Source organism: Lathyrus oleraceus, chromosome 3 (genome assembly GCF_024323335.1).
Source record: "Lathyrus oleraceus cultivar Zhongwan6 chromosome 3, CAAS_Psat_ZW6_1.0, whole genome shotgun sequence".
Classification (NCBI taxonomy): domain Eukaryota; kingdom Viridiplantae; phylum Streptophyta; class Magnoliopsida; order Fabales; family Fabaceae; genus Lathyrus; species Lathyrus oleraceus.
In genome coordinates, this window is record NC_066581.1 from 512,677,000 (window position 1) to 512,749,088 (window position 72,089).

The 72,089-nt window shown below is 36.2% G+C and overlaps 1 protein-coding gene and 2 long non-coding RNA genes across 4 annotated transcripts; all 3 read left to right on the top strand.

Moving 5' to 3' along the window:
* The first annotated feature begins 2,755 nt into the window (after positions 1 to 2,755).
* LOC127128523 (uncharacterized) lies at positions 2,756 to 9,091 on the top strand. 2 transcript variants are annotated; one of them, XR_007805944.1, is made up of 4 exons: positions 2,756 to 2,830; positions 3,652 to 3,735; positions 6,831 to 7,025; positions 8,851 to 9,091. It is a non-coding gene; the product is annotated as an uncharacterized LOC127128523 (long non-coding RNA). The 2 variants fall into 2 exon arrangements; XR_007805945.1 differs by having other exon boundaries at positions 6,831 to 6,972.
* A 1,069-nt stretch (positions 9,092 to 10,160) lies between these two features.
* Positions 10,161 to 33,351, top strand: LOC127128525 (uncharacterized). Its single transcript, XR_007805947.1, has 3 exons — positions 10,161 to 10,280; positions 29,880 to 29,972; positions 33,252 to 33,351. It is a non-coding gene; the product is annotated as an uncharacterized LOC127128525 (long non-coding RNA).
* A 12,634-nt stretch (positions 33,352 to 45,985) lies between these two features.
* On the top strand, positions 45,986 to 47,974 carry LOC127128526 (pectate lyase). The gene is made up of 3 exons (XM_051057868.1): positions 45,986 to 46,375; positions 46,649 to 47,336; positions 47,410 to 47,974. The coding sequence occupies exons 1-3, from the start codon at positions 46,191 to 46,193 to the stop codon at positions 47,875 to 47,877; spliced, it is 1,341 nt and encodes a 446-aa protein (XP_050913825.1). The 5' UTR covers positions 45,986 to 46,190; the 3' UTR covers positions 47,878 to 47,974.
* Positions 47,975 to 72,089: the final 24,115 nt, after the last annotated feature.

Below are 72,089 nucleotides of genomic sequence, written 5' to 3' on the forward strand. Positions count from 1 at the left end.
TGTTTCTTTTGGTCATATTTGATAGGGAGAGCCAACCGTTGAGGTTACAAATGAAGGTGTTGATGCTGCAGGGCATACAATTGGTACACCTTTGGAGGTCGTGTTCAAACTTAGGAAGGTTCTCAACCCCAAGAGTGTGATCAAACCAACATCACTAGCTAAAGATTATTTTGAGAATAACATCTATCGAATAAATTTCAGACGAAACACCTTGTTAAACTCCTATATTTTTTGGGTATTGAGGTAGTCCAATTTAAAGATGATATGGTAATTTCTCCGGGGAAATATGCTATGGATACTTTTGAAGAAACAAGTTTGTAGATAATGCATTCATAGAAAGTAAGTCACTTTAACTTGTTGGTATCATCCAAAGGTAACTAGAAATACTATGTTTGGTTTGGTAGGACTTTCTAACTGTATGTTGTTCTTTTTCATTTTTCAAAGAATTCACAGAAAGATCAATGTCACTCTTCTATGCTTATAACATCATGTGTTGCTATAATTTCGTCTTTTTGTTTACGCTAAAATGTTACTCTTTTTATGACCCAAGATTATTTTGAAGTGATAACTAACTTGTTCGTCTGAGTGTTTGTAGGAAGGTATGTACGCTCTTGTCATGAATAGATCAAAATGAGTCTTGAGGTCATTACAGGTAATGTTCTTCTATTGCTTCTTTTCATTTGGTTTTTACAATAAATGCAAAGTGATTGTTTTGTTACAAGTAGTAAACACTGCACAAATCCATAACAAATATTGAGCAGTTTCTCGCATTTTCTCTTTTATATTATACTGGATAGGGTTGTATTGTGTTTTGATTTCACTGTTTCTTTTGGTCATATTTGATAGGGAGAGGCAACCGTTGTGGTTACAAATGAAGGTGTTGATGCTGCAGGGCATACAATATGTACACCTTTGGAGGTCGTGTTCAAACTTAGGAAGGTTCTCAACCCCAAGAGTGTGATCAAACCAACATCACTAGCAAAAGATTATTTTGAGAATAACATCTATCGAATAAATTTCGGACGAAAGACCTTGTTAAACTCCTATAATTTTTGGGTATTGAGGTAGTCCAATCTAAAGATGATACGGGAATTTCTCCGGGAAAATATGCTATGGATACTTTTGAAGAAACAAGTTTGTAGATAATGCATTCATAGAAAGTAAGTCACTTTAACTTGTTGGTATCATCCAAATGTAACTAGAAATACTATGTTTGGTTTGGTAGGACTTTCTAATTGTATGTTGTTCTTTTTCCTTTTTCAAAGACTTCCATAAAGGTCAATGTCACTCTTTTATGCTTATAACATCATGTGTTGTTATAATTTCGTCTTTTTGTTTACTCTAAAATGTTACTCTTTTTATTTCCCAAGATTATTTTGAAGTGATAACTAACTTGTTCGTCGGAGTGTTTGTAGGAAGGTATGTACGCTCTTGTCATGAATAGATCAAAATGAGTCTTGAGGTCATTACAGGTAATGTTCTTCTATTGCTTCTTTTCATTTGGTTTTTACAATAAATGCAAAGTGATTGTTTTGTTACAAGTAGTAAACACTGCACAAATCCATAACAAATATTGAGCAGTTTCTCGCATTTTCTCTTTTATATTATACTGGTAAGGGTTGTATTGTGTTTTGATTTCACTGTTTCTTTTGGTCATATTTGATAGGGAGAGCCAGCCGTTGAGGTTACAAATGAAGGTGTTGATGCTGCAGGGCATACAATTGGTACATCTTTGGAGGTCGTGTTCAAACTTAGGAAGGTTCTCAACCCCAAGAGTGTGATCAAACCAACATCACTAGCTAAAGATTATTTTGAGAATAACATCTATCGAATAAATTTCAGACGAAAGACCTTGGTAAACTCCTATATTTTTGGGTATTGAGGTAGTCCAATCTAAAGATGATATGGTAATTTCTCCGGGAAAATATGCTATGGATACTTTTGAAGAAACAAGTTTAGATAATGCATTCATAGAAAGTAAGTCACTTTAACTTGTTGGTATCATCCAAAGGTAACTAGAAATACTATGTTTGGTTTGGTAGGACTTTCTAACTGTATGTTGTTCTTTTTCCTTTTTCAAAGACTTCCCATAAAGGTCAATGTCACTCTTTTATGCTTATAACATCATGTGTTGTTATAATTTCGTCTTTTTGTTTACTCTAAAATGTTACTCTTTTTATTTCCCAAGATTATTTTGAAGTGATAACTAACTTGTTCGTCGGAGTGTTTGTAGGAAGGTATGTACGCTCTTGTCATGAATAGATCAAAATGAGTCTTGAGGTCATTACAGGTAATGTTCTTCTATTGCTTCTTTTCATTTGGTTTTTACAATAAATGCAAAGTGATTGTTTTGTTACAAGTAGTAAACACTGCACAAATCCATAACAAATATTGAGCAGTTTCTCGCATTTTCTTTTTTATATTATACTGGTAAGGGTTGTATTGTGTTTTGATTTCACTGTTTTTTTGGTCATATTTGATAGGGAGAGCCAGCCGTTGAGGTTACAAATGAAGGTGTTGATGCTGCAGGGCATACAATTGGTACATCTTTGGAGGTCGTGTTCAAACTTAGGAAGGTTCTCAACCCCAAGAGTGTGATCAAACCAACATCACTAGCTAAAGATTATTTTGAGAATAACATCTATCGAATAAATTTCAGACGAAAGACCTTGGTAAACTCCTATATTTTTTGGGTATTGAGGTAGTCCAATCTAAAGATGATATGGTAATTTCTCCGGGAAATATGCTATGGATACTTTTGAAGAAACAAGTTTGTAGATAATGCATTCATAGAAAGTAAGTCACTTTAACTTGTTGGTATCATCCAGAGGTAACTAGAAATACTGTGTTTTGTTTGATAGGACTTTCTAACTGTATGTTGTTCTTTTTCCTTTTTCAAAGACTTCCCATAAAGGTCAATGTCACTCTTTTATGGTTATAAAATCATGTGTTGTTATAATTTCGTCTTTTTGTTTACTCTAAAATGTTACTCTTTTTATTTCCCAGGATTATTTTGAAGTGATAACTAAGTTGTTCGTCGGAGTGTTTATAGGAAGGTATGTATGCTCTTTTCATGAATAGATCAAAATAAGTCTTGAGGTCATTACATGTAATGTTCTTCTAATGCTTCTTTTCATTTGGTTTTTACAATAAATGCAAAGTGATTGTTTTGTTACAAGTAGTAAATACTGCACAAATCCATAACAAACATTGAGCAAGTTTTCGCATTTTCTCTTTTATATTATATTGGTAAGGGTTGTATTGTGTTTTGATTTCACTGTTTCTTTTGGTCATATTTGATAGGGAGAGCCAGCCGTTGAGGTTACAAATGAAGGTGTTGATGCTGCAGGGCATACAATTGGTACATCTTTGGAGGTCATGTTCAAACTTAGGAAGGTTCTCAAACCCAAGAGTGTGATCAAACCAACATCACTAGCTAAAGATTATTTTGAGAATAACATCTATCGAATAAATTTCAGACAAAAGACCTTGGTAAACTCCTATATTTTTGGGTATTAAGGAAGTCCAATCTAAAGATTATATGGGAATTTCTCCGGGAAAATATGACTATGGATACTTTTGAAGAAACAAGTTTAAGGATAATGCACTCATAGAAAGTAAGTCACTTTAACTTGTTGGTATCATCCAAAGGTAACTAGAAATAGTATGTTTGGTTTGGTAGGACTTTCTAACTGTATGTTGTTCTTTTTCCTTTTTCAAATACTTCCATTAAAGGTCAATGTCACTCTTTTATGCTTATAACATCATGTGTTGTTATAATTTTGTATTTTTGTTCACTCTAAAATATTTCTCTTTTTATTTCCCAGGATTATTTTGAAGTGATAACTAACTTGTTCGTCGGAGTGTTTGTAGGAAGGTATGTACGCTTTTGTCATGAATAGATCAAAATGAGTCTTGAGGTCATTACAGGTAATGTTCTTCTATTGCTTCTTTTCATTTCGTTTTTACAATAAATGCAAAGTTATTGTTTTGTTACAAGTAGTAAATACTGCACAAATCCATAACAAATATTGAGCATTTTCTCGCATTTTCTCTTTTATATTATATTGGTAAGGGTTGTATTGTGTTTTGATTTCACTGTTTCTTTTAGTCATATTTGATACGGAGAGCCAGCCGTTTAGGTTACAAATGAAGTGTTGATGTTGCAGGGCATACAATTGGTACATCTTTGGAGGTTGTGTTCAAACTTAGGAAGGTTCTCAACCCCAAGAGTGTGATCAAACCAACAACACTAGCTAAAGATTATTTTGAGAATAACATATATCGAATAAATTTCAGACGAAAGACCTTGGTAAACTCCTATATTTTTTGGGTATTAAGGTAGTTCAATCTAAAGATTATATGAGAGTTTCTCCAGGGAAATATGCTATGGATACTTTTGAAGAAACAAGTTTAAGGATAATGCACTCATAGAAAGTAAGTCACTTTAACTTGTTGGTATCATCCAAAGATAACTAGAAATAGTATGTTTGGTTTGGTAGGACTTTCTAACTGTATGTTGTTCTTTTTCCTTTTTCAAATACTTTCCATAAAGGTCAATGTCACTCTTTTATGCTTATAACATCATGTGTTGTTATAATTTTGTATTTTTGTTTACTCAAAAATGTTACTCTTTTTATTTTTCAGGATTATTTTGAAGTGATAACTAACTTGTTCGTCGGAGTGTTTGTAGGAAAGTATGTACGCTCTTGTCTTGAATAGATCAAAATGAGTCTTGAGGTCATTAGAGGTAATGTTCTTCTATTGCTTCTTTTCATTTGGTTTTTACAATAAATGCAAAGTGATTGTTTTGTTACAAGTAGTAAATACTGCACAAATCCATAACAAATATTCTCAACCCCAAGAGTGTGATCAAACCAACATCACTAGCTAAAGATTATTTTGAGAATAACATCTATCGAATAAATTTCAGACGAAAGACCTTGGTAAACTCCTATATTTTTTAGGTATTGAGGTAGTCCAATCTAAAGATTATATGGTTATTTCTCCGGGGAAATATGCTATGGATACTTTTGATGAAACAAGTTTAGGGATAATGCACTCATAGAAAGTAAGTCACTTTAACTTGTTGGTATCATCCAAAGATAACTAGAAATACCATGTTAGGTTTGGTAGGACTTTCTAGCTGTATGTTGTTCTTTTTCCTTTTTCAAATACTTTCCATAAAGGTCAATGTCACTCTTTTATGCTTATAACATCATGTGTTGTTATAATTTTGTATTTTTGTTTACTCAAAAATGTTACTCGTTTTATTTTTCAGGATTATTTTGAAGTGATAACTAACTTGTTCGTCGGAGTGTTTGTAGGAAAGTATGTACGCTCTTGTCATGAATAGATCAAAATGAGTCTTGAGGTCATTACAGGTAATGTTCTTCTATTGCTTCTTTTCATTTGGTTTTTACAATAAATGCAAAGTGATTGTTTTGTTACAAGTAGTAAATATTACACAAATACATAACAAATATTGAGCAGTTTCTCGCATTTTCTCTTTTATATTATATTGGTAAGGGTTGTATTGTATTTTGATTTCACTGTTTCTTTTAGTCATATTTGATACGGAGAGCAAGCCGTTTAGGTTACAAATGAAGATGTTGATGCTGCAGGGCATACAATTGGTACATCTTTGGAGGTTATGTTCAAACTTAGGAAGGTTCTCAACCCCAAGAGTGTGATCAAACCAACATCACTAGCTACAGATTATTTTGAGAATAACATCTATCGAATAAATTTCATACAAAAGACCTTGGTAAACTCCTATATTTTTTGTGTATTAAGGTAGTCCAATCTAAAGATTATATGCGAATTTCTCCGGGGAAATATGCTATGGATACTTTTGAAGAAACAAGTTTGAGGATAATGCACTCATAGAAAGTAAGTCACTTTAACTTGTTGGTATCATCCAAAGGTAACTACAAATACTATGTTTGGTTTGGTAGGACTTTCTAACTGTATGTTGTTCTTTTTCCTTTTTCAAATACTTCCATTAAAGGTCAATGTCACTCTTTTATGCTTATAACATCATGTGTTGTTATAATTTTGTATTTTTGTTCACTCTAAAATCTTACTATTTTTATTTCCCAGGATAATATTGAAGTGATAACTAACTTGTTCGTCGGAGTGTTTGTAGGAAGGTATGTAGGCTCTTGTCATGAATAGATCAAGACGAGTCTTGCGCTCATTACAGGTAATGTTTTTCTATTGCTTCCTTTCATTTTGTTTTTACAATAAATGCAAAGTTCTTGTTTTGTTACAAGTAGTAAATATTGCACAAATCCATAACAAACATTGAGCAGTTTTTCGCATTTTCTCTTTTATATTATATTGGTAAGGGTTGTATTGTGTTTTGATTTCACTGTTTCTTTTGGTCATATTTGATACGGAGAGCCAGCCGTTGAGGTTACAAATGAAGATGTTGATGCTGCAGGGCATACAATTGGTACATCTTTGGAGGTTATGTTCAAACTTAGGAAGGTTCTCAACCCCAAGAGTGTGATCAAACCAACATCACTAGCTACAGATTATTTTGAGAATAACATCTATCGAATAAATTTCATACAAAAGACCTTGGTAAACTCCTATATTTTTTGTGTATTAAGGTAGTCCAATCTAAAGATTATATGGGAATTTCTCCGGGGAAATATGCTATGGATACTTTTGAAGAAACAAGTTTGAGGATAATGCACTCATAGAAAGTAAGTCACTTTAACTTGTTGGTATCATCCAAAGGTAACTAGAAATAGTATGTTTGGTTTGGTAGGACTTTCTAACTGTATGTTGTTCTTTTTCTTTTTCAAATACTTCCCATAAAGGTCAATGTCACTCTTTTATGCTTATAACATCATGTGTTGTTATAATTTTGTATTTTTGTTTACTCTAAAATATTTCTCTTTTTATTTCCCAGGATTATTTTGAAGTGATAACTAACTTGTTCGTCGGAGTGTTTGTAGGAAGGTATGTACGCTCTTGTCATGAATAGATCAAAATGAGTCTTGAGGTCATTACAGGTAATGTTCTTCTATTGCTTCTTTTCATTTGGTTTTTACAATAAATGCAAAGTGATTGTTTTGTTACAAGTAGTAAATATTACACAAATCATAACAAATATTGAGCAGTTTCTCGCATTTTCTCTTTATATTATATTGGTAAGGGTTGTATTGTGTTTTGATTTCACTGTTTCTTTTAGTCATATTTGATACGGAGAGCCAGCCGTTTAGGTTACAAATGAAGATGTTGATGCTGCAGGGCATACAATTGGTACATCTTTGGAGGTTATGTTCAAACTTAGGAAGGTTCTCAACCCCAAGAATGTGATCAAACCAACAACACTAGCTAAAGATTATTTAGAGAATAATATATCGAATAAATTTCAGACGAAAGACCTTGGTAAACTCCTATATTTTTGGGTATTGAGGTAGTTCAATCTAAAGATTATTGGAATTTTTCCGGGGAAATATGCTATGGATACTTTTGAAGAAACAAGTTTAAGGATAATGCACTCATAGAAAGTAAGTCACTTTAACTTGTTGGTATCATCCAAAGATAACTAGAAATAGTATGTTTGGTTTGGTAGGACTTTCTAACTGTATGTTGTTCTTTTTCCTTTTTTAAATACTTTCCATAAAGGTCAATGTTACTCTTTTATGCTGATAATATCATGTGTTGTTATAATTTCGTATTTTTGTTTACTCTAAAATATTTCTCTTTTTATTTCCCAGGATTATTTTGAAGTGATAACTAACTTGTTCGTTGGAGTGTTTGTAGGAAGGTATGTACGCTTTTGTCATGAATAGATCAAAATGAGTCTTGAGGTCATTACAGGTATTGTTCTTCTATTGCTTCTTTTCATTTCGTTTTTACAATAAATGCAAAGTTATTGTTTTGTTACAAGTAGTAAATACTGCACAAATCCATAACAAATATTGAGCATTTTCTCGCATTTTCTCTTTTATATTATGCTGGTAAGGGTTGTATTTTGTTTTGATTTCACTGTTTTTTTGGGTCATATTTGATACGGAGAGCCAGCCGTTTAGGTTACAAATGAAGATGTTGATGCTGTAGGACATACAATTGGTACATCTTTGGAGGTTATGTTCAAACTTAGGAAGGTTCTCAACCCCAAGAATGTGATCAAACCAACAACACTAGCTAAAGATTATTTAGAGAATAATATATATCGAATAAATTTCAGACGAAAGACCTTGGTAAACTCCTATATTTTTTGGGTATTGAGGTAGTTCAATCTAAAGATTATTTGAGAATTTTTCCGGGGAAATATGCTATGGATACTTTTGAAGAAACAAGTTTAAGGATAATGCACTCATAGAAAGTAAGTCGCTTTAACTTGTTGGTATCATCCAAAGATAACTAGAAATATTATGTTTGGTTTGGTAGGACTTTCTAACTGTATGTTGTTCTTTTTCCTTTTTTAAATACTTTCCATAAAGGTCAATGTCACTCTTTTATGCTTATAACATCATGTGTTGTTATAATTTCGTTTTTTTGTTTACTCTAAAATTTCTCTTTTATTTCCCAAGATTATTTTGAAGTGATAACTAACTTGTTCGTCGGAGTGTTTGTAGGAAGGTATGTACGCTCTTGTCATGAATAGATCAAAATGAGTCTTGAGGTCATTACAGGTAATGTTCTTCTATTGCTTCTTTTCATTTGGTTTTTACAATAAATGCAAAGTGATTGTTTTGTTACAAGTAGTAAATACTGCACAAATCCATAACAAATATTGAGCAGTTTCTCGCATTTTCTCTTTTATATTATACTGGTAAGGGTTGTATTGTGTTTTGATTTCACTGTTTCTTTGGTCATATTTGATAGGGAGAGCCAACCGTTGAGGTTACAAATGAAGGTGTTGATGCTGCAGGGCATACAATTGGTACATCTTTGGAGGTCGTGTTCAAACTTAGGAAGGTTCTCAACCCCAAGAGTGTGATCAAACCAACATCACTAGCTAAAGATTATTTTGAGAATAACATCTATCGAATAAATTTCAGACGAAAGACCTTGGTAAACTCCTATATTTTTGGGTATTGAGGTAGTCCAATCTAAAGATTATATGGTAATTTCCGGGGAATATGCTATGGATACTTTTGAAGAAACAAGTTTGTAGATAATGCACTCATAGAAAGTAAGTCACTTTAACTTGTTGGTATCATCCAAAGGTAACTAGAAATACTATTTTGGTTTGGTAGGACTTTCTAACTGTGTGTTCTTTTTCCTTTTTCAAATACTTTCCATAAAGGTCAATGTCACTCTTTTATGCTTATAACATCATGTGTTTGTTATAATTTGTCTTTTTGTTACTCTAAAATGTTACTCTTTTTATTTTCCAGGATTATTTTGAAGTGATAACTAACTTGTTCGTCGGAGTGTTTGTAGGAAGGTATGTACGCTCTTGTCATGAATAGATCAAAATGAGTCTTGAGGTCATTACAGGTAATGTTCTTCTATTGCTTCTTTTCATTTGGTTTTTACAATAAATGCAAAGTGATTGTTTTGTTACAAGTAGTAAATACTGCACAAATCCATAACAAATATTGAGCAGTTTCTCGCATTTCTTTTTTATATTATACTGGTAAGGGTTGTATTGTGTTTTGATTTCAGTTTCTTTTGGTCATATTTGATAGGAGAGCCAGCCGTTGAGGTTACAAATGAAGGTGTTGATGCTGCAGGGCATACAATTGGTACATCTTTGGAGGTCGTGTTCAAACTTAGGAAGGTTCTCAACCCCAAGAGTGTGATCAAACCAACATCACTAGCTAAAGATTATTTTGAGAATAACATCTATCGAATCAATTTCAGACGAAAGACCTTGGTAAACTCCTATATTTTTTGGGTATTGAGGTATTCAATCTAAAGATGATATGGTAATTTCTCCGGAAAATATGCTATGGATACTTTTGAAGAAACAAGTTTGTAGATAATGCACTCATAGAAAGTAAGTCACTTTAACTTGTTGGTATCATCCAAAGGTAACTAGAAATACTATGTTTGGTTGGTAGGACTTTCTAACTGTATGTTGTTCTTTTTCCTTTTTCAAAACTTTCCATAAAGGTCAATGTCACTCTTTTATGCTTATAACATCATGTGTTGTTATAATTTCGTATTTTGTTTACTCTAAAATGTTACTCTTTTTATTTCCCAGGATTATTTTGAAGTGATAACTAACTTGTTCGTCGGAGTGTTTGTAGGAAGGTATATACGCTCTTGTCATGAATAGATCAAAATGAGTCTTGAGGTCATTACAGGTAATGTTCTTCTATTGCTTCTTTTCATTTGGTTTTTACAATAAATGCAAAGTGATGTTTTGTTACAAGTAGTAAATACTGCACAAATCCATAACACAATATTGAGCAGTTTCTCGCATTTTCTTTTTTATATTATACTGGAAGGGTTGTATTGTGTTTTGATTTCACTGTTTTTTTGGGTCATATTTGATAGGGAAAGCCAGCCGTTGAGGTTACAAATGAAGGTGGTGATGATGATGGGCATAAAATTGGTACATCTTTGGAGGTCGTGTTCAAACTTAGGAAGGTTCTCAACCCTAAGAGTGTGATCAAACCAACATCACTAGCTAAAGATTATTTTGAGAATAACATCTATCGAATAATTTCAGACGAAAGACCTTGGTAAATCCTATATTTTTTGGGTATTGAGGTAATTCAATCTAAAGATGATATGGTAATTTCTCCGGGAAATATGCTATGGATACTTTTGAAGAAACAAGTTTGTAGATAATGCACTCATAGAAAGTAAGTCACTTTAACTTGTTGGTATCATCCAAAGGTAACTAGAAATACTATGTTGGTTTGGTAGGACTTTCTAACTGTATGTTGTTCTTTTTCCTTTTCAAAGACTTCCCATAAAGGTCAATGTCACTCTTTTATGCTTATAACATCATGTGTTGTTATAATTTTGTATTTTTGTACTCTAAAATGTTACTCTTTTTATTTCCCAGGATTATTTTGAAGTGATAACTAACTTGTTCGTCGGAGTGTTTGTAGGAAGGTATGTACGCTCTTGTCATGAATAGATCAAAATGAGTCTTGAGGTCATTACAGGTAATGTTCTTCTATTGCTTCTTTTCATTTGGTTTTTACAATAAATGCAAAGTGATTGTTTTGTTACAAGTAGTAAATACTGCACAAATCCATAACAATATTGAGCAGTTCTCGCATTTTTCTTTTATATTATACTGGTAAGGGTTGTATTGTGTTTTGATTTCACTGTTTCTTTTGTCATATTTTAGGGAGAGCCCACCGTTGAGGTTACAAATGAAGGTGTTGATGCTGCAGGGCATACAATTGGTACATCTTTGGAGGTCGTGTTCAAACTTAGGAAGGTTCTCAACCCCAAGAGTGTGATCAAACCAACATCACTAGCTAAAGATTATTTTGAGAATAACATCTATCGAATAAATTTCAGACGAAAGACCTTGGTAAACTCCTATATTTTTTGGGTATTGAGGTAGTTCAATCTAAAGATGATATGGTAATTTCTCCGGGAAATATGCTATGGATACTTTTGAAGAAACAAGTTTGTAGATAATGCACTCATAGAAAGTAAGTCACTTTAACTTGTTGGTATCATCCAAAGGTAACTAGAAAACTATGTTTGGTTTGGTAGGACTTTCTAACTGTATGTTGTTCTTTTTCCTTTTTCAAAGACTTCCCATAAAGGTCAATGTCACTCTTTTATGCTTATAACATCATGTGTTGTTATAATTTTGTATTTTTGTTTACTCTAAAATGTTACTCTTTTTATTCCCAGGATTATTTTGAAGTGATAACTAACTTGTTCGTCGGAGTGTTTGTAGGAAGGTATGTACGCTCTGTCATGAATAGATCAAAATGAGTCTTGAGGTCATTACAGGTAATGTTCTTCTATTGCTTCTTTTCATTTGTTTTTACAATAAATGCAAAGTGATTGTTTTGTTACAAGTAGTAAACTGCACAAATCCATAACAAATATTGAGCAGTTTCTCGCATTTTCTCTTTTAATTATACTGGTAAGGGTTGTATTTGTTTTGATTTCACTGTTTCTTTTGGTCATATTTGATAGGGAGAGCCAGCCGTTGAGGTTACAAATGAAGGTGTTGATGCTGCAGGGCATACAATTGGTACATCTTTGGAGGTCGTGTTCAAACTTAGGAAGGTTCTCAACCCAAGAGTGTGATCAAACCAACATCACTAGCTAAAGATTATTTTGAGAATAACATCTATCGAAAATTTCAGACGAAAGACTTGGTAAACTCCTATATTTTTTGGGTATTGAGGTAGTCCAATCTAAAGATGATATGGTAATTCTCCGGGGAAATATGCTATGGATACTTTGAAGAAACAAGTTTGAGGATAATGCACTCATAGAAAGTAAGTCACTTTAACTTGTTGGTATCATCAAAGGTAACTAGAAATACTATGTTTGGTTTGGTAAGGACTTTCTAACTGTATGTTGTTTTTTTCCTTTTTCAAATACTTCCCATAAAGGTCAATGTCACTCTTTATGCTTATAACATCATGTGTTGTTATAATTTGTATTTTTGTTTACTCTAAAATGTTACTCTTTTTATTTTCCAGGATTATTTTGAAGTGATAACTAACTTGTTCGTCGGAGTGTTTGTAGGAAGGTATGTACGCTCTTGTCATGAATAGATCAAAATGAGTCTTGAGGTCATTACAGGTAATGTTCTTCTATTGCTTCTTTTCATTTGGTTTTTACAATAAATGCAAAGTGATTGTTTTGTTACAAGTAGTAAATACTGCACAAATCCATAACAAATATTGAGCAGTTTCTCGCATTTTCTTTTTATATTATACTGGTAAGGGTTGTATTGTGTTTTGATTTCACTGTTTCTTTTGGTCATATTTGATAGGGAGAGCCACCGTTGAGGTACAAATGAGGTGTTGATGTGCAGGGCATACAATTGGTACATCTTTGGAGGTCGTGTTCAAACTTAGGAAGGTCTCAACCCCAAGAGTGTGATCAAACCCATCACTAGCTAAAGATTATTTTGAGAATAACATCTATCGAATAAATTTCAGACGAAAGACCTTGGTAAACCTATATTTTTTGGGTATTGAGGTAGTCCAATCTAAAGATGATATGGTAATTTCTCCGGGGAAATTGATAAGTACTTCCCCAACACCGTTTCCGTTCACATTCACAGCCCCATCAAACATCAATGTCCACTTGTCATCAGGATCCGGTCCTTCCTCGACAAGAGGCTCTTCACAATCTTTCATCTTTAGATACATGATGTCTTCATCGGGGAATTCAAACATCATCGGCTGATAATCATCAACCGGTTGCTCGGCAAGGTAATCAGACAGAACACTACCTTTGATGGCCTTCTGCGACGTGTACTGGATATCATACTCATTTAAAATCATCTGCCAACGAGCCACCCGTCCAGTAAGAGCCGGCTTCTTAAAGATGTACTTCACTGGATCCATCTTAGAAATCAACAAGGTAGTATGGTTCAACATATACTGTCTCAGTCGGTGAGCAGCCCATGCCAAAGCACAACACGTTTTCTCGAGCAATGAATATCTTGTTTCACAGTCGGTAAACTTTTTGCTAAGGTAGTATATTGCATGCTCTTTTCGACCAGACTCGTCATGCTGTCCCAATACACACCCCATTGAATTCTCAGTCACTGATAGGTACATTATCAGAGGCCTCCCAGGAACTGGAGGTATAAGGATTGGAGGTTTCTGCAAATATTCTTTTATCTTATCAAAAGCTTTTTGACAGTCATCGTTCCACCTGATTGCTTGACCTTTTCTTAGCAATTTGAATATCGGTTCACACGTGGCCGTTAGGTGAGATATGAACCATGCAATGTAGTTCAACCTCCCTAAGAACCCATGAACCTGCTTTTCCGTTCTCGGTTCAGGCATTTCTTGAATAGCTTTTACTTTCGCTGGATCAACCTCAATCCCTTTCTCACTGACAATGAAACCTAACAGCTTCCCTGTGTCGCAACCTGAAAAATACAGTGCGCGAAAAAACAACCGGCGAAAGAAAATGACAGAAGAGTCGCCATCGTGCGTTATTCATCCCAAAGGAGGGAAAGGAAACGCTCGAAGTAAACCTGAAAAAGGAAAGGACAAGACGGGGTCTCGCAACCAAATCTTGGGTTCGGGAGTCGGTTATGCGAAGGGAAGGTATTAGCACCCCTACGCATCCGTAGTACTCTACGGGATCCAGTTTTGTAGTTCTTGTCTAAAGGGTGTGGGTTTATCTAATGTGTTATTTACTATAAAAAAAGGGTTAAATGAAAATGACTCGCGCGGATGTCGCATCCACTGCATACGTATCTCATCTGAATATGAGAATCAGAGTCTTCGTAGCTCGGCTGACCTATGGGTTGGGGGGATGTGTGCTCGCTAAGACATCGCATCTTATGCCTACGTATCTCATCTGGAATGAGAATCAGAGCAAGCCGTAGTTCGGCTAACTATGGGGTTATGGATTGGGTTTTGGACGAACGACGTCACTACGCAATCTACCGGATGCTCGACCTTTGGAGACTTACTCGCCTGTAGTAGAAGGAGTTAACGTGTTGCTTTGGGTTTTAGGGTTTGGGATGCTCAAGGGCAAAAAGGCAGTCCTTGACGAAGGAACCGCGCTACCTGCAGGGATACGAACACATACAAAACAAACATGTATAAAGTAAATGTGCCAACAAGGGGCTCAGAAGTAAATAAACAAAAGAAAACAAATGCCTCCTATCGAGGTCTTCCAGCTAAGAAAGCGATAAAATGCGGAAAAGAGGTAAAAGTACCACATGGATGAAGATCCGAAGTAACAGCAATTAAAGGAGTAAGAAACCCAGGGATCTCCCAAGCTAATGCCATCAAAGAAAGGTGAGTCAGTACAGGTAATCGGAATGAACCTCCAGGGGTATCCCACAAATAAAGTGGGAAAACCACGCAAACCATCTCTGCAAGAGTCTGTGAGCCCTCACAAAAACTCAACAAAAGGGTTAGTGAAACACGATAAGCATTTTTTTCATGGATAACAGTATGGTTTCAGAAACCTCAAACCCTGTGGCATACATTTCAGAAATCATGTGATTAAACATTCAAGGCATAGGTTTCACCCATTCATGCATAATTAAACCCGTGGGCAAAAACATAAGGAAATTCATCCATCATACCTCATACATTCAGATGATCCAAATTAAGAGCATAAAATCATGGGAATGAGGCAAACCTGATGGGAGAGACCGGTTGAAATCAAATGGCACGGTTGGGTTTGCAAGGCAATGTTAGGGTTTGCGTGAGATGAAAGTGTGTGAGTCAGATTGAATTTTTCAGAGCTGCCTGGGCGTTGCTCTGAGTTCTCTGTCAGGTTTCTCTTCAGGTTTTGTCCAGGGTTTTGTTCCTAGGAAACCTCAGAGTATTTTGCTTCTCTTCCTTTTTCTGTCTGATCTCCCTCTTTTATAACCTGATTTTCATGGCTTTGTGGGCTCAAATGAGAGATGTCCAAGTCCAAGTTTTTTCTATTATATTTTATTTATTTTTTTATTATTATTTTTATTTATTTATTTATTTATTTATTTTTTTATTTATTTATTTATTTATTTATTTATTTATTTATTTATTTTATTTATTTTATTTTTATTTTTTATTATTATTTATTATTATTATTATTATTATTTATTTTATTTTAAATAATGTTTCTTGGATCTAATTCTGATTGACATGATGAAATGCAATATGAAATGCTAAATGAATGCATGAATGAGGAGGGCAAATTTTGGGGTGTTACACCCTGATCTCACCCCAAACGTACACTTGTTTGGATTCAGCCTCAGTTTGAACTTTCTCAGCCTTTCAAACAACTTCTGCAAGTTTACCAAGTGCTCCTCTTCTGTCTGAGACTTCGCAATCATATCATCCACGTACACTTCAATTTCTTTGTGCATCATGTCATGAAAGAGAGTCGTCATAGCCCTCTGATAGGTAGCACCGGCGTTCTTCAGCCCAAATGGCATAACCTTGTTGCAGAACGTGCCCCAAGGTGTAATGAATGTCATCTTTTCCATGTCTTCTGGCGCCATCTTGATCTGATTATAGCCAGAAAATCCATCCATGAAAGAGAAAACCGAAGATTGAGCAGTGTTATCAACCAATACATCAATGTGAGGTAATGGGAAGTCATCTTTCGGACTGGCTCTGTTTAAATCTCGGTAATCGACACACATCCTGACTTTACCATCCTTCTTCGGCACGGGAACAATGTTGGCCACCCAAGGGGGATAACTAGTAACTGCCAGAAAACCCGCATCCCACTGCTTCTGAACCTCCTCTTTGATCTTAACAGCCATATCAGGACTAGTTTTGCGAAGCTTCTGCTTTACCGAAGGAGAATCTTCTCTGAGAGGTAGCCTGTGCACCACAATATCTGTATCCAACCCAGGCATATCTTGATACGACCAAGCGAATATCTCCACATATTCTCTCAGCATTTCAATCAGCCCTCTCTTGACAGATTCCTCTAAAGCAGCCCCGATCTTGATCTCTTTCCTGGCGTCCTCAGTACCAAGGTTAACAACTTCCAACTCTTCCTGATGAGGTTGGATGACCATTTCCTCCTGTTTCAATAATCTGACCAGTTCTTTGGGGAGTTCACAATCTTCCTCACTCTCCTCTTCAGCTTGGTAAATGGGATTATCGAAATCATACTGAGCCATAACAGAATTGTTTTTAATGGAGTCTGCGAGATCAATTCTGCACGAACGATGTTCAATGCTTTATTTTAGAAAAGAGTTCAAGAAAGTCACAAAAAAAACAAAAACATTGCCATTTTATTATTTTGAAAGTGAAAATAAAAACAGAAAGACAGTGAACACAAATTTGATTACAAAACGTCCTTTATTGATGACAATCATTGAAAATTCAAACATGATGTGGCCCTACAATGAACCACTACGCCTCAGGCAGAGCGTAGGGTTTTTATGCAAAATGAGAAACAAAAGAAAATTACTCTGTCTAAAGAGTAACTTTGACTATTTCCTCAGTTGTCCAATTGTTGACCATCTCTTCTGGAGCACATGGGCGCACCCAGTTGTCCACTTCATAATCACTGTCACCATGATTCATCAACCCAGCGCTGGTGAAGGTACACGGCCCTTTCTGAACACCCTGCTCTTCCTGAAGAGGCTGATAACCAATACCGAATTTGTCTTCCTTCACGGGCATGTCAACCATCTTGCCCCAACCTTCTGCATTACCAGAATTAACAACCTCCACAGCTTGCTTGTAGGACGTAATTGAGGCACCTGGTTTCTTCTTCTCCACAAAAGCCACCTTCTCAATAGCAATGGTCTCGAACGCTTGGCACAAAGTTTCATGGATCTTGCCATCCACCTCCACATACTTGAAAGAGGATAAATGACTCACAAGAATGTCCTCCTCGCCGCACACAGTCACAACCTGACCATTCCATACATACTTCAGCTTCTGATGGAGAGTTAACGACACTGCCCCAGCCCCATGTATCCAGGGACGCCCCAATAAACAACTATATGCTGGTTGAATATCCATCACATAGAAGATAATGTTAAATACCTCCAGGCCAATCTTCACTGGCAATGTGACTTCACCAAAAACTGACCGCTTGGATCCATCAAAAGCACGGACGATGAGATCACTCGGAGTGAGAACAACCCCTTCAACATCAATCTTGCTCAAAATCTTCTTGGGCAACACATTCAAAGAAGAGCCAGTATCAACCAACACATGCGACAATACCGCCCCCTTACACTCCATGGTGATATGCAGGGCTTTGTTATGATTGTGACCCTCAGGTGTCAAATCCAGATCTGTGAACCCCAACCCATGTCTCGTGCTCACATTTGCAATAACCCCCTCGAGCTGGTTCACCGAAATCTCTTGAGGCACGTAAGCCAGATTCAACATTTTCAGTAAGGCGTTACGATGTGCCTCAGAACACAACAACAGAGAGAGAATAGAGATCTTCGACGGTGTCTGGTTCAGTTGGTCCACAATCTTATAATCACTTTTCTTAATGATCTTCATGAACTCCTCCACATCTTTCTCAAAAGACCCCTCAGGCACCTCTTTCTGCACAGGTCCTTCTTCTACCACAGCTTGTTTACCTTTTGCTTTGGCAAGAGCCTCAGCATTGTTGTATCTCAAAGTCTGTGGTGCAAACAGACGACCACTCCTTGTGAACCCTCCAGGTCCTCCCACATTGTCCACAGCCGGACCAACAGTTACAGGAGTTCTACTTGGCACACCAATTGTTACCGGAGCCTGATTCACCGGTCTAGTCTGACTTTCTGACCTTCTGTTGCTACGAAAAGAGTTGTCGTACTTCCAAGGAACTGCTCTACTATTCTCAGCAGGTCTTCCACCAGAAGCAGAAACGGTGGCAGGAGTACCAACCGTCACTGGTGCAGATATGGTTACCGGAGTACCAACAGTTGCGGGTGCATTAACATTTCTTGGCACACGTCCAGGACCCTCGGACGGTTTGAAGTAAATGGTGACAGTTGATACCACCCCACGATCTTTCACATCCCGACTAAACTGTAAGAAACCCTCATCCATCAAACCCTGAATACCTTTTCTTAACTTTTCACAACCATTCCCTGAATCATCACAGTCTGAACATCTCTCATCACAGCCCGGGAACACTCCCCCTTTCAGCAGACGTTCTTTTACCACCAACAGCGAGGTCTGAACATCATCAACACTGACTGCCAAGTCCAAAGCCTCCCCATCTTCCACATTGTTCACCCTATGCCCACCATGTTGAGGCATAGGATTATTCACAACATTCGGAACGGGAGCAAATTTGATTGTCTTTGCATCAATCAAATCCTGGACCTTATGATGAAAAGCCCTACAATTCTCAATATGATGCTCTGGTGCACCGGAGTGAAAGTCACAGTGGACATTGGCATCATACCCAGCAGGTATCTTCGTTAACGGAGCCATGGTGCGTAATTCAACAAACCCCAACCTGAGCAGTTCAGGAAGCAACTCAGCATATGTCATCGGCAACGGGTCGAAACGACGATCCGACAGTCTCTGTCTCGGCTGAAATGGACGTTGTTGTTGTTGTTGTGGTGGTGGTCCTCTTTGTTGTTGCTGTTGTCGTGGTTGAGGTGCTGGGATAGTTACAGCAGCAACCTGACAGTACTGTCCTCTATTCATACTTCTCCTATGATGCACAACATTAGTCTCACCCTCCCTTCTTCTGGGTGCCCCAGAAAATGGTTTCTTCGAACTCGAAGAACTCGAGGAACCAGGATCTTGAATCTTCCCTGCTTTGATAAGACTCTCAGTCCTCTCTCCACAGATTACCACATCAGAAAAGCTACCGAACGGGCAACTTCCCATGCGGTCCATGAACACACCCTGCAACGTTCCAATAAACATATCGGTCAGCTCTCTCTCCAACATCGGAGGTTGCACCCTTGCCGCTAATTCACGCCACCTCTGGGCGTACTCTTTGAAGCTTTCACCAGACTTTTGGAACAAACTCTGCAATTGGGTTCTGCTCGGAGCCATATCCATATTGTGCTTATATTGCCTCAGAAAGGCTTCACCCAAGTCCCTCCAACTTCTAACAGATTCTCTCTTCAACTCCATGTACCAGTCCAAGGAAGCTCCAGACAAGCTGTCTTGGAAAAAGTACATCCACATCTTCTCATCGCCAGTATATGCGGAGATCTTTCTGAAATAAGCCTGAACGTGAGTGCGAGGACAAGAAGTGCCATTGTATTTGTCAAAAGATGGCGCCTTGAATTTATAAGGGATTCTCAAACCATCAACCAAGCCCACATTCGTTACATCAAATCCCAAAGAGTTCTGACATTCCATAGCACGAATTTTCTCAGCTAGGGCGTCAACTTTCCTATCCCTTTCTTCAGTCCTTCCAACCTCATCATCATCACTGAGGAGAGTAAACATATCTTCCTGTCTATCAACCAACGGAGCAGGCTGGCGAGCTGGAGCACGGGTCACTCTGGCATTAGCAGTCTCTGGAGCAATAGGTTGTATGTTGATTCTGATACCCCTCAACTCATCACCCACGGCATAGTTGTTGATGGGAATAGCAGCAGTAACAGTGTCATTGACCGGGCCTCCCTCTGGAAAAGTATGGTTGACAGGTGGAATCGCAGCTTCCTGCCTCTGGACCAAGGCTCGAAGTTCCTCTTGACCTTGCGCAACCCCTTGCATCATATTCATAAACTGGGCCATGTTAGCCCTCATCTCTGCCAATTCAGCTTGAACTTGATCCATGTTTCTCTGTTGATTCAACCTTGTCGCGCAGCGGTGCGGACGATGATCAACAATCCTGCCTGAAACAGGAACCAGAATGAGAAGTCTTCTTCAAAGAATACCTGTAATGCAAGAATGATATGGGTATGATGCGTATGATGCATATGATATGTTTTATCATTTCTCAAGCATTCAAGAGCCTTATTCACTTTTGAAAAATGGCAACCTGCAACATAAACATCAAAGAAGCCACCTACATAGGACAAGAAGCAAAAGGTGAAACATCAACAATCTCATCTATAGACATGAGCAATAAAGATCATACAAACATAGTTCAATCACAAATTCAAATCATCAGAATAGCACAAGGAATCCCAACCAACAATCCTGGAGGTGATTCTCAAAACAAACAACAAAACAAACTAAGGAAGTCGTCCTCCAGGAATAAGAGTCTTCAGGTACTTGCACTGATCAATCAACCGGTCGCACTCTGAACAATCAGGTAAAGGAGTGATCTTCTCCTTCAGTTGCACTTGGAGCTCCACAACCTCTTCTCTGAGCTGGCTCTCTGATGCATGCCTCAGATCTACCTCCTTCTTCAACTGAATATCCTTGTCTTTAAGTTGCCTTTCCAAGTCTCGTATCTTCTTTTGGTAATTGGCTTCCGCTCTTTGCAACCTCAAACGCTCACGGTGTTCTCCATCCAACATTGCTTCTACCTCTTCATAGGACCTCTTTTTGCTTCCCAATCTACTAGCACTTTCACCTTGCACTCCTTTGAGTTTATGGGCCAAACTCAACTTATCAGCTTTGGCTTTGTAAAGCTCCATCTGGATCTCTTGTTCCTTCTCTTTCAACCGGCGATTCTCCATTAAGGCTTGTTTGTAATACTCAGCAGACACATTCTCAAAAAGGATCAAAGGCGGTTGCTCCTGCAACGGTTCCATCCTATCATAGGGTAACAACAAGGTTCCAACTCTATCCTTGACCCACTCAATGTAGGCAGGCATAGCAATGGCAAACTTCTTCCCCAAAACAGATCCATCCTTGACACCAATATGCTCCCAAGCTTTTCCCACTTGCCCCAATCTAGCTGGATCACTCTGCTTCTCAAAGTACACACTCTCATCTATCTCAGCATCTAGCGGTCTTCCATTCATGACAAACCCCAACTGACGAAGAGAAAGAACCGGATTATAATTGATGCAACCCTTGGTTCCTATGAGTGGAACATTACGAAACCCTCCATAACTCATAATGACATTGCGCACATTCATCCTGTAAGCTTGCCACTTGATATCATAGGATGTGAGTGACATAATCCTCTGAGTCCACTTATGAGTGTTCTGAGTATCCACAAAAGGTCCACCGGTTGGTAGAAAGGACAAGAACCATCTGAGTAGCAAAGGGAGACAACACCTGATAGCTCCACCCTTACCATGCCTGCTGTGTATAGCATAATAAGTGTCAGTTAACAAGGTAGGAACCGGGTTTCCTCCAACGAAAATAGTGATAGCTACCAGATCCACAAAATTAGGCATGCTAGGGAACAACACAACTCCATAGATCATGATAGCCAACTGAGCGTTGAAAGCTTCCCAATTCCCTTTCTTCGCTTCTTCCTTAGCCATTCTCACCAAGTACTTCAAAGACAGACCCGCAACATCACCACTTGGTTTCCAATTGTCACTCACCTCTTTGATACTCAAATAGAGAGCCTTGGCAACAACCCTGAAATCCACCTCCTTTGGCACATCTAGGAAGGGTACCTGGTATCTGATTCGGACATTCATGAGGATGGAATACTCTTCAAGAGTGGGCGCCAACTGATAGTCCTGAAAAGTGAAGCAACGGAGCTCTGGATCATAGAACTGTAAGAGAGTCTGCAACGGTACTGGGTCCATCACCATCTTCAACAACATCAGAATATCCCCATACTGATCATCAAACACCTTCTGATTACAACCGGTTACCAGATTACTCAACTCTTCCAAAGATGTCAACGGCTCACGGTAGAAACTGTAGGTGCAAGTCTTCCTCTTTAACTCTGGAATGCCTGTCATCTCTCACTGTGAACAGACTCCTGAATGAACCTGAGAAATGATATGCATGTACAAGTTAGTTTTTTCTTTTTTCCTTTTTTTTCATTTTTTTTTTGCACTATTTTTTTGAAAATAAACATGCTATGATGCAAATGATGCAATTATGACTGGTTGGCTGTGTATCACGGAGCACAGGATCAGAACTTCGGCATCGGAACTGGAAACCACAAATCAAAGTCATCTGAAACCCATACTTCTGAACCAAGTCACCAACAGGACCAAACAGAAGTTACCAACAAGGTACAGTCACCAACAGATCAAGTCACCAACAGTACCTGTAATGACTCATTCCCTCCCCACTCATGGGTGTCATCTAGGCCAGGGTAAGGTCAGGAGAAACGTAGGATAAACGATCCTTTCAAGAATATCATCATATGCATACCAGATGTATGCAATGATAATACCCCATCAGAATCTGAACTGCTCGTGATATCATGTTCCGCTAAGTGGCGCCATACCACCCGCTTCCCATGAATCACTCTATTCCTAGGTGTCCTAAAGTTCACTCATAGCCTGGGTATTGGGCCTTTTACCTCTTGTAACCCCCACCCCACAGAGAGACAGATACACAACCAGCATAGTGAAAGTATGATGCATGCAAACATAGATACAAACATATATGCAAACATATACAATCACAGCATAATAATCACAAATGCAATAAATAAAATAGTAAAAGCAACCAAAACATATCCTAAAGAGCGCTAGGATCGACTCGCTTAGGGAAGATGGACCAGCAAGAGGTCAACTTCTCTTTAGTCCCCAGCAGAGTCGCCTGCTGTCGCATTACGCGAAAAACCGGCGGGAAAAGACACAGAACAAACAGAGCCATCACCGTGCGTTATTTATCCCAAAGGAGGGAAAGGAAACGCTCGAAGTAAACCTGGAAAGGAAATGGTCTTACGACCAGAGATTGCTAGATACGGGAGTCAGTTACGCAAGGGGAAGGTATTAGCACCCCCTCACGTCCATCGTACTCGAAGGGATCCACGCTCGGATGAATAGAATAGGGTTGCTAAATAACTGCTCGGAAACTGCACAAAACTGGACTAAAACACAGATGAAAGACGGAGGAAACCGGACTCGGCAGGATGTCGCATCCTGGGCCTACGTAGTTTGTCATAAACAAACATCATAGTTAACGTAGTTCGGGGGAGACATGGAAAACGTGCTCGCTAGGACATTGCATCCTATGCATACGTATCTTCTCTAACCAGAGTAAGAATCAGAGCACTCGTAGCTCAGCTAACGCACGTTGAAACAAAGCACTGAAACAGAGACGCTGAGACGTTAGACGAGACACACAACCGGAAACGGAATGCCAATCGCTGGTCTTACATCCAACTCCGAACAAACAACAAACAACGGGAAACCGAATGCCAATTGCTGGACTTACATCAGACTCCGAACAAACAAACACAAATAGGATACGGAATGCCAATCGCTGGTCTTACATCCATCTCCTAACACACACAACACAAAAGGGTTGAAAAAGAAAAAGGGCGCCCGGAGAGATCAGCTCATCTCCTGCCTACGTACCTCATCTGGTATGAGGATCAGGGCGACGTAGTTCCCCTTAACAGGGAAAGATTATATCCTAACCAGAGACTAGGGAGATAACAACTAAAAGGGAGACTACGACTCGAGCCTAGAAGTTGTCATGCAAGCGATCCCTATGTTGAGGTCTCTAATCAGATCCTAACTCGCACAGGGAGCAAGCTAGCCTAAACAACAAGTAAACAAGCACAGGTGAACAGGTATCACACGATATATGCAAACAAGCGGCTCATACAAGGTTGGGCTTTAGTCAAGGGGTCATATCAACCTCGACAAACAAGCCAACACTGGAAGGGGTGTCTGAGGCTCTTAACCACTGACATTGACCGTCAGGGTGAGCAGATGAAAGGTGATGAGGATAAGACCTCATAGCTCTTAACCCGGGTCTGGGTGAGCTCATGACAAAGAATGTGTGGGGGTCCAGAATGTGGGACCCTATTCCACCTGACTAACACAACAAGACTTTGGGTGTTTATTCAAAATGCATCAGCACGTAGTGCGAGCAAGATGAAAGACTCAACTGAATAGCAGGGGATGGATTGCACATCCCTTTTATCTGCCAATTGCCTCTTCACTTAGGAGGTCTTTGAAGTACATGGCACAAACATAAACAACCACAAACATTGCCTCTTAAGGAGGGCTTCAGACAGGTGCCTGCCAAAGATAGCAGGTCTTCCAGACTACATGAAGTCAGAGAGGTTACCTAGGTGGTATGCCAACCACAAGCAAAGCAAAGCAACTCAAGAAAATGAGTTAAAGCAACTAAAATACCTGTAAGAAAATCAAACAAGTCAATATGGCATTCATACAAACAATCAACAGACAGTCAACAGTGAGACAACCAATATACATAACATGCAAGTCAGAAAAGGCACTCATTCAAGTGAATCCACCACCAAATGACCTACAACACAATCAACATTAGTCAATCAAAGCAAATTGTATCTCAAGCAAAGGGATCACATCATCCATTAGGACTTATTGCTTGAACCTGAAATGCAAAGCTCAAATTGTGAGTTCAAACCCCTAGGGCAAAGCCTAGGGTCAAAGGTGGGGCAAAAAGTCAAAACAGAAACTAAAACTCAACATGAATCACATTTACTCTATCATGAACATGTCCTAAAAAGGACCAAGCCAAAAGCATTAAGCAAAATCACTTTATGAGCAAGACATGGCAAGGCAAGCAAAAGGTGAATACAATTGGTCATCAAGAATCAAAATTCCATATTAAAACAGAAATGACTCAAACAATTCTGTAAATTTTTATGAGCATACAACATGTCCAACACAATCATCATGCCAAAAATTAGAATCAACAGAGATCAATTGGCAAGGCAATGAAAATGAATAAGATCAGCATCAAATTGTGTGACACACATTTTCACACTATACAATCATGTGTCCCAGACAGAGAAGGAAAATGCTAAAAATGCCAAATAAAATCTCAAACATCCTACAACATGTTAGGAATCAACACATAAAATTTCATGGCAATTGGTCAAGCATTGAGCATTTCACATCAATTTGAATGAGGCATGGCACATATGCATACATGTTCAAGCAACTCATCACAATTAAAAATCCAGACATGGTAAAATCATGAAATCACACCATAAAAATACTAGACAAACACATGATCATGTAGGAAAAAACCTGGAATTAATTGGATCACTATTCTATTTTTTATGAATTTTTGAATTTGGAAGAAAATAATTGAAATAATGTTGAATTAATAGAAATAATGTGAAATGAACTAGAATTGGAAATGCATCATCAGGATTCGAACCATGTTCATGCTAAAAAATGAGGCGCTGAGCTAAATAAAAATACAGAAATGGCAAAGGTGGGAATCGAAGGGTGTTTGGGCGCTATACAAAACGTCAGCGTTTTGTACGATGAGAGAAATCAAAAAAAGAGAAAACTAGAAAGCCTTCACTGGGGATCGAATGGGGTTCGTGGCCAAAACGACGCCACTCTCATTAAATGAGTTGGAAGCCACCTAATCAGTCCAAGGTTGCATGGAAACGGTCAAACGGATCCTGGCCAGTCATTTTGCCATTCAGAGGCCACGTGAACAACTGACTAAGGAAAACCCTAACATAAAAAAACCAGACGGCGGTCACTGTTCCCACGCGGTGGTTTCCACCGTCTCCTTCGTTGAGACGGTGGCTGCACAGTACCATGCCAACATTTTTTTTCCAGAACCAAACGAATCATACACCATTAGAAAGCTTGCAACACATAGAACTCAAATCTATCATCACCTTAGCCTAAAACAACATGTATCGTGCAAATCGAACAAAAACATACATGAACACACAAACTTCAAATCCATATTATTCAATCAATTCTCAACCATTTTTCACGAATTTTATATCAGTGTAATCAGCAATTCAAGATCTACAACATCATGTGCATAAAATCAAGAATCACGAGGTTCGATTTCTGACCTCTTGAAGAACAGAAGGTTGAAAACAGTGTGTCCAAGGCTTAGCAATGTCCAGTTCCCCTTCCTTTGAGCTCCACTGAAGTTTGATGCAAGAAATAGCATGTGAGAAGACTTGAATCCAACTCAATTTGGAGTTTCCATTAATGCCTTCAAGCTTGTGGTATGCACGAATTTGAGAGGAATTCCACCAAACACACGTTGAATCATGCTCAGTAACACTCCATACTCATGATTATGCAAGAAAATTAGGGTGTTGTGTGCAAAATTTTGGAAAACCAAGAGAGTGAAAAATGAGAGTGAAAAATGAGAGTGAAAGAGGATTCTAGATCTGAAACTTTGTGTAATGACCAAGACAGTTACAATTAAGCCTTTATATGCTCTCCTAATTACTCTGAAATTATCATTAGGCCAAGGTTAATAGAGATTAGCAAGATATAAGGTGTATGCACAAATGGTAAAAACACCCTTGCATGGTGAAAGCCTACGTGTACAGTACCATATGAGGGCCCAAATTCAATTAAAATCAACCCATGCACATATTGGAATTGGAATTTTATTCATGTGATCAACCAATTTTGAATTTGGCATTTTCCTTCCAAAATGAACATGCATGAACAAAAGATTGTGTGAATAAATTTCGTTCCATGTAATGGATGATTTGGAAAATATATGTCATGAGGAGCATAATGCAAAAAGAGGCACTCAATTTGGAGTTTTAGATCAAAAGTTATGGCTCTTGGAAGTTCCATGCACATTTGGCAATGATTTGATCATATCTTCTTAACCATTCATCAGATGCTCATGATCTTGGACTTTTTGAAAATGTGAGAGAAATATCTTCAACTTTCATGTTGGACAAAATTTCATTTGAAGCTTCTTTGATGTTGGAAAGTTGAGTTGAAGTTGGTCCAAAACTTGCCATTTTTGGAAACTTGAAATTACAGGTCACTTTCCATTTTTGGAAACTTTTGATTTGGCTTCAAAATCTTCAAGGTAGATGTTTACAATGATGAATGAACCTCTTTTGGACATGAATGAAGTGTCTCAAACCATTTCTCCACCTCCTAGCCCTCAGTTGACTTGCAGTTGACTTTTATGGGCCCTAGATGACCTGGCAATACAATGTGGACTTTGAGCCTCTAGCACTTGGTTAAGTTACTTCAAAATGATCCTTGATTCATGTAAGCTCTCTAGAAAAACCATAAGGCCTTTATCCCAAGAAAACCTTGGTCTCTTGCACAGATGAATCCTCTTGATGCCAGCCTTGACTGATAAGATGCAATGTACTATGCAATGTTAATGTAATGTCAATGACCTAAAAATGAAAATGTATGCATGAATGGGGGTGCAAATTTGAGGTGCTACAGCTGCCTCTATTCAATCAACTAGGAACCCGAGCGGATGAGAGAAACGGCTGTCAGACTTTCAGGGTACACAGGGATTGAATACCAAAAGAACCTGGAATTTGCACTCTGCAGGGGATGAATCAAAGAAACGCGAGGCCATTTACCGATGGCGGCTGCACAATAAAAATACCTCAGGAAAGCGAGGCCATTTACCGATGGCGGCTTTACTGGAAACTTGATATTTACCGATATCAACATCAGCGAGGCCATTTACCGATGGCGGCTGGGGAAACAACGTCCAAAGGAAGCGGGACCATTTACCGATTGTGGCTTCAAAATAACTTTTGATATTTACTGATATCAACGTCAGCGAGACCATTTACCGATGACTGCTGGGGAACAGATGTCACAGGAAGCGAGGTCATTTACCGATGGCGACTAAACTGGACATTCGATATTTAACGATATCGAAGAAAGCGAGGCCATTTACCGATGGCGGCTTGGAATAGTCAACTTGATATACACTGATAGCAAGGAAGCGGGGCCATTTACGGATGGCAGCTCCAACTTGGGAGGAAAATATATTTAGAACTCGAACCAGACAAGACGTTACCGACGACTCTACTGGGGGTTTGATATTTATCGACGAATAGATACATGACCAGACATTTACCGATGACTGGGAAAGAGATACACAAACAGACGTCAACGGACGAATGGGAAAAAAGATACACAAACAGACATTTACCGATGCTATGGATACTTTTGAATAAACAAGTTTGTAGATAATGCATTCATAGAAAGTAAGTTGCTTTAACTTGTTGGTATCATCCAAAGGTAACTAGAAATACTATGTTTAGTTTGGTAGGACTTTCTAACTATATGTTGTTCTTTTTCCTTTTTCAAAGACTTCACATAAAGGTCAATGACACTCTTTTATGCTTATAACATCATGTGTTGTTATAATTTCGTCTTTTTGTTTACGCTAAAATGTTACTCTTTTTATTTCCCAAGATTCTTTTGAAGTGATAACTAACTTGTTCGTCCGAGTGTTTGTAGGAAGGTATGTACGCTCTTGTCATGAATAGATCAAAATGAGTCTTGAGGTCATTACAGGTATTGTTCTTCTATTGCTTCTTTTCATTTGGTTTTTACAATAAATGCAAAGTGATTGTTTTGTTACAAGTAGTAAACACTGCACAAATCCATAACAAATATTGAGTAGTCTCTCGCATTTTCTCTTTTATATTATACTGGTAAGGGTTGTATTGTGTTTTGATTTCACTGTTTCTTTTGGTCATATTTGATAGGGAGAGCCAGCCGTTGAGGTTACAAATGAAGGTGTTGATGCTGCAGGGCATACAATTGGTACATCTTCGGAGGTCGTGTTCAAACTTAGGAAGGCTCTCAACCCCAAGAGTGTGATCAAACCAACATCACTAGCTAAAGATTATTTTTAGAATAACATCTATCGAATAAATTTTAGACGAAAGACCTTGTTAAACTCCTATATTTTTTGGGTATTGAGGTAGTCCAATCTAAAGATGATATGGTAATTTCTCCGAGGAAATATGCTATGGATACTTTTGAAGAAACAAGTTTGTAGATAATGCATTCATAGAAAGTAAGTTACTTTAACTTGTTGCTATCATCCAAAGGTAACTAGAAAAACTATGTTTTGTTTTGTAGGACTTTCTAACTGTATGTTGTTCTTTTTCCTTTTTCAAAGACTTCACATAAAGGTCAATGTCACTCTTTTATGCTTATAACATCTTGTGTTGTTATAATTTCGTCTTTTTGTTTACGCTAAAATGTTACTCTTTTTATTTCCCAAGATTATTTTGAAGTGATAACTAACTTGTTCGTCCGAGTGTTTGTACGAAGGTATGTACGCTCTTGTCATGAATAGATCAAAATGAGTCTTGAGGTCATTACAGGTATTGTTCTTCTATTGCTTCTTTTCATTTGGTTTTTACAATAAATGCAAAGTGATTGTTTTGTTACAAGTAGTAAACACTGCACAAATCCATAACAAATATTGAGTAGTCTCTCGCATTTTCTCTTTTATATTATACTGGTAAGGGTTGTATTGTGTTTTGATTTCACTGTTTCTTTTGGTCATATTTGATAGGGAGAGCCAGCCGTTGAGGTTACAAATGAAGGTGTTGATGCTGCAGGGCATACAATTGGTACATCTTTGGAGGTCGTGTTCAAACTTAGGAAGGTTCTCAACCCCAAGAGTGTGATCAAACCAACATCACTAGCGAAAGATTATTTTGAGAATAACATATATCGAAAAAATTTCAGACGAAAGACCTTGTTAAACTCCTATATATTTTGGGTATTGAGGTAGTCCAATCTAAAGATGATATGGTAATTTCTCCGGGGAAATATGCTATGGACACTTTTGAATAAACAAGTTTGCAAATAATGAATTCATAGAAAGTAAATCACTTTAACTTGTTGGTATCATCCAAAGGTAACTAGAAATACTATGTTTTGTTTGGTAGGACTTTCTAACCGTATGTTATTCTTTTTCCTTTTTCAAAGACTTCACATAAAGGTCAATGTCACTCTTTTATGCTATAACATCATGTGTTGCTATAATTTCGTCTTTTAGTGTACGCTAAAATGTTACCCTTTTTATTACCCAAGATTATTTTGAAGTGATAACTAACTTGTTCGTCTGAGTCTTTGTAGGAAGGTATGTACGCCCTTATCAAGAATAGATCAAAATGAGTCTTGAGGTCATTACAGGTATTGTTCTTCTATTGCTTCTTTTCATTTGGTTTTTACAATAAATGCAAAGTGATTGTTTTGTTACAAGTAGTAAACACTGCACAAATCCATAACAAACATTGAGCAGTTTCTCACATTTTCTCTTTTATATTATACTGGTAAAGGTTGTATTGTGTTTTGATTTCACTGTTTCTTTTGGTCATATTTGATAGGGAGAGCCAGCCGTTGAGGTTACAAATGAAGGTGTTGATGTTGCAGGGCATACAACTGGTACATCTTTGGAGGTCGTGTTCAAACATAGGAAGGTTTTCAACCCCAAGAGTGTGATCAAACCAACATCACTAGATAAAGATTATTTTGAGAATAACTTATATCGAAAAAAATTCAGACGAAAGACCTTGTTAAACTCCAATATTTTTTGGGTATTGAGGTAGTCCAATCTAAAGATGATATGGTAATTTCTCCGGAGAAATATGCTATGGATACTTTTGAATAAACAAGTTTGTAGATAATGCATTCATAGAAAGTAAATCACTTTAACTTGTTGGTATCATCCAAAGGTAACTAGAAATACTATGTTTGGTTTGGTAGGACTTTCTAACTGTATGTTGTTCTTTTTCCTTTTTCAAAGACTTCACATAAAGGTCAATGTCACTCTTTTATGCTATAACATCATGTGTTGCTATAATTTCGTCTTTTTGTTTACGCTTAAATGTTACTCTTTTTATTACCCAAGATTATTTTGAAGTGATAACTAACTTGTTTGTCCGAGTGTTTGTTGGAAGGTATGTACGCCCTTATCAAGAATTGATCAAAATGAGTCTTGAGGTCATTACAGGTATTGTTCTTCTATTGCTTCTTTTCATTTGGTTTTTACAATAAATGCAAAGTGATTGTTTTGTTACAAGTAGTAAACACTGCCCAAATCCATAACAAATATTAAGCAGTTTCTCGCATTTTCTCTTTTATATTATACTGGTAAAGGTTGTATTGTGTTTTGATTTCACTGTTTCTTCTGGTCATATTTGATAGGGAGAGCCAGCCGTTGAGGTTACAAATGAAGGTGTTGATGCTGCAGGGCATACAATTGGTACATCTTTGGAGGTCGTGTTCAAACATAGGAAGGTTCTCAACACCAAGAGTGTGATCAAACCAACATCACAAGCTAAAGATTATTTTGAGAATAACATATATCGAAAAAATTTCAGACGAAAGACCTTGTTAAACTCCTATATTTTTTGGGTATTGAGGTAGTCCAATCTAAAGATGATATGGTAATTTCTCCGGGGAAATATGCTATGGATACTTTTGAATAAACAAGTTTATAGATAATGCATTCATAGAAAGTAAGTTACTTTAACTTGTTGCTATCATCCAAAGGTAACTAGAAATACTATGTTTGGTTTGGTAGGACTTTCTAACTGTATGTTATTCTTTTTCCTTTTCAAAGACTTCACATAAAGGTCAATGTAACTCTTCTATGCTATAACATCATGTGTTGCTATAATTTCGTCTTTTTGTTTACGCTAAAATGTTACTCTTTTTATTACCCAAGATTATTTTGAAGTGATAACTAACTTTTTCGTCCGAGTGTTTGTAGGAAGGTATGTACGCCCTTATCAAGAATAGATCAAAATGAGTCTTGAGGTCATTACAAGTATTGTTCTTCTATTGCTTCTTTTCATTTGGTTTTTACAATAAATGCAAAGTGATTGTTTTGTTACAACTAGTAAACACTGCACAAATCCATAACAAATATTGAGCAGTTTCTCGCATTTTCTCTTTTATATTATACTGGTAAAGGTTGTATTGTGTTTTGATTTCACTGTTTCTTTTGGTCATATTTGATAGGGAGAGCTAGCCGTTGAGGTTACAAATGAGGGTGTTGATGCTGCAGGGCATACAACTGGTACATCTTTGGAGGTCGTGTTCAAACATAGGAAGGTTCTCAACCCCAAGAGTGTGATCAAACCAACATCACTAGCTAAAGATTATTTTGAGAATAACATATATCGAATAAATTTCAGACGAAAGACCTTGTTAAACTCCTATCTTTTTTGGGTATTGAGGAAGTCCAATCTAAAGATGATATGGTAATTTTTCCGAGGAAATATGCTATGGATACTTTTGAAGAAACAAGTTTGTAGATAATGCATTCATAGAAAGTAAGTTACTTTAACTTGTTGGTATCATCCAAAGGTAACTAGAAATACTATGTTTGGTTTGGTAGGACTTTCTAACTGTATGTTGTTCTTTTTCTTTTTTCAAAGACTTCCCATAAAGGTCAATGTCACTCTTTTATGCTTATAACATCATGTGTTGTTATAATTTCGTCTTTTTTTTACTCTAAAATGTGACTCATTTTATTTCCAAAGATTATTCTGAAGTGATAACTAACTTGTTCGTCAGAGTGTTTGTAGGAAGGTATGTACGCTCTTGTCATGAATAGATCAAAATGAGTCTTGAGGTCATTACAGGTATTGTTCTTCTATTGCTTCTTTTCATTTGGTTTTTACAATAAATGCAAAGTGATTGTTTTGTTACAAGTAGTAAACACTGCACAAATCCATAACAAATATTGAGCAGTTTCTCGCATTTTCTCTTTTATATTATATTGGTAAGGGTTGTATTGTGTTTTGATTTCGCTGTTTCTTTTGGTCATATTTGATAGGGAGAGTTAGCCGTTGAGGCTACAAATGAAGGTGTTGATGCTGCAGGGCATACAACTGGTACATCTTTGGAGGTCGTGTTCAAACATAGGAAGGTTCTCAACCCCAAAAGTGTGATCAAACCAACATCACTAGCTAAAGATTATTTTGAGAATAACATCTATCGAATAAATTTCAGACGAAAGACCTTGTTAAACTCCTATATTGTTTGGGTATTGAGGTAGGCCAATCTAAAGACGATATGGTAATTTCTCCGGGGAAATATGCTATGGATAATTTTGAAGAAACAAGTTTGTAGATAACGCATTCATAGAAAGTATGTCACTTTAACTTATTGGTATCATCCAAAGGTAACTAGAAATACTATGTTTGGTTTGGTAGGACTTTCTAACTGTATGTTGTTCTTTTTCCTTTTTCAAAGACTTCACATAAAGGTCAATGTCACTCTTTTATGCTTATAACATCATGTGTTGTTATAATTTCGTCTTTTTGTTTACGCTAAAATGTTACTCTTTTTATTTCCCATGATTATTTTGAAGTGATAACTAACTTGTTCGTCCGAGTGTTTGTAGGAAGGTATGTACGCTCTTGTCATGAATAGATCAAAATGAGTTTTGAGGTCATTACAGGTATGGTTCTTCTATTGCTTCTTTTCATTTGGTTTTTACAATAAATGCAAAGTGATTATTTTGTTACAAGTAGTAAACACTGCACAAATCCATAACAAATATTGAGCAAATTCTCGCATTTTCTCTTTTATATTATACTGGTAAGGGTTGTATTGTGTTTTGATTTCACTGTTTCTTTTGGTCATATTTGATAAGGAGAGCCTGCCGTTGAGGTTACAAATGAAGGTGTTGATGCTGCAGGGCATACAATTGGTACATCTTCGGAGGTCGTGTTCAAACTTAGGAAGGTTCTCAACCCCAAGAGTTTGATCAAACCAACATCACTAGCTTAAGATTATTTTGAGAATAACATCTATCGAATAAATTTCAGACGAAAGACCTTGTTAAACTCCTATATTTTTTGGGAATTGAGGTAGTCCAATCTAAAGATGATATGGTAATTTCTCCGGGGAAATATGCTATGGATTCTTTTGAAGAAACAAGTTTGTAGATAATGCAATCATAGAAAGTAAGTAACTTTAACTTGTTGCTATCATCCAAAGGTAACAAGAAATACTATGTTTGGTTTGGTAGGACTTTCTAACTGTATGTTGTTCTTTTTCCTTTTTCAAAGACTTCCCATAAAGGTCAATGTCACTCTTTTATGCTTATAACATCATGTGTTGTTATAATTTCGTCTTTTTTTTTACTCTAAAATGTTACTCTTTTTATTTCCAAAGATTATTTTGAAGTGATAACTAACTTGTTCATCGGAGTGTTTGTAGAAAGGCATGTACGCTCTTGTCATGAATAGATCAAAATGAGTCTTGAGGTCATTACAGGTATTGTTCTTCTATTGCTTCTTTTCATTTGGTTTTTACAATAAATGCAAAGTGATTGTTTTGTTACAAGTAGTAAACACTACACAAATCCATAACAAATATTGAGCAGTTTCTCGCATTTTCTCTTTTATATTATACTGGTAAGGGTTGTATTGTGTTTTGATTTCGCTGTTTCTTTTGGTCATATTTGATAGGGAGAGCCAGCCGTTGAGGTTACAAATGAAGGTGTTGATGCTGCAGGGCATACAACTGGTACATCTTTGGTGGTCGTGTTCAAACATAGGAAGGTTCTCAACCCCAAGAGTGTGATCAAACCAACATCACTAGCTAAAGATTATTTTGAGAATAACATCTATCGAATAAATTTCAGACGAAAGACCTTGTTAAACTCCTATATTTTTTGGGTATTGAGGTAGTTCAATCTAAAGATGATATGGTAATTTCTCCGGAGAAATATGCTATGGATACTTTTGAAGAAACAAGTTTGTAGATAATGCATTCATAGAAAGTAAGTCACTTTAACTTGTTGGTATCATCCAAAGGTAACTAGAAATACTATGTTTGGTTTGGTAGGACTTTCTAACTGTATGTTGTTCTTTTTCCTTTTTCAAATACTTCCCATAAAGGTCAATGTCACTCTTTTATGTTTATAACATCATGTGTTGTTATAATTTCGTCTTTTTGTTTACTCTAAAATGTTACTCTTTTTATTTCCCAAGATTATTTTGAAGTGATAACTAACTTGTTCGTCAGAGTGTTTGTAGGAAGGTATGTACGCTCTTGTCATGAATAGATCAAAATGAGTCTTGAGGTCATTACAGGTAATGTTCTTCTATTACTTCTTTTCATTTGGTTTTTACAATAAATGCAAAGTGATTGTTTTGTTACAAGTAGTAAACACTACACAAATCCATAACAAATATTGAGCAGTATCTCGCATTTTCTTTTTTATATTATACTGGTAAGGGTTGTATTGTGTTTTGATTTCATGTTTCTTTTGGTCATATTTGATAGGGAGAGCCAGCCGTTGAGGTTACAAATGAAGGTGTTGATGCTGCAGGGCATTAAATTGGTACATCTTTGGAGGTCGTGTTCAAACTTAGGAAGGTTCTCAACCCCATGAGTGTGATCAAACCAACATCACTAGCTAAAGATTATTTTGAGAATAACATCTATCGAATAAATTTCAGACGAAATACCTTGGTAAACTCCAATAATTTTTGGGTATTGAGGTAGTGCAATCTAAAGATGATATGGTAATTTCTTCGGGGAAATATGCTATGGATACTTTTGAAGAAACAAGTTTGTAGATAATGCATTCATAGAAAGTAAGTCACTTTAACTTGTTGGTATCATCCAAAGGTAACTAGAAATACTTGTGTATTATTATGCATATATGTGAGTTATGTGTAATTGAGCATTTATGTGATAAAAGTGAAAGCATGACGTGATGCTGATTTTGTTGATGAGACGTGTGATATGAGATACGAGTGATTATTGAAATATATTTTAATTACAGTCAGAGTAGGGTCATTTTGCATCTATTATTGTCGAGTAATTATGTATAGTCAAAGTGGGGTTGTACTGTATTTTCTATGACATTCATCATGTGTCATTATTACGAAAGAGGCATGTTTGCTAGTTAAGAGTGGAGACTAATGACTTGTCACAAGCCTTGAATTAGGGTTTGGAGCTCAGAGTGGGGGTTCGGAGTTCGCAGAGATGGGGACCCCGTTTGTATGAAAAACTAAATGTTGAGTATGTACCGCATGCATATCAAGTAAAGTTCTGAGTCCAGTTCAAAGTGGGGACCGTGATGAGCATGAGTCGAGTCATTGTTGCATTATATTGCATGATTGTGATTGAATGTGTGTGTTATGGTTGAGATGTGAATAAATGATGTTGGCGTGTTTCCTAACTATGTGGATGATTGTGTAGATGTGTGAATCTAACCTGAATGTGTATGCCCCATTTATTATTTGAATGTATTATCACTCCTTTTCCGTGTTGTTGTGTATGTGCTCCTATGAAGTACAGATAATCAGGAACTTGAGTAGGAGCTTGAGGCTGAGGAAATTGTTGTGCCTCTTTAGTTGGCTTTCGTTCAAGTCTATAGTTGGAGGCGGTCTGATACGTAACATGAGGGGAACTGGTTGTCCTATATTTGTTTTGTTACATATCTTCCTATTTGTTTTAATTTTGCGATGAACTATCAAAGTTTCTATGCAGACTTCGCGAGCTAATACTCATCAAGGATAGGGAGTCGACCTCACTGAAGAATTGAAGAAACACGGATGGGAAACTTACTTTCAGAGGCTTTATGGTCCCATTTATACTTTTTTTGTCAAGGAGTTCAGAATATTCGCAGACTGCGATGACCATTGTATTGTCTCATATATTCTGGGCGTGAAGATGGTCATCACTGAAATATTAATTTCCAAGCTTCTGAACATGGAGAAAACTAGGGGCAGAAGAATTTACAACATAAACCCTAGGGCAAGATACATGTCTTAGGAGACTGTTCCCAATATCTTCAAACAAAGCCCTGAAGGCAGATTCTCCAAGAACAAAGAACTTCACCAGAACCTGAGAGTTTGGTTGAAGATCATTTTGGGCACCATTCATCACCGTCCAACTTCAAACTCTTCAGACTACATCAACACTGACCAGAAGGGTATCATTTACTGCCTTTACAAGAGATTGAAGTTGAATCTCCCTGTGTTGCTTTTCAAATGCCTAAGGGATTCAGTCAGAGATACAAGGAATCACATGAAACCCAAAAACTACATCCCTTTGGGAAGACTGATCTCTGATGTTCTGATTGAAAGAGGGTTAATGGACCATCTGATATCCCACAATCTGATGGAAGATGTGACCGTGGACGTTGGGAAACCTCTGAATGCCAGGAATCTGAAAGGCATGCGGGTTATTGAAAGGGTCTTAACAAGACCAACTCTGGATACATCTTGGGAAGCTCTGAAGGATCAGAGAAAGATTCCAAATGGTCTCTATTTGTTCTCCAAGATAGATCCTCCTGAGGTCATTGCATACTACCTCCAGGATCTAGCAACTCAAGGAGTGGACATCTCAGAGTTCACAATAGATTGGCTACCAGAACATCCTCCAAATTTCATGAAGAGGGTGCGAGAGCCTTTTGAAAGGAAGTCGAAGAAGAAGACTCTAAAGCTGGAAGATACGTCAGAAACCAGACCTCCTGTGCCTCTGGTCTCCTCTGCTTCAAGTAAGTCAGTTCCCTTTGACACTCTTTTAAACTCTAATATAAATCAACTATATTCCTCTCTACCTCAACCATCTTCTACCTACACCAACTCTAAACCCACAACATCCACTTCAAATCCCTATGAACCTCATAACTCTAACCCACCATCATCTCCCCTCCAACAATTTAATCTCACCACCACCACACTCCCCGTCTCTGAGGCTTTACTTCTAAATGAACCCATCTCACCTTAATCTTCAACTCCCTCATCTCCATCTTACTACGACATATCCTCTTACTCTGACCAGATAGAAACCATTGATCCTTCATCTCCAACACTAGCTCAACTCTAAGCCAACATACTATTTGAACAAAACCCATATGAGCCGGAAACCTTAATACCCTCCCCATCTGAACATCCAACAGAACCATAATCTGAACATTAAACAGTCCCACCATCTGAACTTCCCACTAAACCCACGTCTAAATCCCCCACGACACAAACCTCTGACCCTCCCAATGAAACCAACCCCACCTTACAAGAAACCATCAATCTAGCTTCTGACCCTGAACCAACCTTTCCCACCCTAGAAGAGCCAATTGCTTTATTTTATGAGTCCTCAGCTGTGAAACTCATATCACTGTCTGAGAATTCCAAACTAACTGATGATCCCTCTGAAGTAAGGAATCACTAGAATGGATTTATGAGATGGATGACATCTGAGGTATTCAAGCTGAAAGGTCTCTCTGAACAAGTCATAAATGATTACATCAACAACATTGAAGAGAGGCTAGAGGCTCGTCTGGCCAAAGAAGATGAAGAGAAAGCTCGCCAGGACGCTGAAGAAAAGGCAAGACTGGAAGCTGAAGAGAAAGCAAGGAAATAAGCATAAGAAAAATCCTCCGTTGAGGCTGTTGCTGCTGAAGATGAAGCCAAAGCCAAGGCTGACACTAAAGAAGCAACACACATTGCTGCGGAAGAATCTGCCAAGGCAAAGGAAATAGCTCTAACTCAGGGTGAGACATCTAACTCCGATCTTTCTCCATTGGTGCCGAAGACTCTGGAGGTACTCCAGAAAGAACAACATATCGTAAGAGCCAGATTGGATCAACAGGACTCTGTCAGCTTAAGTATTCAGAGTCTCCTACCTCAGCTGCTCCAGAGGATGCCGCCTCCTCCAAACCCTTAGTCACCTTAGGATTTCTGCTATGTTTTTCTCTTATGTTCTTCTAAGTATTTATTTTTACTTCTGTACCTACTTTTCTTATCCAATGAAGTTCTTATCTTGCTATTTGTTTGTCTTTTTGAGTCTGACAAAAAGGGGGAGAAATCATTTATCTGATGAAATTAATATCTGAGCCTCATAATGCACCGCTTACATTCCAAAAATATTATGTTGTCTAAAGTTTTTTTTGCAGGAAGGATCTGAGTAAAACATCTGAGAAACAAGCTAAACAACATAAGAAGGTCTAGTAAGAACGCCTAATCCCCCAGTATCAGATTCAGGGGGAGATTGCCTATCTCAGGGGGGAGGGGTCACAATACATCTGACTCTCTAACTAACTTCCACTTATGATAACAAAGTATCATTGTTTCATCAACAGTCTGTAGTTTTTGTTATCATCAAAAAGGGGGAGATCGTTATGACAAGATTTTGGTTCTGCAATGTATCCTTAAATTTTGATGATAACAAAGGATGAAACACTTTGGTACCTTGATAAAATTCTCTAAGAGTGCAAGGCTCTAATGATTAATGCATATGAAAAAACAAACTCTAAGCCTTAAGCATGTCCAGAACAATTGAACAAAAAGCTAAAAGCATCACTCTGATGACTCAAGACTCTGACCTTCTGGATCTGAAAGACCTCTCAACTGAAGACTCTAAGGACCACTACATATGAGGAACATAAAATCAAAGATTAATCAAAGAGCTTCTAATGAAAAACATCAGGCAATTATCTAAAGAATACATGATCTAAGTGAAGTATCTAAACTTCCCGCACTCTGACTCTCACCTATCAGATCAGATCTAGACTTAACAACAAAGTATTCCAAAATGGTATAAATCTATATATGGAGAAAATTAAGTAATATCATAAACTATTATGGAAAGGACAACAAACTTAATAACAATTAAGTACCATAATTGGCAAAGATATCAGCATCAATGTATCATCCAACGATATCATCAACAAGTACTATAAAGGTCTAACCTTCATCATACCAATACACGAAATTGTTCAACAAGAATTATACTCATCAAAATACAAATACTCACAAAGTCTTGCCTCACTTTTTCACACGAGTTTTTGCTCATCAATGTGAGATTCAATTATTATTACTGTGTTCATTTTGCTTACCTAGAAGCACTAAACACCTCTTGTAATTCTATAATATTTGTTGTAATATTTCCTCAAATGGCTTGTAAAGTCTGTAGACTTGAGAGGGATAAGAGATCCTTGTACTCTTAGACGTTGTTGTAATCTTTCAAGATTAGTGGTTTAATTATTTAGCCCAATTTTTCATCATGTATTCTTGTATTACCTTTAATTAATTAATTGGTTAATTCTAAATAATCTTGGTTACTATTTCCATTTAATCAAATTTGTACATAGGACCATTTTTCCCTTAGGGCTTAGGACTCTGATTCAAATACATGTTCGCTTAGTTTAGGGCCTTAATCAAATTTGTATGATCTTATTTAGTTGATTAACCCTATAGGTTTATTATTGTATAGTTCAACTATTCATTTTAATCCCCACTGATTAGTGTTGACCAAAGGTCGCTTTGGTCAACCAAATCCTTTGTAATTGTGTTATAAGCCCCAAACCTATTTCAAGTGATCAAAAGATCCTTGAACACTTGATATGGCAAGCTCATGGTGCTCAATCTATTATGGATATGCTAAATCTCAGGAGCTCAAGACCTCAAGATTCAAATGTAAGATCAAGACTTCAAGTCAACATCAGTCAAGCATGGCTAGCAACATTGACTACTTATCAAGCACATCAAAGGTATAAACACTTATTAATCATGATTCAGATTGTGTGGCACGAGCCTTAAAAATACAGAATGAATGAGAGTGGAGAATTCCATCAACTCTTTCTAAATATCTTTGGGTACAGGACGTTTGACCCAGTTGCTTATCGTATTCACCTCTATTTATAGACTTTAGTGAAAATTTGAATCATATGATTGTCAAGTCTCTCCCTTCACAAAGCAGCAGTGCAACAAACAAAAAACTCCCTTAACAACTTATCAATCATAACTCAAGTTGTACGACACGATCCTTAAGAAATAAAGAATGAATGAGAGTGGAGAATTCTATTAACTCATTCTTAATATCTTTGGGTACGGGGAGCTTGACCCAGTTGCTCATCGTATTCACCTCTATTCATTGGCTTTAGTGAAAATTTGAATCACACAATTGACAAGTCTTCTTCAAGAAAGCATCAATCATTCAACACTTCAACATTGAAGCATCATTACTCTCCTCCTTGATGTTCATACATATTTTGGGATCATTATCTTGGGGTTACATACCCATTTCTCAATCATTTGCTTCATGCATTACCTATTAGTTCAGACTCTGGATTTGTTTATTTCCCACAAGGTGCAGACCTTGGAACTTCTTTTAGCCTATGGAGTACATACTCTGGCTTTGTTCCTTGCCTATAAGATACAGATCTTGGCATCCTTGCCCCATTGAGTTCAGACTCTAACCACCTTGATTTTTCCTATAACGTACAGACCTTGGCATCTTGCATATACAGTTCAAACTTTGGTATTCATTCCTCCAGCCTATAGAGTTCAGACTCTGACTACCTCTTTCATTGCCTTAAAATTCAGACTTTGGAATCATACTCTTTTGCCCTCACTGAGTTCAGACTCTGATATTCAGATCATTTCATCTGCCTTGTATAGTTCAGACTATGGCATGCTTATACATCTTGCCCATGGAGTTTAGACTTTGGTAACCTTTGACATTGTTTTGAAGTTCAGACTTTGGCATCATTTTGCTTTTCCCTTATTGAGTTCAGACTCTGGGAATCTATTCCTTACCTTTGTATTAGTTAAGACTATGGCATTCATCTATCTTTCCATATGGAGTTCAGAATCTGACTATATCTCATTCTTCCATGTGGGGTACAAACCCTGGCAATATCATTTCCTACCCCAGGGAGTCTCAGACTCTGGTAGCACCTCTGATTCAGACCATGCCTTCATTGATACCTTATGGTTGATTACCATCATTGGTTAATGCCACGTCCTTGCTTTGTTAAGCAATTTGCTTTTTCTCTAGGCAATCCTATCAAACATCTTTCTTTGCTTTCAGCTGTAGTAGGCTGAACTACGATTGCTCTTATTTTCTCATTGCACAATGAGAATACGTAGGCATGAGGGTTTGAATCCTCCGTGAGCATACTTGTTTATATCTCCTCCATTCATCTCCACGATGCATTCATATACTATATTCATTCACTTTCTATGATATACCCTATTCTTTGAGCCAAGTACATTATCCCTTTGAGATTCATCTTGTATCTCCGTGTGAACCAAGAGTTGTTTGTGTTGTGAAACCAAATACTTAATTCCCTTTGTTTCGGCTATTCCATATAGTGGTGAATGTTCAGACTATCCACATATTGGTCAACGTCGGTTTTACTCTTGGGTTCATATTTCACCCCTTGTTGGAGTTCAAACAACATTATCCTTTGGTTCAAACCATACTTTGATCACAATCCTTTTCACCTCCCACCACTAGTTCCATGAACTACGGAGCTCTGAATTTCTCATTGCACTATGAGAATACGTAGGAATGAGGGGCCCAATCCTCACCAAGCACTTTATCTATTTCTTTTCCTTTCCCCTTATTCCTTTGCAAGTAATCTTTAGATATAACACCTATTCGAGCAAGAACAATCAAAACGGTTTCCATGGAGTACCATGGATGTCAGGGGCGCTAATACCTTCCCCTTGCATAACTAACTTCCTTACCCAATTATCTCTTTCCTCCGGGTTTTATTAATGTTTTCCCTTTCCTTCGGGAATAAATAAAGTTCAATGGCGACTTTGTTGTATGTCCGAGCGTGCGATGCGTTCGGGTATATTTCCGCTAGCTTCACACATCATCCACTTGGATCACATTAGACGGGTCTAGAATGTATCTTCTCAACTATGACACATCAAACACATCATGAAGATTAACAAGCGACGGTGGTAAATAAATCTAATTTACCACTTCTCTTATCCTCTGCAAAATCTGGTACGAACCAATAAACACATAGTGAGCTTTCGAGACTTCAACACTCGACCAACACCAGTTACCGGAGTAAATCTCAAAAACATGTGACCCCCCTCTTGGAACTCAAGTGTTTTCCTTCGCTTATCATGATAGCTCTTCTGGTGACTCTGTGAAGCTCTCGTCTTCTCATGGATCACTTTGATCTTCTCTGTGGTCTATTAGATAATCTCCAGTTTAATCACAACACCTTCTCCCGACTAATAACAACATAAAGATTGTGACAATTAGGGGGTGGGGACTTTGTTGTACTAATGAATTAATGAATCATTGAGAAAATATGTTAGTTAAGATAATGGTTACACTATTAGAAAGGTTAGTTTGAGTACCTTTGAAATTAAAGTTGTTATGATGTAAGTTATGAGGAAGAGTTAGAATTTCCAAGACAATTAATAATTTGTGGTGTTAGACAGTTAGAAATTAATTTGTCAAGTGAATCTCTTTTTGAATTGCTAATCCAAAATGTGGAATTATGATTGCTAATTGATGAAACTTAGAGATGTTAAGGCATCTCTGAACTATGATTTTTAGCGGCTAGGTTAGTAAATCAACTAATGGTTAGTATGTATGTTAGCCATCAATTTTGATAGATGCAGATGTTGGATGTTAGGTTGGTTTTGAATTATTGGTGTAATGTGTTTACATTGTTGAATATGTTCATTGTATATGTTGCTGTCATGGTTTGGTTTATTTATGTACATGAAGTGTAGGCCAAGAATTGTATATGGTGCTAACTCATTTTCACTGCTGCAGAGCTAGTGTTAGGCTTAACATGAAGCAATGTTCCTGACGATTTTTACAAGACATGAAGGCTTGGCATGACATAAGGGAGACTTAGCATGTCATAATGCACACGAGGAGGTTTTGGATTACAACTTGAAGAAATTGAAGGACCACATGAAGAATCAAGTGAAAAGTAGGTATAGGATTAGTTTTGACTTTTGGTCAACTGTTTGACCAAAAGTCAACTTAAGGTTAAATGTGATTTTTCTCATGTAATTTATACTTTGGCTCCTTATAATGAAATCTTTTACGTTTGTGATGAAAACTTTGATTTCCGAATATAATGTAACTTGTTTCATAAGAAAGATGGCTTTCCCTCTAAAATATGACTTTTGAAATTTTGAAATATGTTTGAATATGAATCTTGATCCTTGAATGTAAACTTTGAATTTGAATGAATGCATTAAACCCTTTAATTACTTGAGTCCTAAGAACAAAATCCCATCCATTAATATGCAAGCTGGCCTCATAGGGAAATGGTCAACAAAAAGTCGACCTTCCATGGTTGACTTTTGCTGGCCAAAGTCAAATCTGCAGCATTACTTCCAAATCCACTGTCCATGATGTAGTCAAATATAATCAAAGATCTTAGACCAAGGGTTATGGTCCCATAGAGACTTGATCCACATAGATAAGCCAAATTTCTTATGCCCACAGCCAAAAGTTTAAGATGAAGCACAATGAAGTCCACAAGCTTGCATACCATAATTCCATGTCTTGTATCTTAAATAAGAAACATTTGAATCAAAAGATTGTTATTTAAAAAGATGCAACTGTAAATGAATGAACTAAATGACTATGAGTATGCAGATGAATCATAGACTAAGAGGAAGATGAAAAGTGGGAAGAAGTAGGACAAATTTTTGGGTATGGCAAATTAGGATAAAAAAGTTAGTGTAAAACTGAATGATTCGAATCAATCTTGTAAAATCTCAAATTTTCAAATTTTTAAAAGCTTTTTGAGATTTTACCTTGAATCAAAGTTTGTCTAAAAACACAAAGTCATTTCATTCTACTATCACATGCTATTGATCAAAGAGAATTTAGATCAAGATCAAATCTAACCAAAGTTTTATGCATGCTAAACACGAGAAATACCATCATGAAAGAGATTCAACTAATCAAAATAAAACAAAGATGAAAGCGATAGAACAAACAATAAAACAACCAGATAATAGAGGCATGCATCTACATCACTCTTGCATGTTCATATCAAAATTCAAATTCAAAATCCTTATATAAGTTGGCAGATACCTTTTATCAATTATTTTAAAATTATTCTTTTGGCTTATAAACACACGTAATAATGTGTCAATAGATTATCATAACTCATAATACAACTACAAACAATATTGACAAGTTATATACCCTCCATACTGAAGCTCATATGAAGGCACACATAACTGACCATGCTCTTTAAGTGAACTTGATTTTTTATTTTTGAGTCTATGTGTAAGTACATCTTTAATGGTGCTCATATCAATATACTAATAAATAAAATAATATTAGCTCATAAAAAACTCAATTGATATATGACATGGATTGAATGGAGCAAATCCTAGCGTGTGTGTGTGTGTATATATATATATATATATATATATATATATATATATATATATATATATATATATATATATATATATATATATATATATATATATATATATATATATATATATATATATATATATATATATATATATATATATATATATATATATATATATATATATATATATATATATATATATATATATATATATATATATATATATATATATATATATATATATATATATATATATATATATATATATATATAATATATAATGTGAGATTTAAAAGTATGGCCAAATTTAGAAAATTTTGAGCAATTAACATTGACTTGGACAATTTTTAACAGACTAATTTTATTTGTATAAGATCCTTTTCTTATGCTAGATTGAATGGATAAAAAATAGCCTAAGAAAACACAACGGTTATCCACTCAACTTTGTCCTAAATATAGAACCACAATTTTCACATCAATCTTTTCGACCATTATATAAAGCATTCTAAGTTCTTGCAAAAAGAGCAGTCAAACACCCAACCAATATGCTGCCTAGACAATAAACATTTCTTGGTTTAATTGGCATCGGTGCTAAGGTCATTTAATTGGAAGATTATTTCTGAGACCTTAGCAATCCTTGCCAGAAAAACCAAGAAAAAATATCATAGAAACTTTGAGCAAAATCAACAATAAAAAATAAATTAAATTCATTCAAGCATTGGAATAATAATGGCAAGTAAAATTGCACTTATTTTCTTGGTTTTGGCAATTGCCATTCCATGCTTTGAAGCTGGTATTGCTGAGTTTGATGATTATCTTAAAGCACAAGCTAGTTTAGCTCGTGAGATTGCTCTTAAGTCTTATATTCCCAATCCAGAAAATATTACAGCTGAGATCAATCATCATGTTCATATGTAATTTTTTATAACTCTTCTCTAGTTATATGATCAAATATATGATATATCTATTCATATTCAATATCATGTTTTGGTTGTAATGGTTGTAAGTAGTCACAATCTCGAGCTTGTGAATGTATGCATCAATTGTCTGATCAAGATTGAACAATCCGTATAATTTTTAATTTGGATCGTCTAATCTTGACAGAATAATCGATCAAGATATGTATAGTTTTCGTGAATTTGAAAAATGGATTAATCTTAACAAATGATTGATTGAATTTTATTTAGGGCAATGGAAGAGTCATTGGCGGAGGAATATTCAAATAACACAAGGAGGGAACTAAGAGGACATGCGCGTCGCGGTGGTAAAGCACAACCTTGCATGGCCTCTAATCCGATCGACAGTTGTTGGAGGTGCAACAAGGATTGGGCAAAAGATCGTCAAAAGTTAGCCAAATGTGGAAAAGGTTTTGGTAGAAAGGCCGTAGGAGGACTTGGCGGAAAATTCTATGTTGTCACAGATCCTTCCGACAACGATATGGTTAACCCAAAACCTGGCACTCTCCGTTACGGTGCCACTCGAAAGGGACCACTTTGGATTATTTTCGCACATAGCATGGTCATTAGATTGAATCAAGAGTTGATGGTTTCTTCCGACAAGACAATCGACGGTCGTGGTGCCGAAGTTCACATTAGGGATGGTGCTGGAATTACAATGCAATTCGTGAACAATGTCATTATTCATGGTCTTCACATAAAGAACATTAAGGCTAAGAATGGCGGTATGATTAGAGACGCTTTTGATCATGTTGGACTAAGAACAAGGAGTGATGGTGATGCTCTCTCCGTCTTTGGTTCATCAAACATCTGGATTGATCATATTTCGTTATCCGAATGCGAGGATGGTCTTATTGATGTCATTCAAGGCTCTACCGCAATTACCATCTCAAATTGCCATATGACAAAACATAATGATGTAAGTATAACTAAAAATTTTCACGGTCGCATAATCACATACAAAATTAAACGAATGTATCTATATATTTCAGGTGATGTTGTTTGGAGCAAGTGATAAATACACAGAAGACAAGATTATGCAAATCACCGTTGCATTCAACCATTTCGGACAAGGATTGATCCAAAGAATGCCAAGGTGTAGATGGGGATTTTTCCATGTTTTGAACAATGATTACACACACTGGATCATGTATGCAATTGGTGGTAGCTCAGGTCCAACAATTCTTAGTCAAGGAAACCGTTTCATTGCTCCTAACAACAATGCTGCAAAGACAGTGACACATAGAGATTATGCAACAGAAGATGTTTGGTCTAAATGGCAATGGAGATCAGAAGGTGATGTCTTCATGAATGGTGCAACATTTATTCAATCTGGGGCTCCTATTAAGAATCTTCCATTCAAGAAAGGGTATTTGATGAAACCAAGACATGGATCACAAGCTAATAGGCTTACACGCTTTTCTGGTGCAATAAGTTGCAGGGTGGGTAGGCCTTGCTAGAAAATATGTTCATTTATGTCTTATGTTCATTTATGTCTTCATTGATGTACTTAAATTTATATGAAGAAAATAATAACAACATAATGATTATTAGGCATTTTACTCCTTCTTCAGCTTTGATTTTAAAAAAAAATTAAAAGGATATAAACATGACTTTGATAAAGAAAAAGAAAAGATTAAAGAAAAGTAGAGTAAAGAATGTTACTCTTTGAGACAGTGAAGAGAGAAAGAAAGAGAATAAGGAAATAAAAATCGTATTATTGAATTGAATGATAAAATTAAATTACAATAAATATATATATATATATATATATATATATATATATATATATATATATATATATATATATATACTTGAGTACTAAGTAAAATAACAAACTAAACCCTAATTAGCTTTCGGCTTGGGCCGCACAACTCAACTTGGATTCTATCTAATATCTCAACATGCCCCTTATAATCCAAGTTATCGAAACACATTAATCATTGTCGATCTGAACTATTCATAATTTCTTTCTCAATGTTAGGAACCTGTCGATCTTCAATCCTTTGGTGAAAATATCGGCCAATTGCGCTTCACTTGAGCAAAGCCTTACTTCAAGTTCATCTCGATTTACCTTCTCCCCTAAGAAGTGAAATCTAGCTTCTATGTGCTTACTTCCTCCATGCAAAACTGGATTCTTTGCAAGATTTATGGATGACTTGTTGTCGATATGCAATACCAGAGGTTTCTTTACTTCAACCTCGATCTCTTCCAGCACATATCTGATCCAAATTGCTCGACACACAGCATACGATCCTGCTATATATTCAGCCTCACACGATGATAATGCCACCACAGGTTGCTTTCTCGAGCACCTTGAGATTAGGGCACCAAATACTTGAAACAAATGTATAGTAGTTCTTCTTCAATCTTCCTTATCCCCACACCAATCAGCATCTGAATAATAAGTAACCATAGCTTTTTTGCTTTCAGAGTCTCGTCGAAATAAAATTCCATAGTTTGTCGATCCTTTTAAGTATCTCAGGATTTTCCTTGCAGCCTTCATGTGTGACACCCTTGGTTCACTCATACATATGCTCACTAATCCGACTGAGAAATATATATTAGGTCGACTGTTGCACAAATATCTCAGAGATCTGACAATTTGTTTGAACAAAGTTGCGCCGACTTCGTATTCCTCTCCGGCTTCTCCAACTTCAAATTTGTTTCGATAGGAGAAGATGCAGGAGTCAAATCATCCATCACGAATCTCTTGAGTATCTCCTTGACATAATTTCTTTGATGTAGCACCATACCTTGCTTCGACATTTGAAATTCCATGCGTAAGAAGTATGATAACTTTCCCAGATCTGACATTTCAAATTTCTTCTTCATCGGCTCTTTGAACTTTGACAAGTTCTTAAAGTTATTTCCAGTTACAAGTAAGTCATCGACATATAAGCAGGTGAATGATATATCTTGTGCCACAACCTGAACATATATACCATACTCATATTTGCATTTGACGAATCCCAATTCTACCAAGTATGAATCGATATTCTTGTCCCATGCCCTATGTGCCTGCTCAAGACCATAGAGCGTTTTGTGTAACTTGTATACTTTGTTTGCTTCCTCCTGAATCACAAACCCAAGAGGTTCTGTGATATACACCTCTTCATCTAAAGGTCCATTCAAAAATGTCGATTTCACATCTAAGTGAAATATCGACTAGCCTTGCTTACATGCCAAGGCTACCACTAGTCGAACAGTTTCTAATCTTGCGACAGGTGTAAAGACTTAAGAGTAGTCAAGTCCTGCTCGCTGAAGAAATCCTCGAGCTACCAATCTTGCCTTATGCCTTGCTATCGACCCATCAACATTATGCTTCAACTTGAACACCCACTTCACTTCGATAACTTTTGTATATGTTGGAAATTTGACCAACTCACATGTGTTGTTTCTTTCCATTGCTTGTAACTCTTCGACCATAGCAGACTTCCATTTCATATTTTTTAAAGCCTCGCTATAGTTGATTGGTTCAGCACCTGCAAGTAAATAAAAATGAACTAGTTATCCACCTGTTGTGACTTCATCATCACCAACCACTTCATAGTCTTGAAGTCTTGTTAGGTGAGCTCTAGTTCTTTGAGGCCGCTGACTTGTGTTAGCCATGACCTCTTAGACTTTGAATATATCGGGTATGTCAGCAACAACTTCGACTTCAACTGGAATATTGGAAATATCTTTGACTTCGACATCATTACTTGCTTCATCAAAATCATAGCTCATCAATGGCTTGTCAATTGCATTACTAGACTTCCAATCCCAAACAAAATTTTCATCAATCACAATATCTCGACTAATCATAATCTTTTGATTAATTAGATTGAACAACCTGTGTGCTTCAGTCTTATGATATCCTACCAGAATCATAGGTTCACTCTTGTCATCAAGCTTCCTTCTTCTTGCATCAGGAACATGCTTGTAACCGTGGAGCCAAACACCTTCAGATGACTCACTGATGTTCGTTTGCCACTCCACACTTCTTCAAGAACCTTGTTCTTCAGCTTCTTGGTAGGGCACCTGTTTACTATATAAACAACAGTCAAAATAGCTTCACCCCATAAGGATTTTGGCAAATACTTCTACTTTAGCATGCATCTCGACATGTCCAATATGGTCATGTTCTTCTTTCTTATATTCTATTATGTTAAGGAGTATAAGGAGCAGTTACCTCATGATCAACACCATGTTTTGCAGAAAATGCTACACATATCTTGGATGTGTATTCGCCACATTGATCTGTCCGTAGCACATTGATCTTCTTTCACTCTGGTTTTCGACAAGCATCTTGAATCTCTTGAAGATTTCGAATACTTCGTCCTTTTTCTTGATCACATAGGTCCACATATTTCGACTAAATTCATCGACAAATAAAATAAAATACTTGTTTCCACCAATGGTATGCTCCTCAAAAGGACCACATACGTTTAAATGTACAACTTCGAGTATGCAGGAAGATCTCATTGGCATAGTCGAAACGAAATACTTCCTAGACTACTTTCCGACTAGACAACCTTCATAGAGTTTATCGGGCATATCAAGACTTGGTATACCAGTTACCATATTTTGAGTGATCAGTTGATTGAGCGACCTAAAATTCATATGGCCAAACCTCAGATGCCACAACCAACTATCTTTGTGGTCGACAACTGTTTTCAGACATTGTACCTCAGTCGAAATGATCATGGTATTAAATATTCTATTCTTCGACATAGGAGATTACAAGACCAAGTTATCCTGGATGTCGAAAAGTTCTAAGGCTTCATCTTTCATAACCATTGAGGACCCCTTTTCGACCAATTGTCCAACACTTAACAGATCGCACATCATTCCAGGGACATAGAGTATATCTTTGATCAAGGCTTTTGCTCCATTACTCCTTTGAATAACTATGTTTCTAGTACCTTCAGCTTGCAACGAGCTATTATCAACAAGTTTTTTAGTAAACTTGAGTCTCCCTTCCTTCAACGTATTCTGAATCAAATCTCTAAAACGGACACATTGAAATGTGTTCCACTTGTCGAACTCTATATGCTAATTGAACAATTTCTCTTAAATATTGGGTGTCTAATTTCTTTCTAATGGAATAATCCAGACCCCCTACGGCCGGTTCGACTAATTCATGCACAGGCACTTGGGTGAAGCACCTTGATTTCAATATCCTGAATTTGTTGAGGTAGTCATTTATTGATTTGGACACCTTGCGTCTCACACTAGCTAACTCTTTCAGGTTAATCTTAGATTGTCCCATGTAAAAAAATTCATGGAATACCCTTTATAATTGGTTCCAACTGCATATGGAACGTGAGGCTAAGGTCGTACACAATGTGAAAGCATTTTTTGTGAGAGAGTTTGGAAAGAATTTCACCTTCAAATTCTCATTATTGGTTATGTCTCCCGCCTCTGGCTAATATCGTGTCACATGTTTGGCAATGAGTTCATTAGTATCCCCTGCAAATTTAGTGAATTTGGGAATTTTCCAACCCCTTGGTAATTCAGTTTGCAATACATAATCAAATAATGTAGAGAAAAAATTTGGCCTATTCAAACCAACGTTTAGGCCATTTGGGCCAAAATTTATTCAACCATATTAGCTATATTATTTTGTCCATTGAAATTGTTTGGTTGGACATTTCTAACTACTTGGTCAGCATCTTGGTTCATATGCACCATTACTACCTCAGGGCCATTTTAGCACGCGTTTCCTTCAACTACCCTGGGTATGGGTGGTTCGACAGGTACCGTCTGTTGTGGTATTTGGTTATCGGGCACCTGCTGCATAGGTGCTGGAGGAGCACCAAGGAAATAGAAAATTCTACCCATTTATTGTGTCAATTGCTGGTAAATGTGGTTACTTTTCTGAATCAAAGGATTGAACACTATGCCTTTTTGTTGTGTAAACATGTTAACCATTTTGTGATTACTCTCGTCCATCTATTGTCTTACAGACTAGAGAGAATTATTGGTTAAGGATGACATACCTAGAGGAATGCACATTAACCCGCTTGGTGGTTGTGCCATTCGACCAAGGTTTCTAATAGTAGACCCTGATGCTATGTATGGATTAACAATGATGTAGTAGCCATAGCATTATCTACATACGTAGATGCACTAGGGTGTAAGCTTGCCATCATCTTAGTTGGTATGCCATAAGGTTGTTCCCTACCATTTAGAGGTAACGTGAAACTCAAGGGACAATGAGGTCTTTGGTCTCCTATCATATTTTGTGTAGCCCTAGGGGTAGTGGGAGCACTTTTTACTTGTGATAAGGATACCACCATTTCTGGTGATACAATCGATTATGTTATCTGACTTATAATGGTAGGAATTTCTCCAACAGAAGTTGAAGTCCCTACGTTGCTAGTCATCGATTTGACTGGTTGTTCTTTTGAGTTTGGAGCATTGTTCTGGGGAGGAGGGAGGTTTCTAGACAGTGGATGGTCCATGTTAGGAAGAGACTTGTCACTCCTCAGACGCATACACACTTGACAACAAAAGTCATTTCATAAACGAAGAACAAAAGTTTTGGACAAAAGAGACACAACATTTTTGTAAAAATTAAAGTCTTTACACAAAAGGGTCCCACTCAGCATGCCAATTTTTTTACTATTGTTTTTAGTAAAAAAAACACGAGTTTAGTTCACTTAAAAGATTAACTCGAAAAATATCAAAGAAAATTTGGCAAAGACAAATTACAGTGAAAAGTGTGTATGACTTGGATTTAACTGTTGAATAGCGACCAATTAAATGTAAAAAGTAGACTTTGGATAAAAATAATAAAAGAAAAATATAGTAAATGAAATAAATGATATTTAATGTAAATGATTTGAATACAAAAAGATTTGTAGAAAGTTTAAATGGTAGACGTGGACTCACTTATCTCACGAATCGTTTCGCTCTATGACTTGAGTACTTTGGTTCTATAGAGAAGTGGTGAGAATTTGCGATCCTGGCTATAATTCATAAGCTTGCATTATATACTATTACAAAGAAAATCGTCCACAAGGTTTAAACCCTATACATCTGACACGTACCTCACTACTTAGGTCTTCGTGTTCCAACTTGCCTCCACGCGTCTTCAAGGATGTAACTGCTAAAAACCAACCAAGCGTGACGATAATTGGCGATAACGGTCTCTGAAAGAGTTACTTTCCGCTGTTAAAAGTGGATGCATCTCCAAATCACTTAGTATTATGATTTAAAAATATCATAAGTCTTTAACACTTAAAAGTGTCGACTTCGACTTCGTGCCGAAAGGTCGTTATGTGATCTTTCAAGATTATGAACATGTTTGAAAGAGAGAGTAATCTTGTGGATCTGTTCTGGAGACTCCTCCAAGCATATTTTTATATTTATTTAGTTACTCACAGATTTATCCTTAAACTTCACATTGTTTTACTTTTAGGCAATTTTGATTCAATTGCCTTTAACATTTAAGTTATTTAATTTTGAAACAAATTAATTATTAAACCTCTTTTCAATTAATTTAAATCTTAAAATCGAAATCAAATTTGCATATATTCCTAAAATCCAAAAACACGTACATTTATCTATTGATTTGTTCTTCAAACTCTCACAATCACACTAATTGAACATTGATTTGAGTTTAGAATTTGAATGAGTTTTTATTATGGAATTGAAATGTTCAACTATACTGAGACATTTTGATGTGTGGGATAAAGAGCAACAACAATAAAAATAAATGCCCTAAAACAAAATTAATCACTATGGCAAAAATGACTTTTAACAGCGCATCTTAGACAGCGCTTTTAAAAGAAAGCGCTGTCTAAGGTTAAAATTAAAATAAAGCGCTGAAAATGTTCCAAGAAAATACTAAAAGCGCTGTCTAAGGGGGGGTCTTAGACAGCGCTTTTAAAAAGCGCTGTCTAAGACCCCCCCTTAGACAGCGCTTTTAGAAAGCGCTTTTAAATATAGACCTTAGACAGCGCTTTTGATAAAGCGCTGTCTAAAGTCTTTAAATTTTAAAAAAAATTAAAACCAAAAGCGCTGTCTAAGGGCGGGTTTAGAAAGCGCTTTTGGAAAGCGCTGTCTAAGGCCCCCCTTAGAAAGCGCTTTCCACAAAAGCGCTGTCTAAGGTCTAATTAAAATAAAATTTTTTGCATTTTCGTTCTCAGTACGTATTTTTGTTTTCCCTCTTCTTCACTCACCTCTCAGACACCCAAAACACGTTTTTTCCTTCAACGTTCGAAAACCCTATTTTTTCCTCCGCCGTCACCCAAACAAGCGACCGCCGCCGTTTCCGCCACCGTTTCCGCCACCGCACGCACTCCTCATCTCAACAATCTCAACAATCTCAACAATCTCAACCCTATTTCAACGTTCGAACTGGTATGTTTCAACATACTTCTTTTTCTTTTTTATTGTTTTTCCTGTGTTTGTGTGTTTTTTCTGAGCATATATATAAAGTTAAGAGTGGATTTTGGGAATGAGGGAATTTGTGTATAAGGTTAAGAGTGATGATGGGAATGAGGGAATTTTTCTGAGCATATATATAAGTATGTTTCAAGATACTTCTTTTTCTTTTTTTCACAGCAGTGATGATGTGGATTACAAATACATAAGGTTAAGAGTGGAATTTGGGAATGAGGGAATTTGTGTATGTATGTATATTGAACATATAAAATGCAATGTTAATGATAGTTGGTGATTTGGGAATGAGGGAATTTGTGTATGTATGTATATTGAGTTGTGTATGTATATGTGTATGCAATTTGATTTTCTTTATACTTGCTTGGTATGCATGATGAATTTTGAAATGCATTGCATGTTGGGGCTGTCATGACTAGGCTTGGATTTAGATGTTTAATATTGTTCAAACTTCATGTTTCCTTAGTGATTATACTTGAAGATTGAATAGGTAGTTTTTTTTCTTTTTAACTGTGAAAGTGTTATTCATCTCACTTTCATTCTAAAGGAACAAGATTTCTCCCATAAAATGATTGAACGAACTCTAATATAGTTATAGGTATAGTTATAGGTATATTGTAATAGAAAAAGTTTGATTCTTGTAATATAAAAAATGAAAGTGATGAGGTAATTAAAGTTGGTATATTGGCGTATCGGATACGTTATTGAAGTTTATATTAACATTGGTTATGTATAGGTTTTTGAAGTTTAAAATGAATTAAAGCTTATAATTGTTAGGATATTCAAAGATACTACCTTAGCTTATAATTGTATGGATTAATTGTTTACTTTAATAAGTAGGAAAACCATGGATAAAACATGGATCTGTGCCGATCGAATGACCAAAGAGTACGAGAGTGGGGTTTTGGAATTCGTTAAGTATGCTGTTCAACACGCTGAAAACCCCAAACGAATGCATTGTCCTTGCTTGCGTTGTTGTTATATTGGTAAGGTTGACGCACATGGATTGAAATCGCATTTGCTGAGGCATGGAATTGATCAAAGTTATCAGTGCTGGATATTTCATGGTGAGAAAATTAACGAGAATGTTGAATCGAGTGGAAAAAGTAGTACGACCTATGCTTCATACGACAAAGACACGGAAACATACGATTGTGATCGAGTTGAAGAGATTGTAGAAGCACTGGAAGAAGATCTTCATGATTGTCCTGAAATGTTTGAGAGGATGGTAAGCGATGCAGAGAAACCGTTGTACAACGGTTGCACTAAATTCTCAAGACTTTCTGCGGTATTAAAGTTGTACAACTTAAAGGCGGGCAATGGATGGTCGGATAAAAGTTTCACAGAGTTGTTGGCCCTTATGAGAGAAATGCTACCGGATGATAATGTTCTTCCTAATCGAACCTATGAGGCAAAAAAAATGTTGTGCTCTATTGGCATGAGCTATGATAAGATACATGCTTGTCCTAACGATTGCATTTTGTTTCGTAACGAATATGCAATGTTAACTGAGTGCCCTAAATGCGGTTTGTCTCGATATAAGAAAAGATTATCTCCCGCAAAAGTCTTATGGTATTTTCCGATAATTCCGAGATTTAGGCGCATGTTTCGTAGTGAAACCGATGCAAGACATCTTACTTGGCATGCAGATGAAAGAATTATTGATGGAATGTATCGGCATCCGGCTGATTCACCACAGTGGTCGAAGATTGATAATGATTATCCTGAGTTTGGATCAGAAGCAAGAAACCTTCGATTGGCATTATCTACTGATGGAATGAACCCACATGGTCTTCAAAGTATCTCACATACCACATGGCCTGTGATTCTTATGATTTATAACCTACCTCCGTGGCTATGTATGAAGCGTAAGTACATGATGTTATCTATGTTAATCTCTGGGCCTAAACAACCAGGGAATGACATAGACGTATACTTGACACCTCTGATCGAAGATTTAAAGATTTTGTGGGAGAACGGTGTGGAGGTTTATGATGGATATAGGAAAGAAAGTTTCAATTTGAGGGCGGTGTTGTTTGGCACAATTAATGATTTTCCAGCATACGGGAATCTATCTGGGTATAGCATTAAAGGTCAACGTGCGTGTCCTGTTTGTGAAGACGGAACCGATACGATTCGATTGGAACTTTGCCAGAAGAATGTGTTTCTCGGTCATCGTAGATTCTTACATTCTAAACATCACTACCGTGGGTGGAGAAAAGAATTCAATGGAGACACCGAACATCGTAGAGCTCCACCCGCATTGTCAGGTGAACAAGTTTTTGAAAAGGTGAAAGATGTGCGTACTGAGTTTGGCAAGCCTTTTGCACATAAGATTGTGAAAGGTGGGTGGAAGAAAAGGTCGATATTTTTTGAATTGCCATATTGGAAGTCTTTGTACGTGAGACATTTTCTCGATGTTATGCATATTGAAAAAAACGTATTTGAAAGTGTTATCGGTACATTACTCAATATAAAAGGCAAGTCTAAGGATGGCCTTAAAGCAAGGGAGGACATGTTAAAAATGGGAATGAGAACTGAATTAGCACCCGTGAAGAAAGGAAGACGAACATATCTACCACCTGCTGCTTTTACTTTATCTAGAAAGGAGAAAAAAAATTTGTGTAAGTCTCTGAGTGAAGTTAAGGTTCCAGAAGGATACTCATCTGATATCAGAAGACTTGTTTCTATGAAAGACCTCAAGTTGAAGAATTTGAAGACACATGATTGCCATGTTATAATGGAACATTTTCTACCGATAGGTATACGTTCTATTTTGCCTGAAAAAGTAAGAAGTGCCATAACTAAATTGTGTTTTTTCTTTAGGTCAATTTGTAGTAAGGTGATCGATCCCGAGATCTTACCAACACTACAAAAAGAGATTGTAATTACCTTGTGTGAGCTTGAAATGTATTTTCCTCCGTCTTTTTTTGACATAATGGTTCATTTAGTTGTTCATCTTGTGAAAGAGACACAGTTGTGTGGACCAGCTTATATGAGATGGATGTACCCTGCTGAACGGTATATGAAAATATTAAAAGGGTACGTGAAATCCCGAAGTCGACCAGAGGGTTGTATTGTTGAACGATACATTGTTGAAGAAGCTGTTGAGTTTTGTACTGAATATTTGTCTAACGTTCAATCGATTGGACTCCCCAGAGCTCAGATTTTCGACAAAATGGAAGGTAAAAAATTAATTGGGAATAAAATTGTGACAATATCAAGGGATGAACGGGATCAAGTTCATTTGTATGTTCTGCACAATAATAATGAGGTTGAGCCATATGTTGAAATGCACAAGGATGTACTCCGAAGGTTAAATCCAAACAGAAATGAAAATTGGATAGTTATAGAGCACAATCAAAGTTTCATACAATGGTTGAAGGATCATATTTATTTGAAGCGCTCTTCAGATCCTTCTTCGGTAACAGAAAGGTTGAGATGTTTGGCGTATGGTCCAAGTTTGCATGTGTTTTCTCATAGCGCATATTCAATTAATGGATACACATTTTATACCAAAGAACAAGATGATAAGAGTACTATGCAAAATAGTGGTGTCACCGTGCTAGCTGAAGCAATGCATATATCAAGTATGAAGGACTTAAACCCCAAATATGCAAATTTGTCATATTTTGGAGTTATTGAGCATATTTGGGTGTTTGATTACGAGAAGTTTCAGATTCCCATCTTTGGTTGCAAGTGGGTGAATAGTAGTGGCATACGAATGGATAAGTCTGGATTTTTGCAAGTTGATTTTACTAGGGTGGGGTACAAAGATGAACCTTTTATTCTAGCATCTCAAGCTAAACAAGTGTTCTATGTGAATGACCCGAAGAGTACAAAATGGTCTATAGTGCTTTTCTCTAACAAAGTGACTGATGATAGCGGTGTCGATCAATGTGATATTGATGTTGAGAATGAGTCATGCATTAGACGGAATGAGTTGAATAGAAATGATGAAGTTGAGGATCTTATACCGGATGAGTCATATATAAGAAACGATCATAATGAGGGAATTTGGATCAATTCATCCGTACGCATTGCTAAGAAACAAGTGATTAATATTCCAACAAAGAAAAGAAAGAGATGTTAGTGACTTAGGTAAATTATCCATGGTTTCTTTATGTTTTTTTTCATTTGTTTTGATTATAAGTTATATGTGGTAATGCATGATTTCATTATATTTTTGTATTCAATTGCTTTGATTATAAGTTATATCTGATAATGCATGATTTCTTTATTTTTTTGTTTTCAATTGTTTTGATTATAAGTTATATTTGATATTTGATGGTTTCCTTGGTTTATTACAGGTTAGACATGGCTGATGACCAACATGAGGAAGTTAGTAAAGTATCCGCGGAAGAAGAAATCCGAAGAGGCATCACAGTAATGCGAAGGGTGGTCCAAGGAAGATCTCGAGGCATCATACTAGATGTCTCTTGGAACAACCAGGGACAACTTATAGAACCTAATGGGCATACCTTAACTAGTTTCGTCGGTGCACTAGTAAGGAATGAAATTCCCATTACATGTGATGATTGGAGAAATAAAGAGTTGAAAGAGTCCAAAGAAAAAATTTGGAGTGAGATAAAGGTACAATCATTTGGCCCTTAATTATACGGTATCAATTATGTTTTTTTCAATTACCGATACTAACTATCAATCTGTATGTTTTTCTTAGCGATGTTTTAACATCGAAGAAGAAAGAAGAGGGTTTTGCATGAAATTGGCCGGAAAGCTTCTTAGAGGGTTTCGGACATTTTTATCATCCAAGTTCCTTAAGGATGCGGATGGTAATTTTGTGGATGCGGAGCTTCCTAGAAAATATGAAAGTTTGATATCGGCTGAAGAATGGGAAGCTTTCAAATCCAAGAGACAAGACCCGACTTTTCAAAGAATAAGTGCTACGAATCGGGAAAGAGCATCAAGTCCCGCATATCCGTACCGAAAAGGACGTGTCGGATATGGACGCTTAGAACAATCCATGGTAAGTATTTATAAATTGCGAAAACAAATTTGTTCATCATATATTAGTTTTATCTAATCAAATTGTATGACTTAATGTGTAGCTGCAGAAGGAGGAAAGTTCAGAAACATCTCTTCCTGCACATGTTTTGTGGAAGGAAGCCCGTGTGGGCAAATCTGGAGTTCCACAAGAAGAAGTTTTAAACGTATACCAGAAATGTGTAAGTATAATATTTTTTCATTAATTGAATAACATTTTTATACACATATTTGACAAGTATACGGTATTCATCTGATTTTTCAGGAGGAGCTATCTCAGTCTCTATCTCCCGATGATACTAAGAGCATACTTAGTCGGGCATTAGATGTCCCTGAGTATTCTGGTCGGGTGAGGGGTAAGGGATTTGGAGTCACTCCGACCTCCCTCAGTGTTAGAAAAGGAAAGGCTCCTAGTAATCGGGAGCTTCATGCAAGATTGGAAGCCATGCAAGCTGAGCTTGATGCATTGAGGAGAGAAAGAGAGGCTAGCGCCTCAACGGTATACAGAGATGCTTCGGACAAAAACAGTATCAACTGTACCTTTCAGCCGAACATTCCAGAGGTAATTACATATAATTGTCTTAAATTGAACTATTTGCTTAAATTATGTATTTGACATATATACACATTAACGATTTCTTGTTATTATTGGTTTTAGGGCATTTCCCATTGTCAGCTGTATTTGTCGTCACCACACTATCGGATGGTTGGCAAGGGAAAAGTGCATAACGTTAGCGGAGTATTACTCCACACTAGAGAGCTCCCTGCTGGATGTTTGAAGGTATCAGTTGATATTGCAGTTGACCCGAATGCATTATTACCATATCCTAGCGATGATTCGGATGCAACAACGGTGCACGAAGCAGTAGGTTCGTTTGTTGCATGGCCGACAAACCTCATATGCGTAGGATATGAGGTATGCTTAAAACTTATGTTAACTTTAATGTGTATATTCAAAGTTTAAAATTTATGCTTAAAATTTTACTTACATATTTTCCTTGATTATGTTAAATAGACTCCCACAAAATCCAAATCAAGAAAAGAGGTAATATACAATTATATGACATATATTCATGGAAGTTATTACATTCTTAATTTGATCTAACTATTTATATGACATGTAGGTTCAAGAAAATGAGGTTAGCAATGCCTCCGCACAACAAATAAAGGAGGTTAGGAACGCCTCCGCACGGGTAAAAAGTTCTGGTGCTAAGAAGACCGTAGCTAGGAAAAAACCTACCACCAAGTATAGGTCGTGCCTCAGGACATTTCTAGAGATGACCGATATACCGACCGGAGGTGTTCGGACTATACATATGGAGGAAGGGATTTTCGGCTTTGATTACGACCAAATGATTGGTAATGAAGACTTCATGCAAGTTTTTGGTCATGAAGAAATCGGCGTCAACATTGTCAATACATATATTAGGTAAATCCGGTCTACTTTGTTTTATTAATTAAACAACTTATGTTAATGATGTTTACTTTATGTTAATCCGGTTTACTTTATGTTTCAAAAGAGGTGTTAATGATGTTTTTATATTAGGTTTTTGTATGACAAATTGATGCGCCCCAATGATTTGGACGAGTCATTCGGATTCTTAGCACCCGCGAGCGTCAACTTAGGTTTAATCTTAAGTAGACCGCATACCGTGACGGAGTATGTTCTTCGGATCCTCATGGAGAATAAAGATGCGGAGAAGTTGTTTTTTATACCGTTTAATACCGGGTTAGCATTTCATTCTAAATTCATCTATTATAATTATTTTCCAAGTTACCATCTAACATTTGCCTAATCATTACAGTGGACATTGGTTGTTGCTCGCAATCAATCCTATCCGAGAAATTGTGTATTATCTTGACTCGTTAGGAAATGATTGGACAACATACCCGGATATGAAGGACCTAATTGACACGTAAGTGAGAATGTTCAAAATTTTTCTTAGTTTATGTGAATTGTTCTAATTGCTTCATTTTTATTTTATTAGCGTCCTACAAGCTTTTCGGGCCCAACGAGATATCCAAACCTCAAGGAGGAGCGCCAACCGCATTACATGGATTAAAGTGGCGGTATATTTTTAATTACCACATTTTTTATTATATTAGTGATGACACTTGATAAAACTTAGGATTTATAATCCATATTTTTTTTTCATGTAGTGTCCTCAACAACGTAATCAAATAGATTGCGGGTATTTCGTGTTGAGGTTTATGCGGGATACTCTTGCTTTGGGCCGATTAGTGATTCCCACCGATGTATGTATTTCTAACCTATGAGTTATTTTTATATTTACACATATCTCATATAATTAAATAGTTGGAATTAATTCAAAATATGTTATATTATTATGTAGTACTTTGAGGAATTCAAGTGTGCATTTTATACAAAGGATCAAGTGGACGAAATCAAAGAGGAGTGGTGTCAATTCATGATAGAGCTCAAAGTTTTTTCATAAATTTGTGTAATTAATGTGTACATTTGTAGTATATGTAATGACTTGTAAATGTGTACATAAATTTGTATATATTTTGATACTAATTGTCATATTTGTAAATGTGTACAAAATTGGTTTGAATTGGTATATATATATATTTGTTAGCCAAAAATTGGTAGAAAAAAGGCCAAAATGGCATGTATAAAATGTGATAACTGTCTGTCAAAATCTGGTTGAAAACAGGTAGAAATTCTGGTTTATAAACCTGGAAAAAATGGGATTTAAAACAAAAGCTACAAAAATTTTCGTATACATTAGACAGCGCTTCTGTAAAAAGCGCTGTCTAAAGGGGGGTTAGAAAGCGCTTAAGGCAAAAGCGCTGTCTAAGGGGGGGGGCTTAGACAGCGCTTTTTGAAAAGCGCTGTCTAAGCCCCCCCCCCCCCCCCTTAGACAGCGCTTTTGCCTTAAGCGCTGTCTAAGGTATACCTAAAAAAATTAAAATTGGGGGGCTTAGACAGCGCTTTTTGAAAAGCGCTGTCTAAGCCCCCCCCCCCCCCCCCCCCCCCCCCCCCCCCCTAGACAGCGCTTTGGCCAAAAGCGCTGTCTAAAGTATACCTAAAAAAATTAAAATAGGAGGGTCTTAGAAAGCGCTTTTGGCCAAAGCGCTGTCTAAGGGGGGGGCTTAGACAGCGCTTTTAAGATTTAAAAAAACGCTGTCTAAACCTTTAGCAGCGGAGGTTTAGACAGCGCTTTAAAGCGCTGTCTAAGACCAAAAAAAGCGCTGTCTAAGGTCTTGTTTGGCATAGTGAATGTACATACAAGAAAATGTTAGCAAATCTATACGAACAAGAAGAATAAGATAAAGTGACGAGTACATAAAGAATTGTTTTATCTAGTTAGATCAAACCGATCTACTATAAAGGAGAGGTAATCTCTCAAATTCACTATACTTCAAGAGTTTTTACAATAAATTACAAAAGAGTTACAAGAAAGTAGTCTTTTAAGTTTCCAATAACATATCATATTTTCTAACAAAGTGTTTCTAAATCTATCCAACTCTAAATATATGAATCACAAAAACTTAAGGTGTTTATAATTGTTTTCCGATCCCTTTAGATACCTCTAAATTTATTTAAATTCTTAACCATCAATCCTAAGAATCTATCCATTTGTATCTCTAAATTTCTCTTGCTAGGATTTCACCATTTCTTCCTTCATATGACTTTCATATTGAGCAAAGGGCTAAAAAATACCTTTTAAAGGTGTCAGGAGAGACACAATGTGTTTCCTTGAAATACGTTGCATTTCTAAGACACATAGAACGCACTGTACTTATGCAATGCATTTTCTCGAAATCCCAAATTAGTTTTTAAGCCAATATTCACAATTCTCCACCTTGACTCTTAAACCTATGATGATGTCAAATTAACTATCAACCATCTTGCAGCTTTCTCCAAAGTTTGAATTATTTTTCAAAAAACTTTATCAAATCCTAGCAATTCTCATCAGTGAATATAGTTTTCCATTTATTTCCTTCAATTATTTTTGACTCCCTTTGCTTTAGTATGTCTCCCTAAACGTAATTTGGTTATGAGTCTTGCAATTGTAAGTCACATTTAAAGAATAACAAATAAGTCCAACACAATCATATCCTAAGATGGTACAATTTTCCTTCTTAGCCTATCACTAGTTAAATGATAACAAAGAGTCATTGTAAAATTTTCCTCACCAGACTAGAACCACAAGTCTTAAATTCCTTCTTATCCGTAGTCTCCCTTTCTGGAACCTCCACACCAATTGGAGACTTCTCCATTTTAGTTTTTGATTCTTTCATCATCGGGACTTTACTCTTACTCTCCTTACGGGTCTTATCGAAAGTAACATACATGCTTATGAGGATTTTTATCCTTTAGATTCCATCTTTCAAAACTTGTAACCTTTCATAACTTATAGATAACAATGAAGAACACATCACACCCATTGCTCTAAAGGCCTTAAATTAGAGTATTTTTGTCATTTACCCACTCTTAACCTCCATATGTGTCTTTAAGTTTATTGATGTGAATGGACATATACTGATCAGGTAAGCTTCTTCACCACAAGTTGTACGCCAGAAACTCTTTGGTAACCCAACTCATAGCAACACGCCGTAATTAGTTTTATGCCTCCTTATATCTTGTTTCATGCAAAACTTATTAAACCACTTTGAACCATTATTCAAGCCTTTATCAGTTCTTCTGCCACTAACATGCCTTGATCTCAAATCCTGTAGTTTATTCTTCTCATGAAATTCTTTACTAGCTAATGATGCATGAACTATAATAATAGAACCATCTAAAATATATAACCCACACATTTTAGACAATTTAGCCATGATAAATCCACCGTGCAAAGATTTGAACACCCTATATTCAAATTTAGCGCACTTGCCTAGATCATCAAACATTCTTATGAACATTAAATTTCACTTGAGCTCAGGAACATACCACATATTTCATATAAGGAATTCGTAGTTATCGAACATTTTAAGTCTAACCATACAAACATCATGAACTTTGCAAGCCTTATTGTCATTGAGTAGAACGACTTCATATTCTTTCAACTCCAAATCTTAGAGTATTCTTTTATCGGGCACATGTGATAAGAGCGACATAAGACCATGACCTAACTCTTTTCAGTTATCAAAATCCTCACCACTAAGTGTCGCATCTCGAAAAATACGATTCCTCGTGATGGTCGCGGAAAAATTTAATGTTCGAACAGAGTCGCCACCGAACTTTATTTATCCCAATGAAGGAATAGGAAAATATCGATAAAACCTTTAGGAAATGGAATGATGGTCATCGCAACCATATTCGGGTTCGGGAGTGAATTACGCAAGAGGAAGGTATTAGCACCCCTCGCGTTCGTTGTACTCAACGGGAACCTTTTAGTTCTAATTTGCGTTCCGAGTGTTAATTTATGTTCGTTTGTTATCTTTGGGTTATAAAATTATTAAAATAGAAATGGATGAGAACCTCAAGAAGGAGAAAAGGGAGGTTTTTTATTAGTATGCTCGCGAAGATACAACAATCTCCTGCCTACGTATCCTTATGGTATAATAAGGAAATCAGAGCATTCATAGTTCGGGGAACTATGGTTGGTTGGTGTTTTTTTAATGAATAACTATTTATATCACATCCTAAAGGCTAAACGTTGACTTGTCTACTCTCGGCGGAGGCTTAAGCACTAGTTTGTTGTGCGCATTAGAAAGGATTAAATAGTGTTCTTTCTGAAAATAGTTTTGGTCACACGAGGGTGATAAGTTGGATTAATATGTTGGGTGTTTTTGATTGGTTGAGATGTTTTTGGTTGGATGACGATTACTCAGATAGTCGAGTAAGACAACTCGTATCCTAACAGTCGGGAAAGGGAATAGAAGACTCTATATCACTTTCTTTTTCATCCCTAATTATAGGAAAGATTTGATAATAGTTAAGGTGTTTTGGACGAATACTAGGATAATCGAGTAAGACAACTCGTATCCTAATAATCGGAAAAGGAATAGAAGACTCTAGACCGCTTTCTATTTCATCCGAGTATTTATGAAAATAAGGTTTTGTACGGTTGATATATTTTAGAATAAACGACAAGTACTTGAATGACTGAGTAAGACTACTCATATCCAAGCATTTGAGAAGAGGAATTGAAAACTCAAGACCATCTCCCTTTTCGTATAGTTTTGATTGAGAATGATTTGACTTATGGTATAAGTTGGTGGATAAATGACAATTATTCGACTGACTGAGTAAGAGAACTCGTATTCAAACAATTGAGGAGAGAAGTTGAAGACTCAAGGTCATCTCCTTTTTCATTTCATTGTTATGAAAGTGTTTTGATTTAATCGGGGTTTGGAAGTTTGTAAAGGAACGACAATTATTTGACTAACCAAGTAAGAGAACTTGTATTCAAATAATCGAGGAGAAAAGATTGAAAACTCAAAGTCATCTCCCTTTTCGTTTCATTAATATGAGTATGAATTCGATTTGATTGTGCTTAGGTGGATAGAAATGACGACTATTTGACTAACCGAGTAAGAGAACTCGTATTCAAATAATCGAGGAGAGGAGCTGAAAACTCAAAACCATCCCCCTTTTCATTTCCAAATGAAATGGTGTTTAACCGTGATTAGGTATTTTAATTAATTTGAATAACAATACTCGACGTTGGATAGAGGTTTTAAGATTTATGCTGGTGGATAAATTGGGTTATAATTAATGAACCGATCATCTAATCGATTAATTAATAATCGACTAGGTCTCATTGTAAGAAAGCCCAAGAGTAAGCTATGTGAGATTGATGGCGATGCTTTAAAAGCAATCGACTTACAAAGGGGCTTGAAAATGGGCTCGACTTTGAATCAAGAAGTATGTGATTCATTTTGAAATTGGCTTGAATGATTTTTAAATCAGTGAAAACGACGTAATTTGTCACAGCTGTAAACTGTCATTCATATGCACTCGAGACTCGGTATAAATAAATAACTACAAAATAATCATGCACATACACTCCACAAGATAAACAAACATCTAAGTTATGAAGGACATTAGTGATGATATAACTAATTAATTAATTGAATGTTTAACGGATTATTTTATTTTAATTAAATAATAAGTAATATATAAAAAATAATAATGAATATAACCAAATAATTGCATATTTATTAAATATTAATAATAATAATAATATAATCACATATTTATTAAAAATTATGATAATAATAATAATATGATTACATATTTACTATTAAAAATTAATAATAATAATAATAATAATAATAATAATATTATTATAATTTTGAAATGAAGTAAGTAAACTAAAGTACTGTTTTATTTTACTTAATAGTCACAAAAATCTGTTGTATTTTTTATATATGTAGAAATAAAACAGAATAAATAAAATAAACTAAAAATTCAAGCAAATGACCCAAGTTGGAGAGAAGCCCAAACCAAAATGCTGCTGGAAATAGAATGGGGGTTTAAATAGAAATCATGTCTTTGGACCCAAACAGCATTGGCCCAAACGAAATCACCAAAAGCCCTAATGGCTTGGTCAAAGGTTGATTGGATATGAGGAAATCATGTCCACGCGTTCAGCATACTTTGACTAGGTCAAAGATCCAAGAGAATGCATGCAAGGGGTGTACCACCATATGGTGGGGGGATCCACACAGGATCCCTTGGCTGGCCAAACACATGGCGCCATTGGAAAGGGGCCACATGGCGCCCTAAAATAATAATAATAAAATATAAAACAAAAAAAACAGATGAGAAACATTCATTCTCTCATGTCGTTCTCTCTCTTCGCTATCTCTCTCTACCTCGCCTAAAAGAAAGAAGAAAATTGCTCTACAATTTTCACCACCATCTCCGTTCAACCTTCATCGGAGAAGCGGAGGCGCGCGACGACCGCCATCGTCTTCTCTGGTGACCACCACCCTCAACCCTAAAAAAAACAAACAAACCTCACCTTTATTTTAGCTTATGAGTTCAAATCTGAACTCGCTTTTTCCGAATTCTTCCTCAAATGGCCGGATCGAGGCCCTCCCTCGAAACACCAAAACTAACCCTCACCCTAAACTCTCCTTCTCACACGGCCAAACGTAGCTTGATTCTCTCTTAACCTAGACCAAAAACTTAAACACCCAAAGCCTAACCCTAGATTCAAGATTTGAAGTTCTACAGCAAAGTTTTGAAGAAATTAAAAGAAGGATCTCATCCAGTATGAAGAGGCGTAAATGATGATGATGCAAAGACTTGAACGAAGGATCTGTCAAAAACGTATGTCTTGTTCTTTTGTTTGTGGTTTAGCAGAGAAAAGTTTTTCTTAACAATTTCCTCTGAGTTCAAAAACTGTCTGTTAATTAGTTTTTGTTGTTGTTTATATATGCTCATTGTTGGTTATAAGATAACTTGCCAAGCTATCCTTTCTCCAGACTTTGTGGGATGATTAATCTTATGGACTTAAGGTTGTTGGTTTGGATATTGGAATGTGATCTTTGAACGTTCTTCTTGGTTTGTTGTGTAAAGAGTTAATCTGTTTGTTCCATCCTTTATTTTCTAGTTTTTAAAGTGCTTATTTGGATAAGCTGTTTTTTTAAATTGTGAATTGGTTTTGCAGGTTTGCAAAAGGTGAGTGGACATTGAGTGAAGAGAGGGCGGCGCCAACTTTGGAGGCTAAAATTGGGGCGTGAATTTCAACCATTGGCTTTGAAGAAGTCCTTGAAGACTTGCTACTTTAGACTGCTGTTTTTACAACTTATTCCAATTTTCAACTTATTTTAAATGTACTCCAAACTTTGTAATAATATTGAGATTTAATATTAGAAATTTGAAATGGATTAGAATACTTCAGCTTTTGAAAAGTTGGGTTAAACGTGTAACCCCTTTGTTATTATGCATTGGCCTTTTGGATTATTCGGAATTTATTTGGAAATATTATTTGTGCAATTAGTCTCTCTCCTTTTTTAAAATTTTAAACTTTGCCTTAACAATTCAATTGTATTAACCAAAAGAAAATTTAAACTATAATTCAAACCAAAAATGAAATGGGCTCAACAACACAATTTAATGGACTTTTAATTTGATTGATTTTAACACATTAATATTATCGAAAAAACACATTAATATTATCGAAAATAAAATATGCTAAAAAGGCCTAAGATAAAACATGTCACAAAGTGTTGCACTTTCAAACTTTGATCATAGAAACTAATTAAATACCCATTCACGTAATATCTTAATCTTAAACCAACATACTCACTTGGAGTAGATGCGAGCTTAGCTTAAGGATTTTTTATGAATGGTTTAGAGATTTGGCATATGTGTTTGGGACGTGCAAATAAGTTTAATGATGAGTGATCATAAAAACATCCATGACTCTTAATACCTTACCAATAATCAAATGGATTTTAAATTAGTAGTGTAAAAAGATTCAAACCACATTTTAAATTATGGATACGTTTGTGCAAATGAGCGTTTGAAACAAAAAGATCTCATGGGTAAACCACAACGGGCTTTGTTATCCAAAAATGCACATACCATCCTATGCTTCAGTAAAAACAAATGCAGCAGATATTTTCTTAAGGATCTTAACATATGAAAATATCATTAAAGACTTGATGTTACCAAGGACCGGACAAAATTGAGGTATGACACTAAGGAACCAAACTTTCATAACCATCCTTATCTAAGACAATTGCAATTTGAACAAAATCTATTTTGCCTCACCCCTCCTAGGACAATCCTTTTTAAAATGACAACGTTTTAGAAAAATAAAGCATTTTAACATTGACTTATCAAAACCCTTGGATCTAGACTTCTCATACTCTCACTCGTTTCTCTTTAAACACTCAAGCCTTCACCACTATCGTCAACTTTCAATTATTGCATCATTAAAAGCTCCTTAGACCTCACAATCGTGTGGACTTCATCCAAGATGATATTACCTTTCTCACCATAAGGAAGAGCATATTTGAAGTGCTCAAATGGTCTGGATAACAAGCTTAACAAGTGTAGATTCATGTCCTCATCATTAATCTTCCCCTCAATATTTATCAAGTCATCAATGATCTTGTGAAATTCTATTAATTTCTCCACAATAGATTTGTTCTTACCATTCAGAATGAGTAGAGTTATTATTTCAGACACAACCTAAGAGTCAAAGACTTTGTCATATACAATGATTCAAGTCTTACCCATATCAAAACTACATTCTTCCCTCAGACAACTTCTCTTATAACTTTAACTCTAAAGCACTTGATACCGATACTTCTGGTCCTATCCATTATCTCGATCTTTTCTACTTAAGTTAGGTGTATATTATCAATGTCTCACCCCTCATGCTTCTACACATACTTATTGAGTTAATTGAGAGACTCCACTTATTGGAAGGTTAAACGAGACTATTTTCTTATATGAAAATATCGTAAACAAATATAGGTATAGATTTATATGAACACTATATCAAATGTTCACATATCAACCACGAGTTACTCCAACTAAAATAATTATTTTATTTTTCAATTATTAAAAAACTCTTTCCGAAAGAACAAGTTGAAAGCAAATTGACTTCTGCCTTTGGCCCAAATGCAAATGACAAATAAATAAGTTAAGGGCGTTATTATTATTTATTATGGTAGTTTGTCATTATTATTTAATTTAATAAAGTTTACATTGAGTTGTTAAGTTTAACAAGTAACCTAATAATAATAATAATAATAATAATAATAATAATAATAATAATAATAATAATAATAATAATAATAATAATAATATAGTTTAAATGACTCTCCATGTTCTTTATGTTTGATATTTGTAATAATTTATGTTATATTTGTTTTGAAACCGTTTTTTTTTACATCACAAACATATATTAAATATAACTTTTTAAAATAAATATTTTTTATAACAAACGATCCATAATATATATATATATATATATATATATATATATATATATATATATATATATATATATATATATATATATATATATATATATATATATATATATATATATATATATATATATATATATATATATATATATATATATATATATATATATATATATATATCATTATTTTCAAAAAATATCTATAAGAGACTGTATGAAAAAAATTGTTACAAAGGCTAAACTTAAGAAACTTGAAGGATTTGGCTAAAAAATAGGTAACATCGTTAATATATTTAAATTACATTAGATGAAATCAGAAAAATAAGGACATTTTGTGTGTGTGAATATATAGTTGTTTAAATACATTTAGATGAATATTATATGAGCTTTTTAATCATAGAAAACATCGTTAATTAAAGATACCGTAGGAAACCAAACTACATCCTGCCCCCGAGAAGATACCAGCAGATTAATTCAAAAATCATGATTCATGTTGTCATTTTCATTCTTTTTTTTTATACTTTATTTCTTCTTTAACAATAATATTCACGGTGTCTCCTTTTGCCTGTTAATTAACAAAGAGTCCAATGTGTTTTGATCACAATAAAACATAAAATTGATCACAATAAAACATAAAACATTCTGGAACTTTCCTGTCATATATATATATATATATATATATATATATATATATATATATATATATATATATATATATATATATATATATATATATATATATATATATATATATATTCTGGAGCAGCTCAATAAGGGATTTTCCATGGGAAAAAAAGTATGATTCAAATCCACTCTCACTTTCATATTATTTTCCGTTCCTTTACTGATTTGAGCGTCAGAGTGTCAACCTTGCATGCCAACCCTCTTTTCACTATACCGGAAGTACAATTCCTCCACACCAAAGCCTTACTTCACCATTTACTGCGTCGTCTATGGTGAATCGTCTTCTATTCCTGGAAATTTCCACAATCAGATCCATCTGATTCAACTCACGATTATTGTGACAGTCAAGCTTAGATGAAGAAAACGAATCTTAATCATGCTTCTAATAACACCTTAGATCCTTCAAACTTCGAATCATCTTCGATCTTCCTCGTCAATTTGATTGATCAGAAGTTGCCTAGCGAGAAAGAGCCTTTATCGCAGAGCGACATGCACATCGAAAGTCCATAGAAGGGTAGCCAATGTTTGGGTTTGAGACCATAAGAAGGTGAACGGAACTCATAATACATATTTTTACTTGTCGTAATCGCTACCATATCCAATTATTTTGTATTAGAGATCCTCATTGATGATGAAAATCCGTGCGACATATCGTCGGGAAGTTAGGGTTACGTATGCAAGATATGAAGCCATGTAAAGGCAAGAGCCTTATAGCACTCAAC

Excerpts from the sequence above, each read along its gene's own strand:
- LOC127128526 (XM_051057868.1), top strand. The coding sequence starts at position 46,191 with ATGGCAAGTAAAATTGCACTTATTTTCTTGGTTTTGGCAATTGCCATT. Across the intron at positions 46,376-46,648 it reads ATCAATCATCATGTTCATAT|GGCAATGGAAGAGTCATTGG; the intron begins GTAATTTTTTAT and ends AATTTTATTTAG. Across the intron at positions 47,337-47,409 it reads ATATGACAAAACATAATGAT|GTGATGTTGTTTGGAGCAAG; the intron begins GTAAGTATAACT and ends TATATATTTCAG.